Source organism: Amphiura filiformis, chromosome 1, assembly GCF_039555335.1.
Source record: "Amphiura filiformis chromosome 1, Afil_fr2py, whole genome shotgun sequence".
Lineage (NCBI taxonomy): Eukaryota > Metazoa > Echinodermata > Ophiuroidea > Amphilepidida > Amphiuridae > Amphiura > Amphiura filiformis.
The window spans coordinates 48,309,769-48,372,114 of NC_092628.1; the positions used below are offsets into that span (position 1 = coordinate 48,309,769).

Sequence of the window (62,346 nt, forward strand, 5' to 3'; positions counted from 1 at the left end):
AAAACCTTTGAAGTTTTGTGTGATATTATGTAAATAGCTTGATGCATTTATAAACAAGATTGATAACATTTTTAGTATTATTTGCTTTGAAACCAAAGTTAATGAATAAAAATCAACTTCTTCCATGTAAACTATAGTGTTTTTTGCCTGACAGTTTTGATCACAGACCAACAGAGGGCGTATCAAATGTAAACACATGTCACCTCATCTTTATCGAAAGGAGACACTTTTGGGCAGGATCGTAAATGGAGACAAAACAAAAAATCTGCCCGGGGTGATTTTTTCACAATTTGGGGTTGTTGCAACTTTGTGATGTTGATAGTGTTTAAAATATTATAAACAGAGAAAATATGATACAACATCCAATGGGGGAGTAACACAAAATATATAAACAAAGTTAAAAACCCGACGTTTCGAGAAAATTGCAGGGCAAAATTTTACTGGGCACGATGTTTTACCATCGCAATGGAAAATCTCAGCCCAGTAAAAGCATTGATCTCAATGGGGCACTCAGAGCGATATGCATGCTATACGTTTTTTACACAAAACATGTTCAATAAATTCGGCACAGAAACTGTGGCAAAAACAAGGGTCAAAAATACCTTTTTATTTAATTATAAACCTCCAAATTTTAGAGTTAGGTTCAGATATGTTTCCAACAAATTCATAGAAAATTGTAGAGCGACACGTGTGGGCGAAAGAGAAGCACTTTTTCTCGGCACATTTTACTCTATGAAAAATCTAAATTTCGCTATCTCAATGGGTCACACAACAGCTCACAACGAACGCCTATGCATGCTAATACGTTATGTACGCAAGCTGTTCAATTGACAAAATACCTTTTATTTAATTATAAACCTCCAAATTTAAGATTTAAGTTCAGATATGTTTTCAAACAATTCACAGAAAATTGCATAAAGCATAACGCTGATATACTTTCCATGCCGATAGGGCTTACCTGCGTAGAAACGCATATAGGAACTTAACCAAAGAACTATCCGAAATCTCTGTGTTAAAAAGCTGCCAAGCGTATGATATCTCATTTGCATAACAAGGAACATCTGTGGCTTGGGAGCAGAGAACGTATCTTACACTTCCCATAATGCATTTCTTCCATTTCAATTTTCTGTACTGATTTACTATGTTGTGCCACATGTGGTAGAATTCTCGCCTGTCACGGGGGAGCCCCGGGTTCGATTCCCGGTGGAGTTGTGTCAGTATTTTTTTTCACATTCATTTTAACTCCTAAATTATTGATTTTTATGTGAAAATGTATACATTACATTGGGAAATATATTTTCTGCACTTTTTTTTTCTGTAAGCTAAAAACACACCTCGGCTCGGGAAATAAATTACGTCCAACATATTATAGAGGGCGCTGTAATAATAAAACGCTGAAAACAAAAATAAAGAAATACATAAGGGGCGAAATAAATACAGAACAAGACCTTATTTTCTTAAGCATGATACGTGGAACATGAAAGAAAAAATGCCCCCTCTACAAAATTAATTAATTAGTTAATTAAAACTACAATAATGAAAACTCATTTATTTTTCATTTACAAAAATCATAAAATAAATGAAAAATGTTTAATGTACATGATGATATACACAAAATTTTAAAAAAATATTTCGAATTAAAACAAAAAGAATGAGATATTTTGTCAAGAATGATGGGCGTAGTGGTATGGCGAATCACACGACGGGAATACGGCAACGGTGCTGCATGTTTCTGGATGCCGGAAATAATGCAATTCACGCAATGATTGGCTTGCTGATTGTGCTAATTATTCATATTTACGCTGAAAATATTCTCGTTTTCTCACATAGATGCATAAAGGGGACGATATTTGATATTATATGTAAGTTTGAAGACAATCCATATCCTAAACCAATAGGGTCACCCCCTTTAAATGATCGGCCACTGTCTGCCAAACCTAATACCCTTGAACCTAATACCCATCGCACAGCTCTGTATCCATGGCGCACCTATACACCCTAATCCGAAACCACCGCTGCTCACTACTACCCAAAAAATCATTGCTCATCTGGGTTTTGAGTTGAAAATAGGAATAATACCAAGAATTATTACTGCTTCTTGATAAATATGGGGGATAGTGCCCTTATTTGCTGCATACCAAATATGGTCTGAACCCTTTTGAATAGTTATTATGAATTTTGAGAGACGGAAGCATTGCGCAAGCGAGTGGAGCAAGTTTCTAAACCAGCCTGTCAGATTTTAATTTTCTTGATTTTCTTTAAAATTCGGCCACCATTTGGGTAAATTTTATAGGATAAAAAACCTGGAGAAATTCGTTGAAATTTAAGCAAGAGACGACAAAAAAATGAAAATGATTTTGATGGTGTTTACATCTCGTAACGGTCATTCTTGGTGTTTGCCATTCAAAATAAAAACGACCTTCGCAATAGGAAATGTCCTTTCGCAGCCGGCAGACTGACTCCTGGCATTGAGCAGTGAATTATACAAATGGGACAATGCCTCATTTCAAATATATAGTTTTAGTTTTGGTTTTGGTTTTCGTCACGTGGTTTCCTATTGTCCTGCCTAAACACTTGAATCACAAGATATCGAACTCTTTGTTTCTACCTTTTGTTTAAAACTAAACATTTGTGACAGGTAGTTTCGGTTTTGGTTTTAGTTTCTTATAAGTGGTGTGACGAATAAAATTACAGGATTTTCGAGTTACCTGATCTAAGTATACAAAAGAAATGTTTAAATTTCGCAGTGCAATATTCACGAGCAGAGAAGTCGAACAAAACAGTCTACATTTGAAAGCATTGATTTAGATTGAAAGCATTGGCTTGAGACTACGAAATAGCCTAAGCTGATTTCACTGTGAAAATATATAGACCATCGAAATATTTGCATTCGACATTACAAAAGGGGCCACTACTGTAATTGTATAGGTGCTATAAACAAAATCGATTCATGTCCTTAATCCCATGTACCAGAATCGATGGAAGGCCATTATATGACCTCTAATAACCTAATGACTTTTACTGAAGCAATTTTACTGCAAAAGTAGAAGATAGAGGGGAGAAGATTGGGGTGTGTGTGTGTGGGGGGGGGGGGGGGGGGTTGGAGGGCAAGGGGGATATGGGCCGGGAGAGAGAGAAACATATGAGAGAGAGCATTGGAAGGGAAAGAGAAGGGGGAGGAGAGCTCGAGATGAAGATATCGAATGTAGGGGAGGAGGAGGGGGAAAGGGGTAATTTAGGAAAGAGGTGGTTATATAGGGAGGGGAGCCCCCTCTTATAAAGAGGTATGGGTTGTGCTTCCCGGGGATAATAAACTAATTCATAATCAAATCATCTCCATGCATCGTTTGTGTCTCATACAAACAAACAAATTCCCCACCCCACCCCATCCTTCAGTATACGCGCATGTATATGATTTCTAGGCCAGAACTCGTGAGTGTAATATACCACCTACCTTCGACAGAGAGCATCAACTGTCGTCCGCGGGATAGATTTCCGATATCAATCATGATAATAATTATGTTAGCACAATAGGTTATTGTATACTTCTGGTTATATACCCTATACTGTGTCCTCCCAGCATAATAGTGTTATGATTGCAGATCAGATCAGCTCTACTTTTTAATCCCTTGATTTTTGGTTTCTGAACAAAAGAGAAACCAAAACTATATATTTGAAATGAGGGAGTGAAGCAGTCCTTAAGGGAGGTGTTATGGGCGAACCGTGGTTTGGATTCCAGAGGGAGGGTGCCTGTAAGAGGCACAGCCATCAGAAAATGAATAACTGAGATCGCGCGCCAAATAAACTTACTGCAGTAATTTTCTAAGTCTTTCAAAAAAATAGACATAGGTGGGAATCGAACCCAGCACCTTCCGGTTCTGAATCAACAGATAGTATAACTAAGCCAACTTCCTATCTGCAATAAAACCTGTGATATTAAATCTTGATAATGTTTAACAGAAAAATCAATAATAATGTACGATATCAATCAAACTCTAATAGAAGTCCCACAACTAAAGTAGCAATCGATAAATCTGCTCACTCAATCATCAAATAATCAATCGAAAAGTAAAAAATAAATAAATAAATAAATAAATAAATAAATAAATAAATAAATAAATAAATAAATAAATAAATAAATAAATATGTCCGTTCTCTCGAGCCCCAAAACGTCATTAAATAAATATATAATATATAAATAAATAAATAAATAAATAAATAAATAAATAAATAAATAAATAAATAAATAAAAATACAAAAGAAATTATAAATTAGTTTTTCTAGGACCTACGCTGGAAAAATAAATCAGCGCATAAGAAAAAGAATCAGACGCTGGGATTCGAACAAGCGACACTGAGAACAGCAACTAAGAAAGCACAATGCCTTAGACCACTCGGCCATAGAAGCACACAGTCTTCTCCATGTCAAAAAAATATATTAACCTTTAACGTTGCGCAATATTGGCACATGACACGGGCACATGTCTGTGGGTAAGGATACTGCATGATAGAAATGCGTGCAAAGGATCTATCCCTGAAGTTAATGGTCATTGACATGTAACCAATTTTTTTGTATACCAGCTACACTCAACCTATACAAAGAAGTATATTATTAGGCGTTGACGCAATCATGAATGCGGGAAGTATAAAACCATAGTCGCCACTCGTGCACTTGTTTGAGTCCACAGGCATTCCGGAAACAGCATTCAACCCCGAATTCAGAGGTCGATTTTGGGTTGTTACATGCAAATACAAACTAATTATATCATGAAAAAACCCACCAAGAGGACTACGATACTTATTCAGAGCCAATCTACATTCTGTTATTTACAAAAGCCGACGGTCAAAGTAAAATTATAAAAGGAGCAAGACCAGATATCAACGTTAAATCACGGTAAGCCTAAAATCGCATCGAAAACGCAAAAATGCAGTCACAAAATTTATAATATTACTAAATCACCACAACGAATTGTAACGTAGGTATGCAAAAAAGAGTTGTATTAGCAATAACAAAGTATGTGCAATAAGATTTGTCTTTGGCATGTCGCTTTTTTTAAATATCGCCAAAAATATGAAATTTTGGAAAAACGCCCCAAAATTTAAAACAAACACGAACCTTCCAAAATAAATATATATTAGCACTCGGCGGCCCAGTCACTACCTGTCGCTGTGATTTGGGGTAACTCGTTGCTTCCCTTCTCCAGATACCTGTACTTCAAGGTCGCTCATACCCCAGCCCTTAATTTAACGTTATAAACAGGAATAAAGAAGTGCCCTATTTCATCAATAGAACACGCTACATTGTATATATAGATCATTCGGCAACCTATTTTTTGATATTAATACACAAGTCATGTTATTTAATATGATTATATCATAAAAAGGGTTAAATATTATATTGTCAAGGTTACCCCACCATAGAGTGATCATTCATGTTAAATTTAATTTAATTTAGTAAAGTCGAATAAACTAGTTGATCATGGTATCAATAATACTGCTATAAATAGGATAATACATATGTGATGGGATCAAACAAAATCAGTTGGAAGTCGAAAATATTGACTTTGAGATATAGCCAAACAAAAGAAGTATTTCCTCTTGTTTCCTATTGTTTTGGAAACTCTTCAACTGCCCATATCTTTTGAACTGGTTATCCAAATTCAATGGTGTTTTCTGCAAAATGTAGCTTTGCAAATGCTTTTTTACAATCCTATTAGAAACTGAAAATTAGATATGTCCGACTTCAGACTGATTTTGCTTGATATTTCAGACTGATTTTCCACATATACCTATTGCATATTGCTGCTTGAAATATATGAAGAGTAAAAATTATAAAATAATCAGTGCTCATGTCTGCGGAAATGGATTTGTCATGTTAAAATGGAAATTGTAATGGACATCTGTGAAACAGATAAGGTTAATCCGGAATGATGTCCAGCATTATAATGTTATATTATCCGAAAAAAAATAGCATCTTTATTAACCTTGTCATCTGAAGTCAAGTACCGGTACTTGATTTCAGATGACAACGTTAATAAAGATCTTAATTATGCTATTTTCTGCAAGGAGAATACATTTATTACGAGGCACTTATTCATGCCACGCACGGGTGGTTACTATGAAATATAATGGCTTCCCGCTGGCGATTTTATTAGATAATGGACGCAACAAGTTCAAGTTCCACTTTAAAATTATATGAAATGTAACGTCCGATTTTATATGAGTTCAATCATAAGAGCTCAATAGGATATCAATTCAGGTATATCCATAAAAGATGTTGCTATTGTGTAGATAATAACAAACAAACAAACAAACAAAAATGACAGTAGGATATCATTCAATTTTACTTCCAATTTTGAGCACAACTGCACCCGTACGCATTCTGCAAAACACCAAATTGTATTTTATATGGTTAACCTAGGAACAAAAAGTTACATTGTATTAATCTGTAACCTCATAGTTGAAACAGGTATTATATGCGATACTAGGATTCACGTGTTTTGTTTTCAAGCCACAATGAAATAAAACGGATGTGAAAATGAGAGTATAAACTGACCAGTAGATATCAGTTGTCGTTCTACTAATTCATAGCATATTGGATGGCCTATAAAGTTTGCAAAACTATCCATACCTTTGAGGTGAAATAAACCTACTCATGTTACTACCCGACCATGGCCTAGCCTGCTTTCTGTTATTTTCCTTGGAAACGATGATTTTCGATGTAGGGCTTTAATATTGTCTGTATTGCCACTAAACTTGTCGATAGACAAATTATTTGGTTGCTAACTAATATTTCATACGTATCAGTAAACAGAGATAGACCTACTTTACGAATTGATTACTCAGGTTAAAATGTTGTATTTTGTTATTGAAATTCACTTAAGCATTGTGTCCATTAAATTGATCATGCCACTTAGGAATTTGGTGCGGTGCACATTGCATGAAAACCTCTTATTTTGTTTAGTAAGTTCTCGTTGGAAACTAATCAACCAAATGTATTTTAGATCGACTGAGCGTATAATTATTACAAGTAAGATACAAGTTCAGTGACGAATTTCTTAAAGTCTCAACAACATTAGTGAATAGAGAAATGATTTCAATTTCTTGCAATCGAATTCCCTCAATTAGAATTCTTAAAGCCACACTTTGGAAAAAGAGATGTGGAAATGAGAGTATATACTGACCAGTAGACACCAGTTGTAGTCCAACTAATGCATAGCATATTGGATGCCTAGGAGAAAGTTTATTTGCAAGACTATCCATTCCTTCAAGGTAAAATTCACTTAAGCATTGCGTCGATTAAATGCATATTGATCCATGATCACACCACTAAAGAATTTGGTGCGGTGCCCTTTGTATGACGACCGTAATATTTGTTTAGTAAGTTCTTGCTGGAAACATATCAACTGAATGTCTTTTTGATCGACTGAGCGTATATAATTAATATTGCACGAAAGAAGTCAGTTTTAACAACATCAGTGAATGGAAAAATGCTTGCAATTTATTGCAATTGATTTCACTCAATTCGAGATTTTAAAATGAACATTTTAAACAGGGGATGGTTAACACTCAACATGCTCAAGATTCCTCCAGCAATGTTGATAAAAGGGAAAAGCTGCTGTAGATTAGGTATGATCATGATATAAAGGTCGTAACAGTAGATTAATCCATTTTGGTGCAACAATTGAGCCCAAGGTGATACAAGCAACAGAGTTGGCATATCGTCGGCCTGCTAGCTAATTGCCCAAGTCATTTTTTGTAATTTTGAGAACAAAGTATAAACTATGGTTCAATTAAACATATTTATTCACTAATCTTTGCACAAGAACAAATGATAATGATACTAATAAAAGGGAATAATTCGAAATAATTACGGTGGTTAGGTAACTAATGCATGGTTGAACCACATCGTGTTCTTTGTTCTCAAAATTCCAAAAATGACTTAGGCAATTAGTGTAGTAGGCTGACGATATACTCTCCTTGTGAAGCCAACATTAGCCACTTGTGCAATATCAGAATTCCGAGTTTACACACTAGAGGCTAAAGTGTAAAGTTGCTCAAACTGTATTAAAATTTATTGCAACTTTGAAACTTGACCCCTGTATAAGCTTTGACCTTGGAATTATGGGATTATGTGTTGCTTGTATCACATTGGCTCAAATAATTCGCTAATCTGCAGTATTAAAGCATTGATATGCAGAATATCCCAATCACAAGGTTCTACATGCAATTTATAATTAAAGAAATATCATGGTTGTAATTACATTATAAGGATATCTCACAGCACATGGACGGACTGTTATAGAAGGAGACTGTGAAAGAAAACTTATTCTTACCGAAGCTGATTGCGAGGGACATGAATAGTCTTGGCGCCTTATACTGAAGCCCCATTCAAATACATACAGCTAATTTAGATACTGTCAGTATCTAAATTACAGATTCGTGTAAAATGTCTTACTTTGTCTTAAATACACGGCTTTCGGCTGAACCACTCGCAGGCTATGTTAGTACATCTATGACAATAACAAAGGTACTTAAATCTGAATTTGGATGATTTTTACGATCGTCCGGATGAGCAAATCACTGAATGGGCCTTTAAGGTCTCAACGGGAATGAACATGAGACCATTACATATATACGCAACAAACAAGAGACTGGTATTTGGATAGACGAATCAAATGAGTCAAGTGATGGTTAGAATTCATGCGGCCATTATTGGGGTGCATCCGCACCAAACTGGTGTTGTGACTGCCCAATTTTGTGGATGAAGCCACTTAAAATAGATCTTATATCATTCTTGTGTCTACGGGTAACACAGGTGTTAGAATACACTTTAAAATGCCTGCATTATCTAATATTTTTGACAAACATCAAAACAAAGTCAGGCAGTAATTGACATAACCATTTAACTTATATCATGTTTAAAAATACAATGTAGTTTCGCGCATTTTTTGAACAGTTTAATTTGTTTATCCTGCAATAGTAAAATCGCGCATCCAAGTCGGATAGATAAGGTACGTATATTAACCATGTTAACCAAATGATACCTGTTCCCGGGCCTGTTTCTGCCTTTATACGTACGGGCGAAAACAAAGGATAACAAAACCTCTATGTAATTATTGTATTGGTTGCTTGAACACTATTAATTAGCTATTCGATGAAGACCATCATTTTCCATTCCATTTATTCTTGAATTTAGTCAAAATCAAGAAAAATGTTCAGTAATCACTTTCGTTTTCCCTTATGCAGGTCTACGCTACAAGCCCATTTTGGCTTTGGCTTAGCTTACCATAACAAAAATTGTGCGCTAATACTTACGCTAATTCCCATGTTCTTTATACCATAGTGCGCAAACTTTATGAGTCACTGGATTCAAAGCACTGTAATAGTGTTGAATAAATTTATATAATATATTTCAAACAAATGGAGTTGGAAGCAACAGATTTTGATTTCTTTTAGTAGTGAAAATAAGGAACAGTGAAAGGTCATGTACGACACACGGCTTATGTAATATAGTAGGGCCATATATATCAGATGACACTAATGATGGAATCCATTAATTTTCACTCCATTTACTCGAGGTAATCTGGCATAAACGCTATCGCCTCGAAAAGCCTAAATACGTCACTCACATGCAAACTCGTTAAGAATAAATCATCTAAGAAATGAAAATGTTACTGACTTTCCTTACCGTGTTTCCAGAATATGGGGTTACTAGTAAACATAATATCTTGGGAGGAAGATGAATGGACTCCTGAATCAAAATAGTCGTATTTACGCTCAGAATATCGAAGTTCGGTTACTTTTGAATGTTTGGATGCATGGTTAATGGTCCTATTTGTTCTGGTGTCAATTACCCACAACCTCCCATATACTACTAATATACATAGACTCGCAAAGCAAAAACAATGTATTTTTTTGTTTCAATTTGAATTAAGCCTTTATGAACGTTAACCCTTCACTTGTCAATAAAACTAATCAACCCTCTGTCTGGCTTGAGGTGTGAAAAGACGCGACCCTATAGGGAACTTACACGAGTGATACCTTCACTATATGGAGTCACGACTTTTCACATACTGGCATATCTATTACACTATGGAAAAAAAACCAACACATTTTAGCTTTACGCACATTATCGGGGAGGTGGAGGGAGGAAGGCGGACGGGAGGGAGGAGGTGGAGAGAAACTGATGGTCATATACCTACTGCAGAAATTACCATTACTCAAAATAAATGAGTCACAAAGATGGTTGCACAATAAGGCCAAGTTATTTGGTGGTTTATAGTGGTTTGAGAGGAATGTGAATGGAATAAGTATATTATAAGCTAATGGAGACATCTGGAAATTATTTAAAAAAATCAATATAGCCGTATTTACCATTGTAATATCCAAGTTACTTTGAAGGTGTGGGGTGGTTAGTAATCCAAACATTTCTGCTATCAATTTACCCAGAGAAGATTTATAAGCAGTCCAATGATACTAGTGAAACATCCGGGTACTTGAGAACCAGTCTAGTAATCACAGAGTTTCACACAATTCTTCACTGTTGATTCCCGTTCCAAAGACGCGATTTCCAAACAATCAAAATATGTCCAAAAGTTGGGTCGATAAGCATTTTGAGATGATCCCTGAAAAGAACACCAGTACCCTGTTCAAATGAGCTCTTTTTTGTTACTATCGACCCACATTTGAATGAGGAATAAAAGTCTGAAAGTACAAGAAATCGGTATACTAAAAGTGAAAAATCCAATTTAATGAACACAGCTGCCAACAGCTGTACGCGATGCGACCGATTTCGTATGTCGCGTATTTCAAAGTACAACGCGAACGCACTACGACCATGGATATAATAATGAAAATACTAACCAATCATGAGTGAGTTGGCAAGGTTTGATTCACTTCCGCGTTACGAACACGCGGGCGTTCATCACACAGTGTACAAAGAGAATCATCACGCTGCTGAACTGTGTTCATTCAATTGAAATTTCTAGTAGACTGGTTCTCAAGTACCCGGATGTTTCACCTATGTGATAAGACCCTCCCTTGGGTCCATGGAGAACGACTGGTAATGTAGATTACATAGCATTAAAAATCAACCCAATACATGGACCCTACCAGTCTGTAGGCAATTTGACTTCCAGCTCCCAGTACTTTGTGGGAATTCACTTTTACGGATTTGGAGTCACGCAATCTTTCTATATACCACGTCCATATTTTCACTACATTAACGTTTGTGTAAGCGACTAAAACAACGATATTGTATCCGACCAATCAACGCAGCATGGCAGCGCGGGGATATTTGAAAAGGCTTCCCTAGCTAAATAATGTGCAAACATTTGCAAACCGCACGCGATAATATACGCAATATGGACAATAGGCCTAAGTCCGAGTCGAGTGGTTTTATTATTGCGCGTACCATGGGTCTATCAGACGCGTGCCACTTGAGCTCAATACCTCTCAGTTGTTGACAAGTGTCCCATCCGATCTTGCGTCACACCCCGCGGCATAGCTTTGTGCTACCATATTTGAATTGAAACTGGGGCGGGGCTTTCGTAATTGACATCGGAATCACCGTGCTTCGTTGAACGATTATTTGGAAATGAAATCTCTAACAGATTGGACCAGTCGAGGAATCAGCGCTCAATGGACTTTCGCGTTCACTTATAATACGAGTATATTTCTATATTGCTGCATGGTTGACTGTGGTGGGTGTAATTAGTGGCGTCGATTTGTGGATGAAGAGGAATGGGTTTTGGCATTGAAGAAAATAAGGGGGGGGTTACAGGACTTTGGCATTTTTTTTCATAGGGCATTATGTAATTATTTATTGTTACATTATCCAGAGATGGAACCGAACCGAGACTGGGGGCCAGTCTACTATGTGATGGGATCGCCTATAAATCTTCTCTGTCAATTACCAAACATATACACTGACTATAAACGTAGACAAATACAATAAAGACAAATAAAAAAAAAAGCAATGTGTATTCTTTTTTTTTTTAAATAAATTTGAATTAAGTCGTCATGAACGTTAAACAATTACTTGCCAATAAAACCAATCAACCCCTGGGTTGAGGTGGTACACGGGAGGTGATGAAAAGACGTGACTCCTTAGAAAACGAATACGAGGGATACCTTTTCTTTTCGGAGTCACGTTTTTCCACTAATATTGTTGTTGGTATTTAAATGCCGAAATTGTAGTCGCCCGTTTACGTTTTAGAACGGACCCACTTTCATATTTTGCATACATTTAATTTGCACTGAGTTGCGATGGAACACACACACAAAGCGACAGGTGCTTGCACTCTATCAATGAACACAAAGACTATAACGTGTTTTTAAGAAGAAACTTATTTATATGATGCCATGGCGTCAATTTGTCGGCAGTGATGATAGTTTTTCCACAAGCAAATTTGGCATGGCTTAGAGGAGTAGGTGTTACATTGTTTGATTATAGATCACTTGATGTTGAAATCAATGTTATTTTCCTTCAGGGTGCCAGATGTGTTCACCAAGGGCAGTTTGCTTCTTTTTGTATTCCAATTTAAAAGATTACTTGTGAATTATTCCACCTGCCTTCCATCCAATTCAGTATCACACGCACTGATATACATTTTGAATTATGGTCAGTGGTAACAGTAGCTTGGTAAACGATGCATTTGGTAAGACATTTCCCAGCTAAGGGGCACTCTTGAAGAATAGATTTTCTTATTCGTACAGTTACAAGTTGGAGCTGTTTCGCGGATGGTAGATTTATTGTGCATGTCGAGTATTTTGCTCATAATGTCCATGCTCAAGTAGCAAACTTTAAAGGTAATGCGGTTAATGATTTTGTGAAGCAGGCTACTCTTAAGGGAATGCTTTATGGAGCACCTGCCGACATTTGTGTGTGTCCCATTACAGCTTACATATTACACCTGACAAGCCTTTGGCACATCGAACAGTAGTTTATCAATGTGTAGCGTTGTGGAATAACTTCAAAGCTTCAATAGGGTTCTTCTTGTTTAATATATACGTAAATGGGTTGACCTCAATGTTTATCAACAAAGGTAAGGGACTGGTATATCGATATGCTTGAGTGAACCCCATGCAACCACTACACTGTTCAATATCCTTATTATGATGTGGCGGGAGTTTTGCAAAAACGAGCCCTGAACAAAATATGATGCGCGCGCATACTACCAGGCAAAAAAACCAAAACAATGGAAATTGTGATGATGCTTGCGCATACCCCTACACATTGACGTCAGAAGTCAACTTATCTATAGTTTCTGAGTTCTAGTTTTGTTATGTTAGACCTCTCTGTACTACTTATGCACTTATTCATGTATATCATATCAATATGTATCATTAATTGAATTGGTATTTTTCAACAGCTATTCAATTAAAGTCATATCATTTTGTGTAATGTTTCTATTACATTACGCTACCTACATATGTAATATAATTTTGTTTTATTATATGATTTTGTTGAATATGAACAAGTGTGACAAACTGGGTTAATAAATTAAATGATTATATGAATGAATCTGAATTGGTACTATATTGGGAAATTAATCAAATACTCCCCATAAAAATAAAGTAACTTGTCACGTGTATAGACTATACTGATTGACCCTTGTGCCACTAAGCCACATAGGAAAACAATAAACATAATGCAATTTGGAAATACAAACGTCACTAAACATTTTTTATACAATTGATTTGAAATACATGTAAATAACACGTTAAACATAAATCAACCGGGAAATGCAAACGTCACTAACTTGCGTTTTTAGTGTTTTTAATTTTTATTTAAATTTAAGATCTTAGAAGGAAGATGAATGTAATGGGTATGTCTTAAGCTTATAGATTAGGTAACATTAAAACATACACCAACTATTATGTGCGAGAAATGTCATGGGTCAGCACATGTCAACATGTTTTTTGGCTACGAACGTTTATTTATGGTAAAACTTTTGGACTAATGAGTGAACATTTTTCATTAAAGAGAAATGTTAGAGATTATCGCTGTTGGGCATGTGTTTTACATACATAGACTATTATTTCCTGTAAGGTTTCAGTACCAGCGAATTTCATTATTTTAATACTGTTACATTTTACTGTATTCTAACGGCTTTACACGTGTACAATAAGAATCAGTTTTGACTTTGGCATAGCTACAATTTATATCTCATGATTGGCAATTTGTCTTACAAGTAAATGTAGATTAGATCTACATTTTCATTCAAGTTACTCTTCCGGTGTATTTTGGTTAATATTAAAGTTTGCATTCAAGAAAATACAGTGTGTAACGAACCATTTTCCGTAAGCTCCAATTTGTCACTTGTCAGTGTACTTCGATTATATTTATAAATGCGCTTTTATAAATACGCACGTGACCCATGGGCACGACATGCCAAGACCAACAAGCGTGCCCAAATCCTCATGTATTAACCACTATACAGAAAAGGATAGGAACTCTGTAGATGAATATCATCAAATTTACGTATTAATTGAATTGCAAATTTATTACACATTTTGCAATTCCGAATTTGTAAAATTTTTAAAGTATTTGACGACGGATAAAAATATTCAACGACGGAAACGTTTACAATATAATCACAAAGCTGAACAAAACAGGCAATTTTGCTGCACAGCAGTCTCATGTTCCCCCCTTTGCATTCAAATGTATAGGAAGACTACTCGCTATGTAGAAGGTCATTTCGAGACTTACTGTCTATAAGCTGTTATGGCAGCGCGGAGGTGGTCACGTGCGAATTTATAAAAGCGCATTTATAAATATAACCGACGTACACTGCTTGTTGGATGACAAACCTCGACTTATGGACTCTATGCTGATATAAAAGTTCGTAAACAAATAGCATATATGACATGTACTGACCCATGACATTTCACACAAATGTTAGTTGGTCTAGATCATGCTTACTTTTCAGCAGGGGCTAGCCTGAAAAAGGTGCCGTAGTTATGAGACCGCTTAAGCACATAGAAAATCTATTGAATTCACTAATCAGTACAAGTTATTTATCATGATTATATTGGGTAATAATCTTTAATGGTCAAAAAGTACGTTTACTCTTAAGTGCATTGCTTTATATTTGTAGCTACTCCCACACATCGCTTTAGTTCAATTTATATCACAATCTGTTGAATGTTGAACACAAAGGTTGATGGGTGTGATTGACACATTATTGGTTAGTAATTAACCGGTATAAGTGGAGTGTAATTCCCCGTAATTACACTCAATAGTTAATAATTATTTCACTTCACCGATCAAGAACGAATTGGAAATATTACATGTACTGCTTTAAGGGCTTCGCGATCTCTTAATAGTTTTGACATTAATATGTGTCAATTGAGTTGGGTTCAGCGCATGAACAGATATTTTTGTGCCCTGCAAACTTTTTATCCATCAATGACCAATGCTGATGGTGATGATGCAAATTGATGCAACCGATTTTGGGCCACAGTAACACTATAACTTTGTCGGTCGCAGATGTGAGCCTTAATTCGGCTTCATTAAAGTGCTTTTACGCAGCAATAAGTTTTTTGGCTCATTTTTTTTCCAGGCAGAGAACGGCTTATTTATATTAATCGGCATCGATACAAACAGGCATAACTCTAGTCAACCGATTTCTATTCTTGTACACTCAGTCATTTTTTAATAAGGCAATACAAAAGATCGAATTTGGTGTTGAAATTAGCAAAATTTTGGTTTGCACCTTTTCAATGTAAAATTTATTTTCTCGGACAAATAAAAAGCAATAATTTTCCATTTTTTCTGTAAATGTCATGAAAAACTATAATGCTTGATACTATAATTTTTTCCAAATCCTAAACTTAGGTGTGAAATTCAGTCATTTATTGTAAGAGTTTCTATTTTGATAGGCTTCATCGTGGCACGCGAGCTTTTTTTTTGATCAACCTGTTTAGCTTTTCAAAGTACATGTAATATAGTTCGCTAATGAAGGATTTTTCTAACGCACATCACCGTGAGCTATATATCATAGTTCTGTCAGAATTTCGGTTTTGATTACACCATGTTTCAATTCCGACTACCAATTTTGTCAAAATCAACTCGCAAATATGGATGATTTTGCAAGTCACAATATAAATATCGATTAGTTCTGCTAGTTATATTAGAAATGAAGTACTGAGTTGGACATTTTGGCAGTCGCAAGTGAAAAAAGGTGAAATCAAAACAGATATTCTGACAAAACCATAATATATAGACCCACACGACGTGCCTTACAGAGGTGGGAAATATCTTTCTTTAGCAAACTATATTATTTTGAAACGCTAAAAAATTAATTCCGAAAAAAGCTCGCAGGCGAAGTTAAGGCCTATAAAAATATAAAAAAATCTTACACTTAAAGACACAATGCCTAATTTTAAAGCAGGATTTAAAAAAAATGTATATCCAAGCACTATGCTTTTAACTGACATTTCTGAAGGAAATAATATTGCTGTATATTTGACCGAAAAAAATTAATTATGTATCGATCAACTTTTAGCGCGACTATGCATAACAAAAGAAGCTGGTGACTAAAGTTCTGCAAAGTCAGGTTGCTAATTTCAAGTCGACAATCCTCAAGGAGATGGTCGATTCTCACAAAAAATGAAAAATGCACTTTTTGCTAAAGTCAATCACAACAAAGAAAGAATTTTAAGTATTTCGAGCTGGGTGCGTTCTTTCAGAAAACGTTAGAATATTCTACTTTTTACGAAATTGGAGAAATGAAGGTGGTTTGAATGTATACTACACACAAAAAGTATCCGTACACTCAAAAAACAACAGCAATATCTTAAAGGTCAGGTCTATTGCAAAAACAAGTTTATCTCTATTCGAAGAGAATAATTATTACATTACAAGTTGACACTCGTTGCAATTTTTTATGCGTATTTATCCTGAAAAAGGAGAAATTCTGTGGGTAAAGTTCAGCCTCGTACGCGTTCTTCCCCCGTTTGAAGGGTACATATTTTCCCCCCGTTTGGCTGATGACGTAGGTAAATGAAACGGACACTATATCATGCTCTCATTTACTTGTGTGACAAGTTTGACATTAGCAACAATAAGTTGTACTATTATTTACCATAACAATGCTGCATAACAATATGCAGACTATTGTTCTCATTTCGGAAACAAAGCACATCCAACTGATATCGCGCAGGGAAATCAGATAAAGGAGTTTGTGGACGTTTATATGCTAGTCTCAGATGATCACGATGAAATTCTAAGCTCAAATTATTTATTTATTTTTTAGGCCTAATATTTCTCATGATATTGATATGCATATGAATTGTTATATCACAATTTACTAATATATAAAAAAGAAGCGGCTGATTTTATGCAACTGTTTAAAAACCATTAAATTTGTAATACTTAATTTAGATGTTTTTTTCTGTGAACAACAACAGTATACGTTCTGTCCATTGAGAGCGTTTATAGTCTCTTTTTGCAAAGCGGGAACATCTCATTTCATGACGCCACCTTTTTTCTAGGCCAAATCTGTCTCGTTCGAAGGAACCCACCGCTTAAGTTGGTTTTGCGGAATATCAATTTTAAACGTCTTATTTTCTTAAAAAAGGAGTCATTTTCATTGTCCTTATAATATTAGCTTGCCAATGATATGATGTTGTTTTTGCAATATACCTGCCCTTTAAAGACCCAACCTCAATTACCAAATAAAGTAATCAATAAATCGATACTTTCGTTCTACGTATTTTGATGCCTCATTCAATTTGGAGGAATAAAATCGCATCGTAAAGAATGAGGTATAAAAATATGCAGAACACAATTTTTGATCTATCTACCACTTTATGCTGTAATTTACTGAAGTTTTGCGTCTTTAATTAATCCCCATTGTTTTAAGGTAGCGCGCACTACAGAACACATAACAATGGCTATTTCAGTTCTTAAATGCATTAATATTCTTTGTATATACACGGCGAAAATCAGCAACCGTATTGTTATGTCTTTTAAGGTTACGGTATTTTAAGGTCAAAGGTCATTCATCCACTTTCTATTTTGTTCTAGATTTCTTGTCTCTATATGACCGTTCATAATGGTGTAAGTTGTGTTTCCATATTCCGATGGAAAAGTGGTTCTTCTAAGGTTGGACTCATAGGGATCCCCTGGGCTACAAGCGGCGTAGAAAAGTAGCATCACACTTTTAAGTGTCAAATAAAGCCAAATATTTCCATAAAAATAGATTTGTATTTCTTTTCCATGAAATAGATTTTACTGTCAAATATGTCCCCTTTTAGTTATGAGCCGAACAACTGAAGTGAAGTAAAGAAAATTGTAATTTACTACAGCGCCGATGTTGCCAATGTGTGTCACTCCGTCGGTCGTGCTACAAAACTGTCCTTTGATGTGTGTATGACCGTCTCGCACGCTATGTACGTACTGTGTTATCAACATCGCATACCCGTGATTTTACACAATTGGTTCGATAACTGGCTAAAAACCGAAAGTAGTTTTGTTCAAAAACTCACTTAGAGGCTGAAAAAAATATTAAACATTTTTCACTTTTAGATAGTCGCCCGAATATTACCGATGAGCCGCATGCGGTTGCTCATGCCTGATCTACCACAAGCAAGGTTCAAAATAACCAGGCATCCAGGAGCCATTTACCCAATGGTCATAACATTTTGGCTCCTGGTCCACACCAAAATCATATGAACCAGGCTCTACATTTGTTTAATAGAGCTTGGTAGTTAAAGCAGGTATTGTATTTAATGTGTGTACAATTGAAATTTAAAGCTCTTTAGCTCTTTAGAAATGGCTACTGGTTCGACACTAGATAATCTCCAGACCAGAGATTTTTCCCCAATAATGTGTGGCTCCTGGTCCAGATCTGCTTATCTCAAGGAACTCAAGGTTCTTCGTGGCACCGCCATTCAAATTCAGTGAGTAAATACCATTCGTGTTTGTTTCAGATTCGTGAAGCCAATCAATAAAATTTTAGTATAATTAGCTTCACGAAATCTCGTGCATAACATCGATAAATTGCATCAATACCAATCTGAGTTACTTTTAATAAAATGTTTAATAAAATGTTAATGGCAAATAAATGCCAGTTTCTTTTAACTCTAGAACTACCGGGTTAATGCACCCCTTAATTTTCAATTATAAACGTCATATTATGCCGTTATATTTGGTACTAATGTATAGCTATGGGTCTCTTCTATCCAGTGATATCAAAATAAGTACAAACATTTCCCACATAATGTCGGTATGACGTCATAATGTGAGGGCGGCCATGCAAATTTGGGAAATTCTGGCTATGTATAAAAGTAAAAAATTGATTTTCGGCTACAAATTTCTTCAAAAATGTCAGTAGCTCTTGAAATAATTTTACAAGAGCGAAATAAAAATCATTGGGCCTCACCACCCCCTTTATAGTCATCTTTGATGGCCGGTCCTACCCCCGGGTAAGCTGCTGGGGTTAAAATGTTATCATTAAAATGAGCGCAAATGATTAGCTTAGGTCGTTTGGGCATGATGAAGTACGGTGGCTTCAGAGGCAACGTAGCAACAACAGAAAATGAGTTACACTTTTAGTTCCAGTATTATGTTTAATTTACAAAACAATCTCTGAAAGTTTCATTGCGATCGGTTCATTATTTTTAAGAACTGAGATCAGTTTTCAATATTCGTCAATCATGCGAAGTGTTAAATGGTAAACTTGGAATGGGACGAATAGGGCTATTGTTACATCATGGGCTTTATTTTCAAAAGGAGTGAACTGAATCCAATGAAAAATTCACACAAGGTAGAACCAATAAACGGACTCAATATTTCTGCGTTTACATTTCGTATTTTCTTAATATTTAGTTTGTGAATTGTGGTACAACACCTCAGCATGCTTCATATCAATTTGTAAGCGCTCTTTAGCAAAATCATAGTTCATTGAATTTACAACCGTATGACAAAACGGTCGAAAATATATAGTAACGTTTTGCACAGGATTTGCAATTGAAAGAGAATTGGCCATTGCTCACTAAAATGAAGCTAGTATATGGTTAATATAAGTATGCCCTTTCATTTAATGACATAAAATGTGAAAAATATTTTAAGTATCACTTGAGGTTTTGACTTTAAAACCTAAATTTTGGTCAAAAATTGTGCGTTGATAGATTGATTTAAACATATTTACCACATTCGCCTTGCTATAAACATTGACTTGAATAATTTGTTGACCTAATGTGTTTTTAGCGGGAAGTGTTAGCTTTCGTTCGATACAAAAAATTCTGATTGGATGAAGAGAACACTTGAGGTTTTGACAAAAACCAATCACAGATGCCTATCTTCCAGCTAGAAGCTCACACAGCTCTTATGATGATATGCACTCAACCGTGTAGAGTAAACACAGACTGTATTCTCTACAAAGGTACTGCTGCTTGGACGAAATTGTGTGCTCAGGTGTATCGAGGTGGAAACTGTGCATAGATGCGTTTATAAGAGAATCGTTTTTGTATACAAACCTTTCCATATGATATAAATATTTTGGGACGCCCTGTAGGCTGTACGCTGGTATGCACATCACTGGTTATTAAGATATTGGTCTTTGAATAAACGGAAGTCCATTTTGTCAACGGAATCTGGTCTTGCTGCTGTATAAATAACCCATTAAAAACCAAAACCAAAAGGCATAACATCATCAATCATTGGTCATCACATGTTGATTTAAAGCCTTTCCCAGAATGCTTTGCATGAATTATTTGCAGCCAATCTCGGCTAATGCAAAGTACCTCGTTATTTTGTAGTGAAATTTACACGATGTAAGATTGAACTTTTCACATGGTGGAAAACATGCAGTTCTGAGTTCCTAGACTAGACACAAATTAGAAATACAACTTAGTCTTTGTCTTACGAATGGGGGGGGGTATGGCATTTAGATTTCCCATCCTATTAATTGGGATCAAAGCTGTTTATTCCTTTGTGGATATTTTCCTCACCACTGTACCTAGGGGTAATCTGGTGATTGCTTTTCTTTTAGCTTAAAATATTTGTCGCGATACAAAGGTGAGCAAGATGGATGTCTTCAATCCGATGAAAATAACATTTTGCTTCAAAAAAGGGAGTATTGGTAGTGTATCTTATTTGGTATTGATGAAAAGAGAAGGCACATTGGCTAATCATTATGTAACCACATTGATAGCGATCAGTTAGGATTTATTATATAAAAATGAATCATAAAATGAAGGTTAATTATTGAGCTATTCCAGAAAAATAAGTGCACACTCCCTAAAAAGGAGTAAATTTTCAATAAATTTCCAGGTTGTCTTTCTGAAAACGACTGGAATTTCAGTTGCCAATGTAAGCTAGGGAATGCAATAAAATGTGTAACAAATTCATGGAATTGTCCGAAATGAGTTTAGGAATTTCGATTTTAAACTATTTTTTTTGCTGGAATATTTCTTATTTAGACAATTTGAAAGTCTGGATTTTCAGCAACTGGTCAAAAAGTCCGGAAATCCTCTTTAGGGGATGTGCAACTAATTTCTAAAATAGTCCATTATGCTATTATAAGTAAATACAACTCCACATCTATAACAGTTGAACAAACTTGACATTAACAAATAAAACGAATAACCCTTTGGGCAATGCATTCTGGATTGGTATTTAAGTGCCTTTCCACTAATCCTTCATTATCTGTACCTACATTTGATACCAAGTCAATATTGAACCATATTAGCCTTATGCATCCTAGCCGGTAATTGACCATAAGGTAAGCAAACAGTATGTGAGAATTTGATCAAAACTGGCAGCTTTCTAATATAAAAAGCGGGCACTAGCATCGATTTTGTATCACCAGGGTATTGGTCCATCAATTAAAAAATGGGTGTGTTAATGGCTTTGCTTTTTTGCGTCATTAGCATGATTAGCGGCTACCTGATGGCGGATTAAAATGATGGTAAGTTTAAATAAAGGAACGATATAAAGGCTCAATAGTATGAGCATGTGAATGAATCATATAAAGGAGCATTGTATTTTTGGTAATTCTTTCTTTTAGATCATCCGTGCTATATAAGGACTATGTTATTACTTTTTATTGGGGGGCATCATAACGTCAGTCTTCTATGCTAAATGCCTAAGTCATTTTTTGTAATTTTGAGAACAAATTACAAAATGTGGTTCAAGCATGCATCAGTTACGCAATCACCCTTATTATTTCGGATTATTCCCTTTATTTTATTTCATTATCATTTGTTCTTGTGCAAAGATTAGTGAATAAATATGTTTAAATGCATGCATTCTCAAAATTACAAAAAATGACGTAGGCAATTAGCGTAGTAGGCTGACGATATTTTAAATTTACATTCTTCATTACATCATATCATTTTCTATCTTGGTTACTGCATTAGCTTTCTATTTAAAAAGTGTAATAAAGTAATCAAATCGGGATATTTTTATATTAATGTTTGCTTATTGTAAAGTTTACTTACACTTATTATTTTATTGATTATATGTGATTTGATCAAGTAAGCAAATTTTCAGTTTCTTATAGGATAGTAAAAAGCATTACAAAGCTGGATTTTGCAGCCACATTGAAAATGAACAACCAGTTCCAAAGATATGAGCAATTAAGGGCTGGGGTATGAGCGACCTTGAAATACAGGTATCTGGAGAAGGGAAGCAACGAGTTACCCCAAATCACAACGACAGGCAGTGACTGGGCCGCCGAGTGCTAATATATATTTATTTTGGAAGGTTCGTGTTTGTTTTAAATTTTGGGGCGTTTTTCCAAAATTTCATATTTTTGGCGATATTTCAAAAAAGCGACATGCCAAAGACAAATCTTTTTGCACATACTTTGTTATTGCTAATACAACTCTTTTCTGCATATCTACGTTACAATTCGTTGTGGTGATTTAGTAATATTATAAATTTTGTGACTGCATTTTGGCGTTTTCGATGCGATTTTAGGCTTACCGTGATTTAACGTTGATATCTGGTCTTGCTCCTTTTATAATTTTACTTTGACCGTCGGCTTTTGTAAATAACAGAATGTAGATTGGCTCTGAATAAGTATCGTAGTCCTCTTGGTGGGTTTTTCATGATATAATTAGTTTGTATTTGCATGTAACAACCCAAAATCGACCTCTGAATTCGGGGTTGAAGGCTGTTTTCGGAATACTTGTGGACTCAAACAAGTGCACGAGTGGCGACTATGGTTTTATACTTTCCGCATTCATGATTGCGTCAACGCCTAATAATATACTTCTTTGTATAGGTTGAGTGTAGCTGTATACAAAGAATTGGTTACATGTCAATGACCATTAACTTCAGGGATAGACCCTTTGCACGCCTTTATATCATGCAGTATCTTTACCCGCAGACATGTGCCCGTGTCATGTGCCAATATTGCGTAACGTTAAAGGTTAATATATTTTTTTGACATTGAGAAGACTGTGTGCTTATATGGCCGAGTGGTCTAAGGCGTTGTGGTTTCTTACTTGCTTTTCTGAGCGTCGCTTGTTCGAAACCCTGCGTCTGTTACTTTTTTCAGCGTAGGGCCTAGAAAAACTAATTTATAATTTCTTTTTGTATTATTTATTTATTTATTTATTTATTTATTTATTTATTTAATTATTTATTTATTTATTTATTTATTTATTTATTTAATGACGTTTTGGGGCTCGAGAGAACGGACACATTTATTTACTTATTTATTTATTTATTTTTCGATTGATTATTTGATGATTGAGTGAGCAGATTTATCGATTGCTACTTTAGTTGTGGGACTTCTATTTGAGTTTGAATGACATCGTACATTAGTATTGATTTTTCCGTTAAACATTATCAAGAATTAATATCACAGGTTTTATTGCAGATAGGAAGTTGGCTTAGTGATACTATCTGTTGATTCAGAACCGGAGGGTGCCGGGTTCGATTCCCACCTATGTCTGTTTTTTTTAAAGACTTGGAAAATTACTGCAGTAGGCCCTAAGTTTATTTGGCGCGCGATCTCAGTTATTCATTTTCTGATGGCTGTGCCTCTTACATGCACCCTCCCTCTGGAATCCAAACCACGGTTCGCTCATAACACCTCCCTTAAAGAGTTTCCAAAAAACAGGTAACAAAAAGAAATACATCCTTTGTTTGGCTATATCTGAAAATTAATATTTCCGAGTTCCGACTGATTTTGCTTGATCGCATCACATATAAACATTAAATCCTATAAACCAAAAAGACCATCCGTTTGTGGTCATTTAATTTGAAATTCATGTTCCTTTTGTGGAAGATAGTTTGAATTTTAAATGGAATAGCGCACTATTATCCTAATACGTATTTCAAATTGCATTTAGGTTTTTAGTGCGTATTGCCTTATTTTTGTGACAAAAGCCAAAGAAACTGTAAATAAATAATTATGAAATGTTCCTTAAGTAGGTCTAGGCTATTGTCGATGAAATACTGATGACGCACAAAATGTATCTCGTATTAAATTAAATTTCATACAAATCGGGTCAACCAGTTATAAAAACTCCAATAGTCTAGATGCATTTTACGTGGTTTCACTATTCAAAACTGTAAAACTGCACGGAATTTGAAGTATAGATTATGATGGGGGATTACGAGCTTAATTCCGTGTTTTTTTGTTAATCGGGATACATACGCTTCATAAGATATATCATAATTAGAACCAGCAGCCAATAACTGCACTTTGAACTCGGATTTAAGACCTCGTTCGTTGAAATCGGTCAATAAATAAAAACACGGTGATCCAAAAATCCCAAGGAAGATGCAAATTGCAGATTGCTCCATTTGATGGCTTATTGATTTCTACACAAAGCGTTCTCGAACAGGAAAACTAGTTTATCCTAGGATTTTAGGTCACTCTTTCTTCAATTCTCAACCGATTCTAACAAACGAGGTCTTTTAAAAATCAGGGCTAAAGGATACATATATTGGCTGCTGGTTTTAATTTTGAAATGTTTGTCTTTGGTTAGGATATAAATTGATGAACATAACTAGTACTATGAACATAACTAGTACCTTAATTCCTATGCTGTCTTAGTTGTAGTAACTACAAATTTCGAACGTTTGAGGACTTGTTCTCAAGTTGTAGATACTCGCGTAGGGTGCCTCCAGGGTTTTATTTTGGCAAGTTTGCATTAGTATATCTGGTAAAATACTCACTTTAGAAACCTGTGTCACTGATGTATGTCATCTGTGATTGCTAAACTTATTCTATGCATCAGCTTTTTCGAACAATCGGTTGCTGACGCAACCTCTCTGGATAGTATACTAATAGCAACAGAGCCCGAAAGTAGTGCTACACTGCATGTGCTCAATATTAGCACTTTAAAACTGTTGTACTGTGTTCAATGTTAGCACTTTAGTAGAGGGACTAGGTCGATCACGTAGGCATTGTTATACGCATGTGTCTATGGCGGTGTTCACAGAGTTTGGGTCAAAGATCATTAAGACGTCATTTTCGATTAAACACGTGATAGCTTCAAATTAGGAATGAGAAACTTCATCCACCAATCCACGTGGTTGGGACCTTTCAAGGAAGGCATGGATGAATTTAAATAGGACCAAGACTGGCGTCGGTCAAGCACTTTTTACTCAAGATTGGCGCAGTATTCTCGCTCAATTGTGAATGTTGTGAACATGGTGTCCCTGGACTTGAAGACCTTGATGAAGACACCATCAGCTGACTGTGCAGACTGCAAGGACCAACTTGTCTAGCTACGATGTATACCTGACGGACCTCGCGCGCAAGGAGAAGAAGAAGTAAGACGAATGTTGAATTAAATATTGCTTATTTTTCTTCTTTACTGATTGTTCTGGTATATTTAATCATTAGTGATCGCGGTTATCAGTGCAAGAAGTTAAATTTCAACTCTACAAACAATAATGTTCGACGATACTATCTTTTACTTAAAAGGGTATCTCGTAATGATGACGTAATCCACACCATCAATACCTACTTTTCTCAAAAAAAGTTGAGATTTGTATACCACTTTAAACCTCTGGCTTCATTATGTGTATGTACAAAACAATTCTTGCAGATTAATTCGTTCTGCAAAAATACCACAACGAAATTACAACACATTGTCTATGGAGCAGTGTAATACACATAATCATGCATAACTCGCAAACACAAAATCGGAATCAACTGAAACTGTGAAAATAAGGTTTTATTTTTCTTGGATATCTACAGAAAAATGCCATAAAAAGATGCTAGGAACACGAAAAACTCCCTTAAATGATATGTACGGCCAGCAAAATTGATGCAAGCGTTTAATTGAAAAACGAAATTAAACTCATACCATTGCATACAGTGTTCACACTGATTTATTTCTGCGGATATAACTCTTCATTATGTCCTTCTAATATATACTAATGCCATAAGATATAATTGGAATATGTCAGTTTTCATCATAGTTCAGAATAATTTATTCTATTACCGTGTCCAGGTCTCATCTGCTGTAATATGGAATTAATTACAGAGCATATTTTTTTCAACCATCACGTACAACCATACTCCATATGTATATGGCAGTTGGTTAAGAAGGCTCATACATAGCGATTCAGGTTAGCTTCTGGTGCAAATTAATCATGACATACACCAACTACCATGTGTAAGAAAGGTCGTTGGTCAGTACATGTCATATGTTACTTGTTAATTGTGAACTTTTACACCTGGTCAGATTGTTGGAGACAAACAAATCAGTAAAAAAATTGCACTCTTTTTTTTTTATTAAAGAGAAATGTCAGATATAATCGCTATTGGACATTTTCTTATACATACATATACAGTCAGTACAATACTGGTGTAGTACAGGCAAGTTTCATTATTTACTGTTACGCTTTGAGTTGGTCCCCCATTTTACTGTTTTCTATCCAGGGGCTATTTTAGTGGGGGTAAAGTCACTGCACGCCGGCAAACGGAGAGTTTCCGGACGTAGTTTGTAAATGCTGTCGTTAATAGCAAAGTGATGGTGTGTGTGGGAGGGTGTGGTGTGTGTCTAGGTGTGGATCTAGACCATCTGGGGGAGGCGATTACATAAGGATCGCCAAATGTGTAAATATGGCCACGAATCGGCCATGGCCTTGCGCTTACCCAACTAGATAAGAGGGTGGAGAGAAAAGTTGGGAATTTTTCAAAATGAAGGTCCAGATTAAGGCCATGTTCGTGCACAACGTTTTACACACTATTAAAGCTATTAAAGCTATTAAAAAAAGGTGTACGGGTGTCCAAACCAGAAACCAAAACGACCACTTTGTAATATCCATAACACTAAAAGGCAATGTAGCCGACTTACTCTAAAATAATCTTAGACCCACGATCAACCCGGCTTTGAGCTCTTGTTGGCAACGTGGATCTAGGGGACTGTTTTGAAGAAGTTTTAGGCGATTTTGACAACTTGTGAATTTTGTTAATTGGACTTTTCTTTCTCGTTTGACACCCTGTTCGTGAACATTGAGCATGAATTGACCAAGATATGCGCCTCCAAACTCTCAAACCCCAAAATGAAAAGTTGCAATTTTAACAATTCAATTGTGCCTGTTACACTGTGTGCTTTATTGATTGGCCCGGTGCTTGTGTACAATACAACGATGCGTTCCCATTGGAAATCGTTGAAAATACAACTTTTGATTTTGGGGTTTTAGGCTTTGGAGGCGCATATCTTGGTCAATTCGTGTTCGTTTTTCACGAACAGGGTGTCAAATGAGAAAGCAAAGTCAAATAACAAAATGTATATTTCAGAATAATCCAAAATTATCAAGTTATTGAACAGCAAGGATGAATATAACTGACGAGTTTCTTTTTGTGCCTGGTGTAGTTCATGGAAAGCGAAATCCAAGAAGAGTGGTGCAAAATGGAGTCAATAGAAGGTTTAAAAAGCTAAAAAAAGGAGGAAAATGGAAATAGAAGATAAAGAAAAAGAGACAAAAAGAAAAAGGGGAATACTTGAAGTGGAAGAAGAAAATTCTACTTAGAGGATATTTACATAATTTCGCCCACACCAAAAACTACACCAGGAGCTACGCCCCTGTTTGGTAAAAATGTTTATGTGTCTGCAGCATTTTGAAATATTGTGTACTTTTATACAAAGTACAAGGCACAAATCTTTCATGCGTCAACATTTTATGGTTTCAATGCATTAAGGGGGTACTACACCCCTGGCCAATTTTGTGCCTATATTTGCATTTTTCTCAAAAATTATAGCGCATTGGTTACAAGTAAAATATGTATATTATTGGGGGCAAGGACTACAACTACTGCACTGGAAATTTTATTTCTGCACAGACAACAGTTGTGGAGTTACAGTCAAAAATGAGGGAAACCCACTATTTGATCAATAAATCTATAACTACTATAACAGTAGTTATAATATAAATATTTTACTTACTTGTCCTCAATGCTTTATAATTTTTGAGGAAAAATGCAAAAATAGGCAGAAAATTGGGCAGGGGTGTAGTACCCCCTTAATACAATTAATGCAATATTATTCAAAATCATATTGCGTTTTCGCTTCTTTTTACATATTACATAAATTTTTATGTACTTAAATTTTGACCAAGGTTCTTCAATTTAAGCCTTATAATGTTTTGGAATAAATAATTAAGACTATATAGTTCATTTTATCTACGAGTATGGAGAATAGATGAGATAAATTTTCTTTGTTGACACAGCATTTCAGGAGCTCGTTATATCGAGCAAAATAATCATAGTAGTCTATTACATTAGGCTTGTACTTTAGGGTTTCAATTATAATGTTTATTCAAAATATAGGTTTTGTTGTTTGTTTAACGGTCAAAAGCGGGTAGGGCCCTTCCTCTATGAAAAAAAAAGAAGGAATATTTGTTGTACGATTTTGACTCTCATATTTGCAATATCTTTAATATATATTTAAGGGGTAACCAACCCCTCGGGCTCCCACAGAAAACAGTCGATTTTTTAAAAAGGTTATTTCTTGAAAATGGTAGGTGGTGTGTTGGGGTGTGTACATATATATACACATACGTGTTTTAATGTAAATACAAATTTCTCAGTAAATGTTTAAAAACAAAAGTCTGCCTACTGTATTCCAGAATCCAGAGACTATACCAATTATCACAATGACCGCATCAACACAATGTACGATGTACACCATGATCTAAATCAGCAGAGAGAACGATCACGTTTGTTTGCCAGCAAACAATTATCCATTGCACGCGACCAACGTTTCTTGGAATGTTTCGTTGACTGAACGTTTGAAATATATAATTCTTTCGGCTTTCAGCGACAACACTGGCTTGCATGATCCTGCCATTTTTACAGTGGTGTCAATTTTATTTTGCAAGTTTTCTGAAACAGGACTATGTGACCTTTTTGTCCTTTATGTATATCCATGTCTTTTAATTTACATACGCATGCTTGAAAAGAAGCACCGTAAATGGCATTGACTCAGTATTCGCACATGCAGTGAATACATCGAAGTGATTGTTGAATCAATTTCACGCTTTGCTTTCCTTTAAAGATTGTTTCAGTGAATGTTTGCCGTTGTTGTAAAGTATAGTCCAGTGGCGCTCTGTTAATTAATTTTGCAAGAACTGCGCATTGTACACAAATTATATAAAACTGGACCTTTTCACACACTGTAAAAAATATTTTACTCAACATTGAGCTATAGGTCACAACTCAATTGTTGAGTAAAAAATTACTCAACATTGAGTAATTTTTTACTCATTTGAGTAAAATATCTTTACAGTGCATTAATAACGTTGTTATGTTGCAGGTACTTAAGACATGTAAGAGATTTAAACACTTTTCTATGAAGTCCTTATACCTTTGAAATGCACGTCAATTAATACCTGTTTCTGTGGTGTGTTTTTTCAGATTCGTCATACAACTCACCTTTTAATCTGTTTAATATGGAGCCTACAAATTACACAACAATGATTCCAGACCACACAAACTATTCTTCCATTCAGGATTACACCAATGTTACCAAAACTGACGAGGCTCATTCTTATCTACTGCTACTAAACCAGATTGCATTTCCCATTACATGTGTCGTAGGATCTATTGGTAATCTACTGGTCATCTTTACGATCTGGAGGGTGAACCGATTACATACGGTCATGTATTTTGTCTTGGGGAGCCTTGCTATGGCAGATTTGTTGCTGTGTCTATTTTTTCTGCCGTTTATTTTACAGGAATTATATAATGGTGAGAAATGGGTCCATGGACAAGCAGCTTGTAAGATAGTGTTTTACGTGTACCTAACATCATGTGTCGTATCAATACTAAGTCTAACGGCTGTTAGCATTGAAAGGTAGGCAATTTTTTAATTACAAGTATTATATAAAATGTATAATTATACAAATGTATTTTTACAACGTGGTCTGCATGATCTATTATAGAAAGGATCTGATTTACAAACAAGACTGTTGCATAGGTGTTTTTTGTCAATGTTTACCGCCAGTGGTGTAGCCATGAGGGAAGTTCCCCCCTGAAATGTTCAGGAATATAAAATGAGGAACACCAAAGAGTAAAGTGTCATTAAAATGGCTAAAAATGGGATGAAAATTGACAAATGGGAATACACACAATACCATTAACATAGCCCAAATGTTTCATTCAAAATTTGTTTTAACTTAAGTGAAAACGGTGTTAAGTCCGGGTCCTCTTGGAAGCAGCGGGTCAAGTTTTATTGATGAGACGATGTTCCAGACGTACATCCTACATTAGGAGATTCAGTTCATACGACAACATCGGTAACACTAAAATAGTTGAATTAAGCAAAATTAAGAGAAGAGAGGTGTTAAAGGAGTATTTAATGTTAAAAAAAAACGTTGATCCACAAGCCTGGGCACACTTTACAGGTTGTCGCTGACCACTACGGCTTAAATCACTCCATAAACCATTTAACAACAATTCAGGGACTTTGCTGCTACAAGAGCGCACACCCCACAAATAACCTTTGCAACCAGTATTAGCTCCCCGAATTTCGTACGGGTTACAACGAGACAATTAGCAGTAAGTTCCTTGTCCAGGGGAAGGGAGTACTGTCCAGGGGAAGGGAGTACTGAATTTGTTGTTATTAACTAACGGTCCAAAAATAAGGATTGATTTACTTATTATTTATAGATTCGTCGCTGTTCGATACCCATTGAAATCTCGTCGGTATCTGACGCTGGGGAATGCAAAGATAATGGTGATGGTGATCTGGATTGTTGGTGCCATTTATGCCACCCCAGCCTTGTACGCATACGTAAGTACATAAAAGGCAACAGGGTCAAAACCGATAAATCGTCAGTTCTTGGAAAAATTCGTGTCGCACACGTTGAATTATAATTTTCACGAATGCTTTAACTGCCATTGTTAATTACTTGGCATAATCAAACAACCAGACTACACTCAGAAAAATGGTAATGCTTTTTAATCTTATTAATTCTTAATTCCTTATAAACCACGGCAGGCTGTTTGAGGGATTTATGGTCAAAACACTCTGTCGCAGGTGAAATATTTTTGATATTCAATGTTGCTTATTTTCAGCCAGACGTGCATTTTGTTGGAACATGGCACGTATTTGAAGGAATAATCTATACTGATATAAAGCAGCGAAAATGCCATGGCATACTTTGAGTTTATAAAAATACCATCGTACCTTAGTCGTTGCAAATACTGAAATTGAACCAAAGTGTCCTTAAATATACGGTTTAGCATGCAAGTTATATGATATACGAGTGGATATTCATACGTAGTGGTAGATAAAATGAATTAAAGTTTAAACTTCAACACTACACTATTTTTCGCTCACCTGGAACGTTTTCACTAGTCCGACTAGCGTCTTCAGCAGATGGTGATGCTGTGTTGATATCTTGTCTACAGTTAGGATACGTGTAAGGATATACCCGGTGATAAAGCAGCCGAACTTCATGGTCGTGTAGTTAATGCAATCAAGACTACTAAACCCCCGACTAGTAACATCACTAAAGAAGAAAGACTTGCTCTAGATAAGCTTAAAAAGGACACTGATATTATTATTGTGCCTGGTGACAAAGGCAGGGCCACTTGTGTTATTGACGCAACAGTGTATGTAGAGAAAGCTAATGCTCTTCTGCAAGATGAGAATGTTTATGAAAAGTTAAAGAAAGATCCAACACAGAGATATCAAACCAAACTCATCAAATTATTCAAAGATCTCAAGGCGAAAGGTGCCATTGACTCTAGAACTTATTGGAAGTTGTATCCCACCGTGTGTGATGTACCAACATTTAAAAAAAAAGCCGGTGCCCCGCTTAGACCGATTATTTCCAGCATCGGATCGGTCACTTGCGCGGTTTGTGTCTGGGATCATCTCTCCTCTTATTGGCAACACTGATCACCATATTACCAACACTCAATCGTTCGTGGAAAATATTCGCGATTTGTAGTTGGAACCGGATGAATCCCTAGTATCATTTCGTCGGTCGCAACACATAGTGGCGTAGAGTGATTTTCCAAATTGTCCGTTTCACATAGTGGCGTATAGGTTACGTGCTAGCTATTATCCTATAATAGTTACTTATTAAAGATACAATTTAATAGTTTGAACCTTAAACTTCAATTTCAAATGGAATCGGGCAACTGAGAGATATCAGTACAGGAGTATCGACTCCGTTACTAGTAGCATATCCTTCAAAAACGTTTTGCTCGTAAACGCATTTTGACCTTCACGTACGCCATGTGTTGCGACCGACGATTTGATGTGTCAGCGCTTTTCACTTCCATCCCTGTTGACAAGACACTTGAAGTCGTCGGTGACCTTTTAAGGAGTGATACCAGCTGGAAGAAAGGTGAGGCTGAAAATCTTGAGCCTGAGCAAGTGCTTGACTGTCTAAGCTTTTGTCTTGACACTTCTTATTGCGCGTTTCGTGAGACCTTTTATTTTCAGCGCTATGGATGTGCTATGGGAAGTTCGTGCAGTCCGCTTTCCGCTGATGCGTATATGGAATATTTCGAAAGTCAGGCACTAACATCTGCCCCCCCCACCCGCCGCGTGTTTGGAAGAGATATGTGGATGATACCTTCGTAGTCATAAAAACTGTGCATATCGAGGAATTTACCGATCATATCAATAACATTGATCCTAACATCAAATTTACGCGGGAGGAAGAGGAAGGCGGTAAACTTCCTTTCCTTGACACTTTGGTTTGTCGCCAGCCGGACGGAACTCTCAAAGTCAAGGTTTATAGAAAACCAACCACACAGAGCAATATTTGAACTTTTCATCTCATCATCCACTGGAGCATAAGCTGAGTGTTGTTAGAACGCTACTCCACCGTGCGGAAACCGTCGTCACAGACCCGGCAGATAAAGCAGAGGAGATTGCTCATTTCTTTCGCGGTCAGCCCAAAAGAAAAAGACAGTTCTTCTCAGAACCGAGACACAGAAACAGCCAACAAAGGATTTGTCACCCTACCTTACATAGAAGGTCTTTCTGAGAAGCTACGCAGAGCGTTCAGAACTGCGGGAGTTTCAACCACCTTCAAACCTCAAAATACACTGTGGAGTGCGCTTGTAGCCCCTAAAGACAAGACAGAACCCATTAAACAATCTGTGCTGATTGTGACGCTAGTTATATCGGCGAGTCTGCCAGGAAGCTTGAGAAAAGGCTTAGTGAACACAAGTCAACTGCTGGCAGCTCTAAATCAGCGGTCAGAGAACATGTAGTGAGATCTAAAGGTCACCAGATTGATTGGGAAAACGTCAAGGTGCTCGAACGGGAGCAAAACATTTTTTTCCGAAGAGTTCTTGAAGCCATACAAATAAGGACTCAAAAACCGAGACTAAATCGTGACCAAGGACTAGAAATAGATCCTATTTGGGACGGTGAATTATTGTACATCATCGGCTAAAGTCTGCGTTGTGTGCTTGTGACAACACAAACACATCATTTTGCTATGTTTTTGGGCTATGTGAGAACAAAAGGTCCTACTTATTCAAGTAAGGGGGAGGACTTTTACATGACTTAAATTTAATCCATTATCGACAGTCGCCTTGTGGGTAGGTCAGTTAGCAATTTAATTTTTTTTCCGTGACAAAAACTTTTTGACTTGCTTTTCTAAATGTTGTTTTAAGGCGAGTACGATGACAAGAGCCGTATTTATCCATTAACCATTTAACTAAAATAATTGAAGGCCTAATGTATTTCTTAATATTATAATACATTGATCTTACAAGAAATGAGTCAAGGACCCATATGAAGCCAATTATTGCATTTATTTTTTCATAACCTCTTTCCGAGAAAAATCATGCACATCTGGCGGTAATTACATCCGTTATCAAGCCTCGGGATTCCTTTAATAAAACCATACTATACCACTTGTGTGTCAGCTTTATTTTGTCTAAACATCTGAATGCAAACACCACTATGTCATGCATGCTCCCCTCCCACCCGCCTTGGTGTAATCTAACCAGGAAAAATAATGTATAAAAAATCAAACAAAAGATTTACTTTTCATATTTCAGAACATCGCCGACCAAGTGCGAGATGGCGAAGTGGTATACAACTGTTACCTCCGTCTGCCAACTTACACAGCCTTTCAAGTGTGGTTCCTGTTGTATTATATGATCCCGCTCTGTCTTATTCCTATTACCATCATATCATTATGCTATATAGCGATAATCCAAACGATCTTTTCGCGCGCAATGCCAGGGGAACAACAATTGTCAAAAATGAAGGATGACACCAGAGAAACTAATGGCGTGGATGATAAATCGAGAAAGGAATCGGCAAAGAAGAAGAAGGAATTGAAGCAGGTCAGTTGTTTTGTAATCATGTCTCTCAATTGGTATCAAATTAATTTAACCGAGGTGTGCATTGAGTGGATAGCCAGGAGGGTGAGAGTTTAAGGTTCCCCCATACTCCTGCAATATGGCGTCTATAATTGTCTAAACCTAGGATAAACCTGGGAAAGTCCGCATAGAATATTTGACATAGTGTTTCACACCAAATGATGAGAATTCCTGATAAACAATGGTGGATCACACCAGACTTTAAGGCGGCACGATCTTTTGTGCGTAATTATAGCGGGCCAAGGGATTCACTCTATCCCCGGGACTCTATCATTATAAAAAGATTATTTGAAGAAATCAAAGAGCCCTAGGAATAAAAATTGTAGTGTAATTCACGACAGACACAATTTATTTTAATGACAAAATTTATTTTTGTAATCGATCAAAAAACAAACGTTTTATACCAATTTTGAATTTAGCCTGAATCCGCAAATATGGCACCTCTTGCCCCTTTTTTAGGTCAAGACTGTTTTTACCATTATGCAGTAAACCATTGTTGAATGCATGTTCAAAAAACTCTGGGGAAATAATGAGGACATGTACTGTTGAAATATCTTTTGTTGATTTCGAATGATGTCATGAAGTCGTAAACTTTAAAGTCAAATTCCCGAAAGCAAAACAACACATTGCGATGCAGATATTTGCCGACTTATGCAATTTCATCGTCGTATCCGTGTCTTCATTATTTGTTTGAAACCTTTTCCAAACGTTCGTGTTATTTATGCATAAAACGGCCAATCTATCTTTACAAAATGCGCCATTTTTATGTAAACAAAAGGCTAAAGATAGCATTATGAGATTTATGTTTTATTATTACACTCATCTGTGCAACTGCCTCCATGGTCTAGCAGTAAAGACCTCGGCTCGTTTTGCGACCTCATACACCCTACATCTCACATACGTACCTCACTCTACCCATATCCACCTTCCGCTCTCATTCACAAACTTTCTCAAATATATATTTTTGTGTTTTATCATCTACTTTACAGCTTATTGCGATGCTGGTTCTCATCATCGTCTTATTCATGCTCTGCTGGTTTCCCTACTTCGCCTTTTTTGTGCTTTGGTCCTTCAAAGCATTCTATTGGAGTTTTGAAGTTGAAAAGGTCTTCAATTTCATTAATCTTCTTGCTATCATGAATTCGGCCATGAACCCACTTATATATGCCTTCTTTTCACCGGTCTTCAGAACTTCTGCAGTTTGGGCAATAACAAGTCTCTTTAGACGAGGAAATACTGGTCGCCCTTCGCAGCTGAACTATAGGACGACAATGACGACCGGTACATCAGTCACTAGAAATCGTAATGCAAGTACTGTTGCGTAAATAAGGACTTATGCTGTGTTGTGTGTCTTAAAATATTTTTATTACCAAACCGCCGAGTAGCTACCATAAAATTCTGCCGACATGATAGTAAATGGTAATACAATATTAAGATACAATATCTAATTTGGTCCTACAAGCTATATCAAAATGATTGGTGCCCATCAGTTTTGATATTTAATGACATGTCTGCTTCTTCCAAATGCAACATTGGCTCTTCTTCAAATGACCAGAAGGTGTAGGACCGTTTATAACATTAATCTACAAATTAGGTGGATCTTGTGTTTCATGTTGGTATGAAAGTCGTATCCATAATCTACTTCATGTAATTTTACACGAAGAAGTAAATACATGAAGGATCGACCCATAATCCCTGGAAATCGCTGGGTACTATACTTTGATCAGCTCGTAATGGGCGGGTCTTATAACATCGCGAATTAATATCAAAATATTTCATTTTGGGAATTTACTTGTGATATCTCGACAGAAACATCGGAATTATTAATTTAAGTCCTATACTTTGTCTATTTTCTTTAACACGCAAAATTTAGACCAGACAGGTCAACTAATAGCACTCTTAACGTGGGTCTACTTTTCGGCGTAGTGGTAAAAGCCTAACATTTCCAGCCTATTACGAACTGATCAAACTATAATCACTTTGATACACCCTGCATAGCGCTATCGGTGCTCCGATATACCTGAACCAATGGTTCTTTCTAGGACCCAATACACACATATTGTATATGAAAAACACCGTGACAATACGTGCTTGGAAGAGTATGCTGTATGCTAGCATACGTATGGTCACGGTGTATCCCGTTGTCAAAATACCACGTACATTAGTACAGTAATAGCGCCCTCTGTTGGTCATAATTAACTTTAAAACGTATTTTCAACGTAGTGAAGAAATATTTAATTTGCGATTGTTTATTATTATTTTTATACATATTATTACATAAAAGAGTCATCGGTACCAAATGTACAGTGCTGTAGGACCAAATAAGACGTAGTACCTTAGTTTTTTTTTTAAAGTTTAATGTTAAAGCATATCCTTTTTAAGGTTGTCAAATGTCTTATTATTCAAAAAGGTAAGAAAGTCTCTCATATTTGATATTAATACGGGCAAATAGGAAATATCATTGCACACTGCTGTTCAGATTCTTTATTGCCTTGTATCGACTCAAATGTGATGTTCTTTTGTAAAATATATTAATAATTATGTAATACAAATACGATAGTCATGAAAGGTACTAAAAAAAGTAACTATAACCCCTTAAATGATGACCATTATCCAAAAGCGGGCGATTGTATTACAAATTTGTAAAATGCGATGGAATCAGCATTTATTTCTGCACATTTTGACACCTCATTTGTAGCAATTGACTAAATATTGACGTCACAGCGTACATTTAAATCAATGTAACCCAAGATTTGAAAGTTGCAGTAAGTTGTATTGATTTTGTATTCAGTATAATGGAAGGAAATCTGTGTAATGATAATTTTGTGTAATGAGTGTTTTTGTATTGTATGTAACTGCAACTTTCAAATCTGTACCTCACTACATTAAATTGACCGGTGTTTTATCGTATCAAATGAGGTGTCAAAATGCGCAGAAATAAAGTCTGCTTCCAACGCATTTTACAGAGTTGTAATACAATAGCCCCTTTTTGAATAATGGCCATTATTCAAGGGGGTTAGTTACTTTATTTGAAATGTTTATGAAAAATGGTGCTTTTTAATATTTTTTTATCTTTAAACACACCTCGACCTGAATAAGGAAATGAGGCTTTGGCTGGTGAAACTAAACAAATACTGCCACTCCAAATCTCTTTGTTTTTTTGCGTCATTTTATGTATGCAAAACTGCTAATATTGGTCAAGAAGCCTCTGATTTGCCCGCTGCTTTGACTTCTTTTAATTTTTATTGCACTGAGGAAAAATGGGTGCTTTGAAAAGTTCTCGCGTCAATATGTTATTGACGTGAGAACTTATCGCAAGGGGAATTCTTGACAATGAGTTAGACTTCATAGTGTTGGTGCGCCTTTCATCCTTATATTATAGGCCAACACTGAATGAGATTTGCAAAATTGTTTTTAACGCATGCATGTAAAAATTCAGTTAACAAGATTTCATGTTATGGCGGTAATTTTTAGGTGTTTATGTATTATACAGAAGTCACTGTGAACATAATTATTTGTTAATATACGTGTGTTGTAGACTGTCATAGATTTGCTGTGTACAATGGTATCTTCATTACTTGCAGGCGGCATAGGACACGCAACACGTGACGTTCGAGACTGGCGAAAATACAAGGCCGACAGCCCCATTCAAAATACACGGTTAGCAGTTACAAATTGAAAAACAACATACTTACAGTGGGGTACTTTGTAAAACCCCAACGGTTTTAGAGTAAGATAGTTTTGCTTTGACACCACATAACAAATTTAGAATTGTTTGTGAAGATTTCATGATTATGTGTTAATCCAATGGCGACGTCAAAAATAGCGATATCGCATCCACCATCATCTGAATACTTGGCCATTTCGTTGATTTGTTTTGCATTAAAGCAAATAAATAAGAGCGGAATACTAATATGGCCGTCATCAGGCGGATCATATCCGGCTGTTGAAAAGTAATATAATTCCAAGTGACTATAACACACCTAAATTGTCTCTTTGGCCTTTATATCCCACCAAGTGCCTTACACGATTCCTCGATCTAAGGCAAAAAAAGTCTTTGTACTGCAACAAGTCGATAACGTCGCCACCTATAGTCAGTAAAATGCAAAGGGACGGTTTAGACCAATAATATTATTATATAGATGGATTCGTATGTATGCGAAAAAAACTACAATAAATCATCGTATGCGACGTGGCCCTAAAATTGCAAATACTAGCAAAGAAAGTGAGTAAATAAAGTATTACCGATCGCACGGTCATCTCAAAACGATGTTCTACCCGCAAAGTACGTCTTGCGTATGCGTACGTCTGTCAAACATGTGTTAAAATTACCGCGTACGCTTTGAAAGCCTTCTGGCGCGTTGTTATATAAAAGCGCGCGAAATGACAATGCATTTTATGCGCATGCGTTTGCAGGGAAAACCTCATTTTGGTTAGTCTCGGTCCCAGCCGATTTGTGCTCCTTCGTCACTAAACAAATCGTCTGGCGACAACCTCATAGTACGTCTTCGCTGATTGGCTGAAAATTAACTCACTAAAAATTGAGTTAAATTTTGGCTGTCACTTAGCGCTGGGCTTCAGCGCATGCAGCGGTTGATGGACAGCTATCCGGTTACATAAATCCACACAATGTACGTGAGTACCCGCTGAGAGTCGCTGACATGAAAGGCGATATCAGACGACTGAGACGATTGGTGCCTCAGTGGCTGCTAAGCTAGCGTCCATTTTGCCTTTTCGGTATCTACAAATAGTGGAGGACCTATGATGTTTAGTGTCACTTACGCCAATCAAGTCTAGCCAATTGAAAACAGTTTTATTTGGAAATGCATTAACCAATCAGCGATCGTCATTTATCGGGTTGTCGCCAGACGGTTTGTTTAGTGACGGAGGAACACAAACCGGCTGGGACCGGGACAACATTTTGGTAGGCGGATCCGAGCAAAAGGCGAATGTAACTGTAACATTGTTATTGCATAGGGCTAGCTGTACTTTTGTTATACTACATGTATCTCCTAAGGAAGGTAAATAAGTAATCAATTATGTAGTTACCTTTCATGCTTACAATAAAATCTTTCTCGGCAAACCGAGCAAAACCATACAAGCCAAGCAAGCATACAAAATAAAGAATGAACGTTAAGCCCGGATCATGTACCAGGGTCAAACGAATGACCCTGGTTCGTGGCTGCATAAAAACAAAAGATCAACAAAAGAATCGATTATGCAAAATAGAAAAATGATTTTTGTAACAACCTTAAGATGAAGATGTGCTTTATTAACAGAGACCCAGCTTAGATCAAGTCGGGCATTCCATTATGATTGGCTGAGAGTTTGCTTGTTTGACCTTGGTGGTTTGGCATTAAAATAGTAAAGAAAAATAGGGTAGAAATCCTTTTATTGGTTTCTGCGGGAGTTTCTGAGGTGGTAATCAAACCTGGACTGACTTCAATACAAGAAAGTGAGAAATAACAGAAATGAGATCTGTATTAATATGTTTTTAAATTTGAAATTTTGCGTTCATGGTCCTAATAATATTCTGTTCAAAAGAAACTGCCAACTCAACGAGAGGAACAGATTCTTTTTCGGGACGTATAATTTTGAAACAATGATATTGACTGCAGCGTATAGTAGTAAAGGCGGGCATTTCAGAGTGAATCTGGAAATTAGATGAGTTTGTGGTAGGTATCATTTTGTAAGAAGCTTCAGGAGATGGTTTAAGACTTTTGCCAAAGTTATCGTCACCCTAATTACGATAGTTGAACTTTTGACCTTTACTCCTCATTACCCAAGTAAATAACCAATTTTTGTGTTTTAAGGGGATGACCTAAAACGGGCATTATATGCAATTGTCATATTAATCAGTGACGAAATTTAAAATATTTACCAAGGTGCTTTCAACAAGATGTAAATTTCAAAAGAGTTGTAAATAATAATAATGTTATATAGTAAACATATTTATTTATGAAAGCTTAGTGAAAACTGTCTGTAAAGTCGTGCAATATTATATAACCAAAATTGTTAGAATAAACGTGTAGTAACTAAGTACTATGTTACTAAGTATTGAAAATGGAATTAAATGCATAGTTCACATATTACATTGTTACCAGTTACGGCCAGTCCATTGTTGTTTGCTGAAAACGTTTTTAAAGTGGCCACTTCACATGGCATGTACACCATATACGAACTACATTTTTGATGAAAGATATGACGGACCTTACATGGTATAAACGCTGTCATATATTATTTTGTAACACTATGCGTCACAGCCGTAATAGAAACACTCCAATGTTCATAAAATCATTTCAAAAACACCCGATAGGATAACAGCTTCACATTTTATTAAACTTCCATGTATGCATTTATGCCAAGTTTCTTTATATATATCATTGGCCAAATGTTAGTATGGAGCTGCGAACCCAATATATTTTTGGAGAGGCGTGCGCCAACCCTGCCACTCTGGATTGTGTATGTGCAAGTTTACCCCAGTATTTCCTACTTATATTGTACTATAAAAACCTCCACAAATGAATGTACCAACTTGTTTGAATGGCTATAAGTTTGAGCACAAATAATTAAAAGCAACAAGATTGATACAAACGTGTTCATAATTTCTTAAGCTACAATATGAAAGCGCACTGATGCGCAGACGTCAGTTAAACACATTACAGGTCCAATGTGTGTCATCGCTCAGCAATAGCTAGCAAGTGGTCTTTTCAGTTGGTTGATAATTCGCCGTAGTAGTGACGTCATAATCGGATTAACTACCATAGCAATAGACGAATACAATTTTTGAATAGATCGCCCTGCACTACAAGCAGATTGCACTCTGACAGGTGCGAGTGATCAGCATAATATGCATTCTATAGATTTACGATACAGATCTTTCTGTTCTTTGACATCTATCATGTCTATGGTTCAATGCTTAGGTTGTAGTGCAGGGCGATATAGTCAAAATTGTATTACTCTATTGCCATGGTAGCTAATCCGATTAACTACGTCATTTCTAACAACAGCTTTAGGCAGTATACCTTACTTGTAAAACTCTACAAAGCAAACGCATACTTCAGTGTCACAGTAGCATTCGTAATCGGACCAAGTATTTTTAAAATGCGTAAAAAACAACTTGATTTTAATGGTAATTTGATACACATTCGAAGGAAGTCTGATTACGTTTTTTTTTTTTTTTTGTGGGCAGGTTTTCGATGAAATATTTTTTCATCCTTATCACCACGACCTTGCCTAAAGCCAAACTGCGGTTTTCAAATAAAGTCTTAAGCTTTTAACTCTACCCTCTTGGTAAGATCTCACATAGTGACAGTTTTGATACACCCTGTATTATACTTTTTCTATTTTGTAATCCTCTCCAATTCCATCAACTACTCTCCATCGATGATCTTTGATCCCATTGACACTTTTTGCTATTCTTCCATATGGTTCAACACCACTAATTTTCTACAACACAGTTTTCAACAGAAAAATAGGTAATTGCAAGCACGTTTTTTGGGTCTTGACATACAAAAGTACATATTACTCACAGTGTTGCAGAAAATATTCGTGCTGTCTTTATATTCGGAAAACTACAGAGGCGATAGTGTACATTGGAATTTGTAATTATTACTTCATTTTGATATTCAAACAATCCTATAAAGTCATCTTAGGCAGCAATGTGTTGTATTAAAATAAATAATTGTTGTATAACTTGAATGAACTAGAATTACTTGTATGCAAATCGAAAAGTTGCAACAGATATTTTCATTTCTCTATTGATTTAGCAGGATTTGCCAGGGCTACATTAATAGTCTCGTTATAGGTCTATTAATAATGGCAAATTACTTGCCTCTATGTGCTTGCCTGTTTTATTTAACGTGTATAATCTGTTAAAGATACGACATGCCCTCAAACGGGTTTTGCTTGTTTAACGACATTAATAGCCTCGTTATAGTTTTATGAAATTACTTGCCTGTTTTGTTTAGCGTATTGTTACGAGGCGTAATGACTCAAGGCCAAAATCATATTTTAAATACACTGGTGAAAAATATTGGACGCCATCTTGGATTTGTAGGTTATTTGAGCACTCAACAAATAAACAAACACTCAACAAACATTTTTTAGTTGATCATAGTAGAATCCTTGACCCCCAAAACATGGGTTTAGACACCAAAATTGCAATTCTGTGGTGAAAAATAACTTAATTGTAGTCATTTTAAGATTTTTTGGCGGCCATTTAGGACGCCATCTTGGAAAACACTTTCTGGTAGCCCAATTTTTTATAACTTTTTTTGTGTTATTCCTGAGGTACCATAATCAGTTAACAAACAAAATCTAAGTCTTTAATGATAGTATGCTTGAGACGTGACAACAAAATGCACATACAATATAATCACTCTTTTAACTAATTAATACTTAGCCGGCAGTTTTAATCTTGGTGATTATAGAGTTCTCTTGCAATGTTCTGACTGGTTGATGTATATATCATTGTTTGCTTATCCTGCGAAAATCACTATTCAGCGAAGTCCACTGTACACTTGCATTTATATATCCTTTACTCATAAAATCATCGCACAGATATGGTGCTGCTTTCTCCGAACACTTACCAACTCCTTGCACAGTTCTCCAAACACTTAACTCCTTACACAGTTCTCCAAACGCTTAAATTCTTGCGCAGTTCTCCAAACACTTAACTCCTTGCGCAGATGACAATCTCCAAAAATGCTGTTTCTTTCATCAATCACTCTCTTTCTCCAGGAAACAGGCTTCTTTCTGCACTGCTCCACTTTACTTTATTGACAGGTGTGTTGTTTTATAAACCAAACTCCAGCAAGTCTTTCATACACTCAAAATCTCCTTCGTTGCTGTCTTAAACTAGCACATTATTGGCTATGCAAACTGGTTCAAATGTACCTCCTTTTGAAGCATAACGACGACCAACATATAGGCTATATAGAGTCTAAAATCTCGCTTCATATTCTGCCAAAATTGCTTCTACCTTTGTACTCACAATCTATTAATAGACAATTCTGTCACATTCAGCTTATTTTAGAAATGGGAATTTCCAGCTAGCATTAGGTAATGCAATTAGATGAGCAATCTGGGAATTCCCAATATTAATTTATAAACATTAACCTTTCTCATTTCATCACTTTCTGGGGTTTTCCCAACATGAACTCATGTCCACTTTACAATATCGGGGAATCCAAAATTAGATATGATTCAATTTTGATCAACTTGATGAGGTACCATGATGAAGCAAATTAATATACCGTGCCAATTCGACTTTCTGAGGTGGCAAGACGAGCTGTGAGCCTGTGAATCAGTATACTAGATTGAGGGATCCGATATTTATAAGGAAATTCCCTTAATATATTTTCTGGGTATCCATTGCAGTTAACTTGTAAAGAACGTCATTTGTATATGAAACACTGATTAGGTTTGGAGCCCAGTCAGCCTACCATTTTTCTTGTAAGACGGTCTGAATTTGTGCAATTTATAGGAGAATTCCACATAGGTCCCCTAAAGTTTCTTCCAGATATTGGAGATTAGATTCCCATAAAGACGAAACAGTAATTTTTAGTGGGGACCAACGTAAAATTTACATAAAATTTTCACCATCAATTGAGTGTTAATTTTGACTACAATGTAAATTCAGAAAATATTTTGGCGTATATAAATTGAAATAAAATTCTCTGCCTCCTAAACCACATACATTTTAGCACGGTTGGGTATCACGAATCGTTATATATGATGTGCAGTTAATATTCATATATTCTTTTATACAAAGGATGCTTCAGTTTTAACACAAAAAATATTTCATTGAAAACCCTCCCACTCGGCGCGGATTTCAAAAAGGTACACACGCTTCCCTAGAATGTGCAATAAATTAGCATTAAAAATGTTCTTATTTCAGCAGCATTTAAGAAACTCTGGCGTACGACGAGTACTGCTGTAGTCATCAGGTTGAAAGCACGACTTGATCAGGCGCTTCTTCTTGTGCTGGAATCCCCGGTAAAAGGCAGTATTAATTTTACCATGTTGTTGATTTACATGTCCACATACCATGACAACACTCGGAGAAGGAAGAATCCCTCAATCCCTTCACTGGGTGTGAAAGCTGAAACGACAGAAGGCGAAGTAATCAGATTAACAAAAGTATTTTATACTTGACTCCCTCGTATATCCCGACTATAAATTATTGTTGAGCTTGCTATTCGCTCCTTGCATGGTCTAAAAGTTTAAGGGTATCAAGCAATATGCAGACTTTTTATTAGACGTACAATATTGTATGCAACATATCTACGTTATTTAATCTATTGCCACTCTATTTCCAGTAATGTTTAAGTTCTAACGAATGTTTGATGACGTAAAATCGATAATATATTTCTCCCAGATATTATACGTAACATATTATCGATTTTACGTCATCAAATATTCGTTAGAACTTAAACATTTAATACTGGAAATAGAATGGCAATAGATTAAATAACGTAGATATGTTGCATACAATATTGTACGTCTAATACTCGGAGTCTGCATACTGCTTACTCAGACCCAGTGGCGTAACTAGCGGGGGGGGGGGGTTGCCCCCTGCCTCCCCAATGAAAAAGGTAAATAGGCCTACTTATGAGAGTTATTAATTAACCTCATTGGTCATTTTAACCTAAAAAAAAACCCTTAAAAACCCCATTTATTCCACTTTTGTACCATAATGTCACCAGTACAGCTTCAATATGCCAAAATTTTTCGCGCGCTTCACTCGCATTTTTACCATAAACTTCTTTTGTCGCCAAAAGGGGCTGGATTCACTATACTTCATATTCTACAAGACATTTTTTCCAAACCCCATTTATTTGACCAAGAAAATTTATTTCCAAACAAAAAGGTTTATCTGAATAATTGTGCTGATTGCAATGTATCGATCGACTTTTAGCACGACTATGCATAGCAATTGAGGATGGTGAGTAGCGTAGCCAGCGTATCTGAGTGTATAGTATTCAATTTAAAGTTTTCCAATTAGGTCAAAATAAAAGATTACCATTGTTTGACCTAGAGTACAATTAAAATAAAAGTATCCAATAAGTTGGGCACTATTTCTAAAATCAATAAGATTCAATAACCAATAAAACATCGAGTTATAATTATCTATTAAGGGATCTGGAATGAGCGACAGTATTTTTTGTGGGACATGAGAGCATATCAGACATATCGAATTACATTCTGAACATACGAAGAATGTCTTTCTGATATCAAATAATTTTCATTTTTGAAATTCACGATATAATACAAATTTTATGACAAATTATTAAAATTTGATATTTTTCACATTAATTTTAATAGTCCTCGAAGTAAATTATTTGATATCAGAAGGACATTTTTCGTATTCATAATGCAATTCGCTATGTCTGATGTGCACTAATGTCCCACAATAAATACTGTCCAAACGTTCATACCCCAGCCCTTTTATGGTTAAAAAATATTTTTAGTAGTTTTAATTTAAAAATTGTTTTATAGCAATACAAAAACACAAGCAAGTAGCATTCATGAATGGTAAGAATTCTGATTTTATTTTACACGCATTCATGTATTCCATTCCCTCATGAATAATCAATCTGACATGTTGAATAGCTAGCTGTGTACCTTTTGCTCTCTGATTGGGAGTATACATACCAGTCCAGTAAAATCAAATAACTCAAGCAACTATGAGCAAATAGAAGCCAGCAATTTGCTCTAGGCTAGACCTCGCTGACAATAGATTTCTATTTGCCCATTATTATTGTATGCAAATTAGAAGACCTGATTTTATCGATGACAACCTGAAGAAGACCTCGTCAGTACCTGGAATATTCATTTGGTATGTCCAAATATCATAATGCATCCCCGGTAGGATGCATCAGGTTCGGTCAAACGCCAATATAATATAGGCCTACTTCCTCTTTTGAGGGTGATCCAGTTTTCCCTTTTATAATTCACAACATACAAAAGGTTCTAACTTCGATTAAGGACGCACTGACATCACAAGACAACTCACGTGAATCAATCAGATATATTTGTGTTACGCCGCCTATTCACAACAAAGATGTTCACATTGAACATGAATGTACTTATAATCCTCACGATCATCATGATCACGAGTTTCGGCACTTTTGGAGGTAAGTGTTTCAATGTTTTTGAGCCTACAAGTTTTAGGCTCGTAAAGCAACGCTTAATTACGTTGTATCTCCTTGCGTTCTCATCTCTTTCATTTTGTGCAAGGGCATACAGCATGTAACACAAATTATTACTTGACTTATTCGGTAAGCACTGAATCGCTTTGGTTTTGACCAACCGTATCCTTTTTGGAGAGACTTTACAGGTGATTCTAGCTCTGTAAGCTTGGTAAGGCAAAGAGAAAAATTGTTTGCTTGCTCTCCAGTGGGAGTTTTGGCGGTCGGTCGGAAGCATATTTTTCCCCTTCTTTTTAATGACTCATTACTGTACAGATCTGTAAGCAATGGACATTGGCAGTAGCGTAGCCAGGGGGGGGGGGGGGGGCAGGGGGCAGGGGGGTCCCTGACAAAATATGAATGAAAAAAGTGCCCCTCTGACAAAAATTGAAAGAGAAAGTCAGGCGGAGAAAAGAAAAGGGGCAATAGAGAGATACAGTCTCTATATGTAGGCCTATTGTATGATGCAACTGTAATTTTTTCGTCTGTGCCCCCGACCGAAATTTTTTTGCCACCCCCTGACCAAAAAAGCTGGCTACGCCCCTGAACATTGGTCATGTGGAAAGATACATCAATACTTCACTTCAGACCGTCAATACGCAAAATTGATTCAATTAGAACGCCTGCATACTTACAGGTATAAGACGCCAAGTTTATTGGAAATTTTGCTGTAACATTGATTACAGTAATGATTTTCTTCTTTAAATGTTTTTGGCAAAATTTAGCTTTGAAATGAAAATTAGAGACAGGAAAAAGTAATAAAAAACCATTAAACTAAAAACTAAAACTGAAAAAAAAATGCAAAGGACTGACCTTGATTTTGGCCAATTTTGGGTCGTTCGGTGGAGGACAAGCAAACAATTTTTGTGGCTTAATAGTTGCACCTTTATGTTTAAAACATCGCATGTGGATAAAGGGGGTACGAGTACATGTAGGCATTATGATTCTCGACAGTTTAAATTTAATGTTTTGCAGTCAATAGGCCTACGTTATGTTTTCATTTCAGCATGAATACCTTTTTAAACCTTTAATATTTGAAATTGAATCGTAGGGGAGCATGACTTAGGGGAGCATGACTTATCGGTGTTTGCACAAGAACAAATAAAGCACAAAAAAAATAGTATTCATTGTAATAGTGGGGTTGAGAATAAATCAGATTCTTTTTTAATGTTAACCACACCGTGCTTGAACATGGTTGAAATACAAGAACAGTGGCGTTTCGGAAGTGGGGGTTATAAATCATGTAAACTGAATCCGCCGTTTTTGGCGATTTTAGCCATTAAGCCGCCCGCATAACTCTGAAAGCCCCTCTGAGCCCCCCCTCCCCCCCCCCGAACAGATCCTGGGCACGCCGGTGAAGGGTTATACGAAACTCCCTCCTCTTCAAAGCTTTCCACATATTCAAATACCATCAATTATTCCGAGGTATTAGTGTTAACTCCTGCATCGAACATGGGGAATTGAAGAAAAGCCTGAATAAAGTAAATTATATTTACCTTAATTTGATTACTTATAATAATCAAATTTCACTATTTTCAGAGAAAATTACATGTTTTTTTAGACAAAATGAGAGTTTCCTTTCTGGATAGAGTCTGTATAATTTGCTACACTAATTGTATCATGTTGTATTGAGCATCCATATAGTCATTGTTTATACATACCACATCCTTTCGCCCTATGCCAAAATAGCGTGCTTTAGTTCTAATACTTATGCGTCAATCAAATATTCCTGTCTCCCATCATCATCCTACGGATGCGGAGCAGGCGACCACAATTTTTTTTTAGCCGTTTTCTTTTTCACAATGCACCATTATGGAGATAAGCAACATCAGCAATACCTACAATCTTGTGCGAAAATCGTTGGGACAGATGAAGTTTTATAGATCAAATTCCTGTGAATTGAACATAAGGCTGAAAATACATGATACGTTTCATAGCTCACTTTATGTACTTGCTTACTCCCCCTCCCCCCTGGAAACAATGTTGGAGCAGTGGAGTGCAACCACTGTTTACTATTTTTCAGCTTTCAACATTGAATAATGGGAGCGGGGATGCGTAAAATAAGCAAACAGTCCCAAGCATTTCGCGCGGGATTGCAGGTCAGAGAGTACTAAGATCAGCGAACTGTCATAGCCTAGATATTTTTTATCCAGGTTATTTGGTAGGGGCCTACGTCCGGACTATAAAACTGTAGGCCTAGCCATTCACCGTGTTCACGGCTTCTGTCATAGTCCTTGCCTACGTGTCACCATTTAGCGGATTCCCCAAGGTAGGGTCCTGAGGGAGATTAATAAGTGTTTGACTACTGCATCAGGCTTTAATTAATTGAACGGAGGATGCGCAGTATGTGCTTCAACATCGCGTTTCGGGGCTGTGCACTAATTATGATCGGGGGAGGAGTAAACATTTCAAATATCTGTGCACTAATTATGATGGGGAGGGGGTAAAAATTTTAAATAGCATGCCAAAAATTGCTTGCCCCCCTCTCGGCTTGCCAAAACTTATTGTACTTAATACTTGCCCCACCCCTTGTCGGCCTGCTAAAATCTTTGCCCTCCCTTTGCCCCGAGGGGGGGGTCACTCCATTGTGGCCTGTACACCATCCGCGATAATGAAAACGCGTAAAAGGGTAGTTTTTCGTGGGTAAGCACGATACGCGCGTAACGCGTTTAGGGTGTCAAAAACATGAAATATTGGAAAAAGGGTAGCAAAATTGCAATTGCTAATACGCGGAAATGAAATTTAGGGTATGGAATTTGATGCAAGGAATAAAATCCCTGTTTAGGGTATTGTTTTAGCCAAGGGTTAAATCCTTGTTGAGGGTGCTTTTCAAAAGTTGATTATCGCGGATGGTGTACAGGCCACAATGGGAGTGACCCCCCCCCCCCCCGGGCCCTTTGCACATGCCAAATATTTTGGTTCCCAATTTTCAAACTTTATATGGTCTAGATGCTAGAAGGGCATTTTGTATAACTTTCTTGTAGTGTTTTCCTGGTGGGTCAAAGGGTTTTATTGTTTGGTAAATGATGTCTAGTATGAGCCCCAGGGTGGTGTCAAATGAATGAGAAAAAATTAGGGAATACAATAAAAAAAAACTTCCACGTACGCCTAATAGTTTTAAAGCTATGAGAAAAATCATAAAATATTTGGTCCCTTTTTTCAGGGTTACCCATTTCTCCAATGCTTAAACATAAAAATTTGTACGCCACTTATACGTCTATTTGAAAAAAAAAAATCAGTTATTGATAAAAAAAATCCCTTATTAAAAATTAAAATTGCAATTATTATATATCAAGAACAAAGCAGTCAATGGTCAAAATTCATAAAGTATGTGATAGCTAATATACTCCTCAACCATATCAACTATTTAGTATAGTTCAGGAATTTTAAACGACACGGTTCTTTCAGGGACACCCTGTATCCACTTTATTGTACCAGAATATAACTTCCGATAGGAAGTAAAACCTGAGTCTTGTTATGGAAACAAAAACAACGTTTTGACCTTAAATCAGGACGCATATCAGTACCCTATCGTATCAAAAGTTTAATTCAGAAAAATGATTGAAAGTATGATGTAAAACTAAGAATATGAGAAACGCTTAATAAATGTCGATTGGGTTTACGGAATACTACTAGTTACTATTTATGTTGAAATATACAGGGGAAACATCTATATAGTTTCCGATGTCTGCAAAATTGCGGTAAAATAACATGAAGGTATGCAAAATTCTGAATTGATGAAATCTTTATGTAAAATTAGTTCCTCACTTATATGTAATAACTTTTTTTTTTGCAACCCGACCATGACCCATCACGTACTTATTGTAACAGGGATTCATCGTTTGATAATATTGAAATGTTGCCAATTTATGTTACCATAGTAAAACTATTTAATGTTAGTATAAATTTTAATATGATTAGGCTAAGAGTTTTGGTTAATTCGGGCAACGCGTATTTTTAATGATTTAATTTCCACCCACAGGTTTTTGGCGACCCATTTCATTTGGGTCAGCTACTATGTAGTAGATAAAGGGTGAGAAACAGACCATTACCATAGATAATCGGTGTCTTGTTGAGTATGGTGAGCATGTTAGTCGCTCGGAAGGCGAGACCCCGAAGGGTCGAGCCTTCCGAGCGACTAACATGCGAACCATACCTCAACAAGACACCGATTATCTATGGTAATGGTCTGTTTTGAACCGTTTATCTTATATATACGGTCAGCCAAAATAAACGAATTTGTTGTTATGGTTTATTCATTTTCCAAAAGACAAACTGGAAAAGCTGATATGATTATCTTGTGTAAGTTTAGGGTTTTCCAAAAATAAAAACACACCGAGACAGTGTAATATTCTTCCCGTGTGTCCTGCGTTTGAGTCTACGAGTCTTATCTAGTGTCAATTGAAAGTGATTTAATCAAATCAATACAGCATTGATTTTAACCGGAGATTCTATTCAATTCACTTGTGGTCATGTCCCACTCGATTATACATATTCGTAATATTAATAATGAATATGTAAATAGTTCAAAGGTCAAAGTGGGTGTGTTTTACCTAGACATGGCGGTAACTCATTTAACACCATAGAATTTATATTTATCTTTAATATACTTATAGAACAAAATGTCCTGAACCAAATCAACGCATATTCCTGGGTACCTTCCTCGACCTTTATTGGTTGGGGTTAGGCCGCAGATTGTTGTAGTTTTTCTACATCTAGTCTTGTGGCCTGTAATGTACTGCATTTTAAGTGCAAAATATCCTTGGTTGAACTTAATTTGTAAGACCTCATGGCTCTTGTTTTGTTACCTACTTTGTCGGAATCTGCGTTAGTTGGGAGAGGGGGGACAAAGGTAGATTGACATCCTCGTCCTAATTATACAGGCTTTAAGACATAATACAAACTAATTTGCATTATTCAATAAAGGTGTTCTTGGTGTCATTCAATACACACAAGTATTGTTTACCATCTTCATTTAAATCTAATATGCATAAACTTGCATAATAATTTATGCTGATCGTGTAAAATATATTAAACTTTGATGCATTTTAAGTTTGTTGAAATGTCCAAAAAGTCAAATAATGTGGCCAGTGTTTCTAAATATGAACATGTACTTCTCTTGTTCAAAATTTATTGACCTGACCAAGATTATCTTGACCTGACCAAGATTATCTTGACCTGTCCACATTATCTTGACCTGTCCACATTATCTTGACCTGTCCACATTATCTTGACCTGTCCACATTACTTGATATAATCGACAGTTGACCAGACTTTGAACAAAAGAAATACAATAGATAATGGAACAAAAGAAGAGGGCTAGACGTATATTCCATGATAAAAATTCTGATACACCATCGACCAGACGTCACCAACAAAAGCCTCGTACTCTACAACTTGAGGTCATAATTGAATCAAGGTGGTTTAATGAGGGTTATTGAACTTACGCTACACAATTCGCAACTGTAGTAAAAGTAACATCATTCCCCATGGCACCAGTTCTTAAGCCCAATATACTATGAAAAACCAGGTAAAAACTCATATTCCAAAACTAGATGTCAAATTTGAGCAATGATTGGTATAATGCTGGTGAACGAAGTAGCTTTACCGAGATGGTGTCACTGTGAATGAAGTAACCCATGTTAGACGGGTAGCCCTATATACCGGGACTAGTTTAAGTAAAAATACACCCCTAGCGGCACTAGATTTATATAAATACATATAATACCCTTTAAAAGGGGCTGTGCAATAATTATCAGCCCTGGGGGAAGGTAAAATGGGGAACTTATTTTTGGCAAGCTACAAATACTACAAATTGTACCAGAAAATGACTTTTGAGTGTCAAAAAATAAGTGGGTATGGGAATCAGAAAGTTTGATACTCCTTTTTTTTTAGGTAAATATGAGATGTTATAGAGAATTCGATATCCCAGAGACTAGTGTTAGACTCTCTTTTTTTAGATCGAGCATCGGGTACCCGGCCAGAATTCATTTACCCCATGATTCATCCTTTGTGCTCAGTTAAGTTTAGTGATGACAAATTTAACCTACCTTATCCGAAGGGGAGGGTAGGGACCATCAAATTAGGAAATTAGGGGGCTGGTGGGGCCCACCGTAAGTTTTTACAGTAAATTTCACAGGAAAGTTTGGTTTTGAAATTAACACATAGGCCTACATAGTCTTCGAAACCATGGATTCCCCCTAATCTTGGTGGCCATTGGCATAGGTTTCTACAGTAAGATTAGTGATTTTGCTCTAAATTATTCGGATGTGGATTTAAACTTGACATTACGTGGGGAATGTTCGTACTTGATTTGGTACCCCCCCCCCCACACACACACACCCCCCTCACTCACTTTGCATGCTGGAATGTAGGCATATTCTTTATATTGGCTATTCATTCATTTAATGTTGCGTTTTGAATCCAGAAACAATATCCAAAACGAACTCGGAGACGAAACTCATTTCAGACCTTCTCGCTGGTTATCACCCAAGTGTTGCCCCTACTGACAATGGACCGGTTCAAGTAAGGATGGGATTCGGCATGGGCTACTTTGACTTCATTGTAAGTATCATCAGCATGCAAAAAAAGTATCAGTACAACATGTACAAGAGTAATAAAGCCTATATTACATAAAACAGACAATAGGTGGAAAATGTATTTTGATACCCTTTATTCGTTATGATTTCTCCAACTTATACCAAAGAGGGCATTTCAAAAGTGCATGATTTCCACTACGCTAATTATGAACACAGTGTATGAATTTAAAATAAAAATTCCTTTAAAAAAGGAATATGGCGCCCAATGTGAACTTGGACGTGATATGGTGAATTCCATGGTGTGTAGATTTGGTATTATAATGATTTTTCTAGGGAAGAGTAGAAGATGATCAAATGCAAGAGAAATGTGTCTGATTGGGGAAGGTGTTCTGACAATCCAAATATAAACTTAGTCCACCTCAAATGACCTGTAACAATTTGTGATTGACATTACTTAATTCACCTCGGATGTCTTTGATCTGACATTCAACTTTTTCGCCCTTACACCAATCATATCCATAACAATTTAACTCTTACAACTTCCTGTCAACTCTCTAATTTAAAACTCTAAATTTCTGTCTGTTTGCCTTTTCTGTCTTGACACTACAGTTTGTTACAATTATTAAGATAAGCAAACATTGCTGGGTAGATAACAGGATTTAGTTATTTACTTAATCCAATCATGGAGGTAGTAGCTACAACCTTGGCGAAAAATGTTGCCACACCTGAGCGTTAATTGGCCAACATCCTTCCCCGCTCCCCTATTGCAATGTTGATTTGGACAAAATCGTCATCATTTCTACATTACAGTCTCCCAACATTGGAAAATGGGGGGTGGGGAAGGGGCAAGTGTAATCTGAATGTGCATTTGCAACTATTATACAAAATAATACGGAACTATCACAAATTTAGCTTCGATTGCGTGCTTTTAACACCAGAACGTGCTGGTGTGGCCCTGGTGTGGCAACGAATTTCCGCCAGAGTTGTAGTAGGCCTACTACCTCCATGATCCAATCATGGCAATAACGTCAATTTTGGTCTTCAGTGTTTTAAAATACAACAATGTAGAACATGTATAATTATTATGCCGTGTTGTTTACATACAGTTTGCCGCCCAATTGTGCCACCATATTGCAACTTTGGCAATAACCGCTTTATAGATTCTATGGTAATTAGCAAACAAAAGCCATCAGTTTAAGAAGCCTCGTTAATTGATCTTATCACTATGGACCACAAGAGTCTCATCCCAATGGCATAGTCCACTAACCTCAATTACATAATCATAGTGCAAAATTTGACCTCAAGTTGCAGAGTATGAGTTTGTGTACCTAAATTTTCAAAGGATGAAAGTACAAATGTATTAGGGCTTAAGAACTGTTCCCACGATAGATGAGCATGTTGTGGATCCTAGTGTATGGTCAAATGTCACCGTCTCTCGGGTTCTAAGGCACACGGTAAACTGATTGAACCCATATACAAAGGTCAGGATTTATTTGGTGTTTTTATAAATCCTAATTTTGTATTTCAAACAAAGAATATACGCTCACCATTTTATCCTGTGCATATCAGAAAACAATAATAAAATAAAATCCAAGCAAATTGTGGTTTTATTTCTGAGCTGGGCATAATTTTAGCAAAACAATTGCGAAGTCAATCTAGCAAGAGTGAAATTAGAAGCTTTTCACAAAGTCATGTTTATATTTTGGCGCCTCCGTAGAGGGCGCCAAAAAGTAAAATTAAGTTTGGCAGAGGCGTGGTTCAAACTCACGGCGCACCACTTTGGATACTCTATGAGCCTAGCGCCTTAGACCGTTCGGTCACATGTCTTGTTGGTATCCATTTTAAACTTATTTGAACATAAAATCGCAACTTCAAAATAGGCCTACCACGTGACAAGCAAAGGCAGAAAGCGTTATCATATTTTGGAATTTTATTTGCCTAAAAACATTAATGTGTATTAATAGCGCTCAATTGTTGTTAACTGCGTGTTCTACATTATAGGAATCCGACAATAAACGGGCCTCTACATGGACAATACATTATATCGATTTTGACTCGCCGAACACGTGCCGCGCTAGTACATCGTATGTATATACATGTGTATCAGTATAATACTATAGTGGTACCTACCACTTTTCTTGTATACAAGTTCAATGTTTTTATCATTTATATAATAATTCCACATTAGACACCAATTTTTTTTTCAGGAAATAAAAGATTAGATTACCATAAAAACGAAAGAGTAATCTTTGGCGGGGTCTAATGTAATTTTTACATAGATTTTTCAACTCCTTATTCTTGCTCAATTAAAAAATATTTTGGCGTATATAAAATTGAAATAAAATTCTCTGCTTCTTAAACGACATCAAATGTGCCACAATTTGTATCACGAATCGTTATATATGATGTGCGGTAAATATTCATATATTCTTTTATACATAGGATGCTTCAATTTTGACACAAAAAATATTTCATTGAAAACCCTCTCACTCGACTATTTAAAAAAGTAACCACGCTTCCCTAGAATGTAGACAAGGTATTGTTGGTCAAAAAAAAAAAAAAAATTCATTATCTAGATCAATATATTATTGAAAAATAACACCTTGATGTTTTGCATAAGCTCATTGTACAAATCATATACTTTGAAAACTTGTTTGATTTATTGTTTTTAATGAGTTACGTAGGTTTTACAAAGGTGATGTTGTTCCAGCCCTCTTCATAACATAACTCAGGAATCTGTAAGGGATTTGTCATTCGGTTTGCATGCTTAATATAACACCCGTGAATTTAGTGTCACCCCTTGATAATACGTTTACAACTTGACGTCGAAAAATGTCATAATGACGTTGATCACAACACGAATACGAGTTCACAGATTTAAGTATTTACAACGTAGATGACATTATAAGTACAACTTTGGCTTGGTACTGCGTCATTATATACTATAGACAAGATATTTTCAAGTGTTTTCTTTTTTAACTTGTTATATTCCTTATTGTTTTTACAAAAACAGGACGAGCCAAAGGAGTTAGCCATTGCCCAAGGATTTATTTACCGAGTAAGTGATTTCTCCTTTATTATAAGTGCAATAGTATATCTACCTTGGTCATACACATGTATTCAACCACATACAAGTCGAGACATCGGCGCGACGAAATACTGTACGTCTTGTGCCTTTCACTACCGAATTCCTTTGGAATAAGTTACCGCAGAGAAATAAATATTTAAAGCAGCAAGACGTAAGCATGGTAAATCGCAAGCCGTAATCGGCAACAGAGGTTAATCTGAAGGAGGTTGCTATAAGTCCCCGGCGTAAGACCCCTTGAACGTGGGTCAAATTATGACAAATTGGTTAAGGGACATGTAACGTATAACTTAAAGGGGGAAATTGGTTAGACAGTCTGAAGAATAAAGTCCACTAGGGTCATGCATAATGTGTCATATTACTTACCACCAATTACAAAATATAAACAATGCCAACACGATTTGACAACTGAAGGACAACATTATAGGGCCTACATACACTGGTCTAGTAGCCTTGGTCTTGGGACAAATATGACATACCACAATTAAGTACATCTATTTATAGACCGTAAAATGTTACTCCTGTTGACAAATGTGTCAATTCCCTTTTAAAGAGAGTCTCCGGCAATCACAACATTATGCCTTATATGTAAGAAAAATAATTATCAAGCCCAAATCACGTGGTTTTATCTAAAACAAACTCATAGTGACCATAAAAACACCCATCTCTCAACACGCGATATTCAAAATTCCCGGGCGCCGAAATTGTCTAGTACAATGACGTCCTAGTAATACAATGAAGGCTGACGACAATTGAGCACAAATAACGATTACGTCATTGCACTTAGACAATTTCGGCGCGGGAATTTTGAATATCGCGTTTTGAGAGCCGACTGTTTTTATTCATTTTTATGTCCAATATGAGTTTAAAAAAAGCAACATGTGACTCGTGCATAATCATTTTTTCTAACATGTTATAAGGCATAATGTTATGATTGCCGGAGAATTCCTTTAACTGGGTATAAGATCCTATATCTAAGATTACTGACACAAAAACTGTTTCACAACTAAAGAGATGGAGCTTCGTTTATCGTTTACAAAACTAATTTTTAATTAGTTGGTATTATCATGCACTCTGTGGATCTAATCCTTTAAAACTGATGTTTTGAGACACCTTTATTACAGTACAGTGTGCTTTGTCATAAGATTAAGGGATCTAAAATGAGCGTTTATTGCGTTTCGACAGTATTTTTTGTGGGACATGAGAGCACCTCAGACCTATCGAATTGCATTCTGAATACGAAGCATGTCCTTCTGATATCAAATATTTTCATTTTTGAAAATCACAATATAATACAAATTTTATGACAAATTATAAAATTTGATATTTTTCAAATTTTTGATATATAACAGTCCTCGAAGTAAATTATATAAATCTAATGACATATTCTTAAAGTGTATGTAGCAGGAGGAAAAGCCGACGGTCAATTGAAAATTTTGACCTTTCATATTGAAGATATGGATTTTTTCCCAAAAGACCTATTTTTTTTTGGTGTTTTGGGAAAAAATCCATATCTTCAATACGAAAGGTCAAAATTTTCAATTGATCGTCGGCTTTTCATCCCACCTACATACACTTTAAGTATAAATCATCAGATTTGTAAAGTTTACTTCAAGTACTGTTAAATATCAAAAATATCAATTTTTAATGATTTGCCATAAAATGTGTATTAATTTGCGAATTTCAAAAAAATCAAAATTATTTGATATCAGAATGACATTCTTCGTATTCAGAATGCAATTCGATATGCCTGATGTGCTCTAATGTTCCACAATAAATACTGTCCAAACATTCATACCCCAGCCCTTAAGGAGTTACCGCAAGTCACATTTCAATAGTCGTGTTCAAACGATCGGACAGAAGTGAGTTATTACCGGTAATAAGCTACTTACAACCGGTAATAGTGACTTACTACCGGTAATAAATGCCTTAAGTCCGACCGTGTGAACACGACTTATGTCTTCATGCAGGGCCCAACCGTCGGTTCAACAGTTGATAACGTGATGGACACGCCTGATTGTTAATTTAATAAGCCCCCCCCCCCCCAACGGCTGCTTTTAATTTTATACAGCTAAGGTTATTTCGAATGAAAATAAGACACAATTTATAATTTTTACAGAGTTGGACCGATCATCGTTTGCAATGGAATGAAACCGATTACAGTGGTACAGGACGAGTAACCCTTGACCGAAATACCATATGGGTTCCGCATATTCAAGTAGACAATAGGTAACAGATTAGTATTGCTGCTTGTTTTTGTATTTTTGCTTCAATTGTTGGAATTGCTTTGTATATTTGCTTGAATTGAATTTGTATGTGTTTTCTTGTAAGGCGCTCCATATAAATGTTTTATAATAATAATAATGATAAATGTCTACTACATGTTTTAAGAAAAATTAAATATCGTTGACAGCAGACATGGCAGAAGGAAGCAAGTATTTGTTTGCAAATATTACTATTTTATCAATTTCACATGGTTTAATTGACTAGTCACGTGTTTTCGTGCTTTATTTTATTTCAGTGCAAAGGTCACGGAAATGGTCGAATCCCAAGTACTTGTCTTCAGTTCAGGTCGGGTACGTTACTACCAATCATTACAGATAGAATTCCTTTGTGACATGGACCTCACGTACTTCCCATACGACAAACAATCCTGCAATATCGAATTCGGTTCTTATCTTTACACCACCGAACACATCAACCTAACTGCGTCCCGATATATGGGAACCAATGCGTCCAGAGTTACATCCGCAAAAGACTTCAAGATAACCACATTGGGTGTCCAAAGAAACGAGAAATCTTTCCGATTTATAGCTCCCTATGCATTCGTAGATGTGACTTACACTATCGAGCTGAAGCGCCTGTCCAGCGCATATAGCACTAAGTTTGTTCTGCCATCGGTTCTCACCAGTTTCTTAATTTTGGCTACATTCTTACTCCCAACTGCCTCCAAGGAAAAGATTACACTGTGCAGTATTCTGTTCCTATGTCTTCTGCTTCTGACAGCATTCCTGCATACTATCGTGCCGAGCACTGGCGAGACGGTTCTTGGGCAACTCCTGGCATTTTCGCTATTCGTGGATTTCTTTGCAACTATCATGGCGGTTGTGTCGTATAATATCAAGATCAATGGTATGATTTTGACCCCGAAGAAATATGATATCATGCTGCAAGATACGACGATGGACGGTGATAGTGGAGGCAAGGTGCAAACGCCACCAAGTGTAAGTAGAATTTTAAAGATTATAAGGGATGAAAATTGACTGCCGATTTCCGCTCGGTTCCGTCCGGTTTCCATTGTTTAGAACAATAGAACCCGGACGGAACCGACGGTCAACCAGCGGTTGAGTTTTGATTTCATCTCTAACTGATGAAGGAAATTGGCATGTTAAAGTAAAATAATACAATGGATGAGAAGTATGCTCAACTTAATCTCAACAAATGCGTAAATCTTGGGAGAAATGACAGAAAATTAAAATCATCATTTTGATAACTGTTTTGTTTTCTTTGTCTTTTTTTCAGCGCAAATTGGCCTGGTTACGCTTCATTGATGTGATTAGTTTCATTGTGTTCTCCATTGTGTTCGTCATTGGTCTCGCAGCAATTCTGAATCAGCGAGAATGAGACAATGTATCAACTACATACAGCAACAAAATGTAACTTTTAAGCAATAAAATGTTTTTATGCTTAAAACAATGATATGCGATTTGCATAAATTCCTATTTAAAATGTTAGTTTTCACAGGGAACGTCTATTATTATCGGGAATTGCCTGTTACACATGATCGCACACAAGGTCGTAGGCAATTGGTCGGACCTCATCTGCTCAGAACATATTGACCCAGGTCAGCATACCACCATATCCTTCCCGACATGCTTAGTAGCCAAGTCCGTAGAAGAGTGGATCCACATACTATGTATTAAATATGTGACCGTACAGCACGAATGAGCCGCATGAATGTCCTCATATTTTATTCTGATGCTACGTGTACCTCATTTAATGAGATACACGTAGCACCAAATTGAAATACCTATGAATATGACCTTCATGCCCAGTTTACACTGCAACTCAGAAGACAATTGAGGACATTTACGGCTCATTCGTGCTGTACGGTCACATATACATTTGGCCACATTTTATTATACGATTAATACGAATTTATTAAACATGGTAACAAATATTCTCTAGCAAATCGGTTATAGATGGAACTGGTAGGCATATTATAAATTCGGGATATTAAATATCTTCCTGACCAGCCAGATCTGCGCATGGTCAAAGACGACTATCAGCAGTCCCAGAACAACGCCAAATATGGATTAAAAGACCTTTGACCTTGGATGTACAACAGCATGTTATGATCTAATGGGAAACTGTGCACATCAACAAACACCATTTCTATCAAAAAGGCAACACATAGAGGCCGATATAATTTGAAACCACATAAATTACTAGAGTTGGTTCTTCTCTTGGATTTGGACCAAACTTTAGAATATCGACTGTTGCGTTTTGAAATAAAACAAACCAGAAATGTATCACCCATTGTCAAAGATATGGCACATGTACCGAATACATGTACATACATTGGCTGACCTTGTGTATTTCCTGGCCCAGCCATGCTAACCACATAAGGAGATTATACGATTAACCTAGTGCAGCTATTGTCATAGCAGGGTATTATTATGTAATACTCCTGATCCATATTTGGCGCTCTCTTGGACTGATCAGACCGACGCAAACTGGCTTAGTCTCCACATCAGCCAGTTTGGTTCCGCCCCTCCACAGGGAGCGTAACCTGTGTAGGAGACTCGGTCGGACCTGGTCGGACCTCATCTCTCCCTACACCACATTTCGCCATAATTCATTCTAGAAACGCTTGCTGTTAGAATAAGAAAAATTTAATGCTAAATTATTGCACATTCTAGGGAAGCGTGGATACCGTTTTGAAATAACCGAGTGAGAGGGTTTTCAAGAAAATATTTTTCCTGTCAAAACTGAAGCATCCTCTGTATAAAAGAAAATAGGAATATTAACTGCACATCATATATAACGATTCGTGGTACCCAATTGTGGCACATTTGATGTCGTTTATGAGGCAGAGAATTTTATTTCAATTTTATATACGCCAAAATATTTTTTTAATTGAGCAAGAATAAGGATAGAAAAAACGTTGAAAATTCTATGTATAAATAACATTAGACCCGGCAAAAGATTACTGTTTCGTTTTTATGGTAATCTAATCTTTTATTTCCTGAAAAAACATTTCGGGTCTAAAATGGATTTTTTATGTAAATGATAAAAACATCGAACGGCATACAAGACAAATGGTAGGTTTCTCTATAGTATTTTACTGACCATGGAAATGTACAGACACCGTGCGAGCACATTTCAAAATCGATATAATGTATTGTCCATATAGACGCGCATTTATTAAGTTTATCGTCAGATTAACAACAATTGAGCGCTATTAATACACGTACACATTAATGTTTTTAGGGAAATAAAATTCCAAAATATGGAACGTTTTCTACTTTTGCTTGTCACGTGGTAGGCCTATATTGAAGTTGCGATTATATCTTCAAATAAGTTACAAATGGATTCCATCAAGACAAGTGGCCGAGTGGTCTAAGGCGCTAGGCTCATAGAGCATATCCAAAGCGGCGTGGTGCGCCGTGAGTTCGAACCCCGCCTCTGCCAAACTTTAAAAGAAGTAAAATTAAATTTTAACTTTTTTTAAAT

General features: G+C 36.3%; 2 protein-coding genes across 2 annotated transcripts; both read left to right on the forward strand.

The window, feature by feature from the left end:
- Positions 1–29,849: 29,849 nt before the first annotated feature.
- On the forward strand, positions 29,850–37,289 carry LOC140166407 (prolactin-releasing peptide receptor-like). Its single transcript, XM_072189867.1, has 4 exons — positions 29,850–30,284; positions 31,100–31,223; positions 34,466–34,756; positions 35,782–37,289. The coding sequence occupies exons 1-4, from the start codon at positions 29,881–29,883 to the stop codon at positions 36,115–36,117; spliced, it is 1,155 nt and encodes a 384-aa protein (XP_072045968.1). The 5' UTR covers positions 29,850–29,880; the 3' UTR covers positions 36,118–37,289.
- Positions 37,290–46,660: 9,371 nt separating this feature from the next.
- On the forward strand, positions 46,661–60,523 carry LOC140148094 (neuronal acetylcholine receptor subunit alpha-2-like). Its single transcript, XM_072169953.1, has 6 exons — positions 46,661–46,932; positions 53,414–53,550; positions 56,539–56,583; positions 58,730–58,839; positions 59,132–59,834; positions 60,133–60,523. The coding sequence occupies exons 1-6, from the start codon at positions 46,860–46,862 to the stop codon at positions 60,232–60,234; spliced, it is 1,170 nt and encodes a 389-aa protein (XP_072026054.1). The 5' UTR covers positions 46,661–46,859; the 3' UTR covers positions 60,235–60,523.
- The last annotated feature ends 1,823 nt before the right edge of the window (positions 60,524–62,346 follow it).

Bases quoted from the DNA above. Each gene is read 5' to 3' on its own strand.
- LOC140148094 (XM_072169953.1), top strand. From the start codon at position 46,860: ATGTTCACATTGAACATGAATGTACTTATAATCCTCACGATCATCATG. The intron at 46,933-53,413 runs GTAAGTGTTTCA...TTTTGAATCCAG, and splicing joins GAGTTTCGGCACTTTTGGAG to AAACAATATCCAAAACGAAC. The intron at 59,835-60,132 runs GTAAGTAGAATT...TCTTTTTTTCAG, and splicing joins AGGTGCAAACGCCACCAAGT to CGCAAATTGGCCTGGTTACG.
- LOC140166407 (XM_072189867.1), top strand. From the start codon at position 29,881: ATGGAGCCTACAAATTACACAACAATGATTCCAGACCACACAAACTAT. The intron at 30,285-31,099 runs GTAGGCAATTTT...TATTATTTATAG, and splicing joins ACGGCTGTTAGCATTGAAAG to ATTCGTCGCTGTTCGATACC. The intron at 31,224-34,465 runs GTAAGTACATAA...TTCATATTTCAG, and splicing joins CCCCAGCCTTGTACGCATAC to AACATCGCCGACCAAGTGCG.